Raw genomic sequence first — 60,948 nt, forward strand, 5'->3', positions numbered from 1 at the left:
ACCCATAGCTTACACTCGTAATGCATGCATAATCAAGATTACAGAACAGATTAGTCTTGTCACTGATTAGAATTATCTCACTGATTACTCTTCTCACTGAGAGAGCATCTGAGGTTATGTTTGTCCTGTATTTTCTTTCTGCTTTGGTTGAAAGCGCCCGACTTCAGACAATGTGTGCATTTCAATTACAGTCGAACAGTGGTTTTAAACTTGTGACACTCGCCAAGGGAATAAAGAAGAAGCAGTAGCTCACCACGTTATCCTGCTGTTCTTAGCTTGTTGAGAGGAGAGGGAAATCTTGAATAATTAACCTCAAAGCACTTGAAAAGTCAGACACCATGTTCTTTTCTTGGCTCTGTACTGGGCCTTAAACAATGCTGCTGTTCCTACTTGTAGTGTGGTTGATGTATAAGGTCAAACCAAACTAGGTCACTGTGCATGCAACAAAACTGCAGAAAAAAAAAGTATTTTCAATGTGTGATGGATTTTTTCGGCAAGATTAATTAATCAATAATAATCACATTTGTGAATGTAAGCTATAATTTGAGTTCACATTCTAAAAGTTTAAACAGTGGCTCAGATTTCTAAGTATATCAGCAGTGCATTGTTAGTGACAGCTTACTGGTTTAATCATTTATTACAAGAAATAAATCTCTTTCTATAAATAAAACAGTGCAAAAAAGAAGAATGTGTGAGATAAAAAGTGAAAAGGGGATACTTATTATTTATAGCAAGACATTTTCCTGAGCCAAGTCATGCAAAGGTGATTTATTTAGAAAGCAACTGCTGTTGTAAGGATGAGATTTGTGTGCCATATGTAGTTCGCTAATTACATGTACTGGAGATATCTTAAATATTTATATCACTAGCCATTAGGTGTCAGTAGAGAAACCTTGTAAAAGACAAACCCAGGCCTGATTCTAAGACCAGACAGCCTCAAACACCATGGTTTATACCTGCAGTTTGCACTCCCCCACAGTTCAGCAGCTGACATTGTCACCTCCCTCACTGAAGTTTTGATATAGCCAGCATTTGTCTACAGGCATCTCTGGAGAGAGCAGCACAGATCCCCTGCCTCTTTCACTCTCCTTCACATTCAAAGGAAATTGCAGAGGTGAATACAAGATGGATTCACTCCAAATGCATTATAAATATTTTATTCCACCATGGTAAATTCATTCTTTTGCAACACAGAGCGAGTCTGTGATATCATCATTTGTTCCCATTGTCTGTCACACATGAGGCATACCCTTAAAAAAATACTAAGGAATTCCTCTATGTGAAAGAATTTATACATGGCCCAGTTAGAACAGCCTCACTAATTCTCACCCTGTGTCAATATTTGCAAAACAAAGCCAGATGCAGTAAAAAAAGCTAGAGTTGTAAAGAATGACAGGAGATAGATCATTTGGCTAACTATGAGAAGAGGAAGTTGTTTTTCAAGCTGAGGGCCAATAATACCTCCTAAAAGTACTTAATGAGGAGATCAGCATATAGCAACCCATACAGGCTTAACAATACCAGTCTGTAAGTGAAACATGCCCTGAGCACAGTAACCTTGATAATATGTTCATGCTCCAAGGGCAAACTCCTTTCACCTGCCTTCCAAACTGAAAAAGGGTGAAACCAGGTTAGAGACAAGGACAGGGAGTAATGCTGCTCACCCCTACCAGGCACACAACCATCTGCTGCAAAATCCTATAGGAAACAGTCCATTTCTCCCCAGGCTCTTCCTGAGAGATGCCACACTACTCCCACTGGCAATGCACTCACCCCGACCAACACACACGCACACACAGTCTCTTGGCTACTCACAACTCAGTATGTCTGAGTGTAAAACTGGCTACTATTTCTTATTATTGCCACCGTGTTTATTATTGCCCAGAGCATTTTTCTCATAACGTATGTATTGTCATACATTTAAATTGAAACTTTTCCATTATTACGTACTTATTTGTCTCTTTTGTCCAATTCTGAGTGCAATATATCACTTCAGAAACACCTTCAAGGTGTACTCTCCATTTTGCACTTCAAGGGACTGTCTTTGTTATGCAAGTTAAGTTAACATGAATCAAAATATGTTTTTCAGGAAGGCAAAAATAATGAATGTTAAGACAATTCTTCTAAACATTTCAGTATTGTTTGTATTTAGAAGCCTATGTGGAAAACACAACTGTACTGCAGCGAATAAATATTTTTCCTTCAGTTCTGGAAAGATTAAATCAGTTTGTGCTTTCGCATTAGTGCCAATCATTGTCAAAAGCAAACAATGCAGTTGCAGTATATCAATGAAGGTGTTTTTCCATTAGTTGTCAGGTGCTGTACCCATTCAATTTTAGTTTATGTCTGTGTCTCAGAACCTTCATATGGTTATGACAATACATTACTTAACAATCCAAATAAAATGTTAACTTTCATTATGTGGTAAAAGCTCAAAAACAAGGACAAAATTACCATACAAGGTCATCGTGAAAAGCCTAATGTGAATTTGATGACTTCGTGTATCAAAACTGATGATGATCAGGAACCAGCTGTTAGCATATTGTTGTCATTCCACATTATTTTAATTCATTATTTATTTTCCATTAATAGTTATATTTCCAAGTCGAAAGCTATCAATATTCAAAATGGCGTCATTTTTAACATATACAAAAAAAGGGATGAGAATCCTTTGCCAAAAAGTCTACATCCTAAATTTATGCAAGTAACAGCACATATTGCACACATGAATACACCTAGAGACACACAAACACACAAACACACACACACACACACACACACACACGAGTCTGTTTCTGGGTCATGTGTCTTCCTTTGCTGAGCTTCCTGCAGAGTTCCTGGTTCAGATAGAGGTGCTCCCTTTGTGCTGAAATTCAAATGCTGATGCACATGAAACAGCTCTGACAGCAGTCAAATGACGCACAATAAACAAGGGGGGAAAAAAGATTTTTCAAAGGAGAAACAACAAATATGTTTTCAAAAGTGTTTCAGCATTGAGCTTCACTTGTTTTTATTCAAGGTGAATCACTCGCCTAAAATGCTTCTCTGCTTAAGTACCCATTTCATTGCATCCATTTAAGTGTAGGTGCAACAAAAATATGAGAAATCAGTTGTGCCAATCTGCATATGACCAAAAATAAACTATCCATTAAACCATTAAATTGTAGCCACACTTCTGTGTGCACCATTTCTTCAAAATGGCACATGGTTCACATCCCAGGCAGATGGTGGGGGTCCAGATTAGACAGCTGCTTAGACCACCATGTCTGTATTGCCACATAATGTCAAATATACCAAGAGAAGGCTTCACTGAGGCTGCCTTTTCCAAATCTCTGTGTTGCCAGGAGAGAAGGTTAAAAAAAAAAAAAAAAAAAAAAAAGTCAAGCAGAATGGAAAAAAGCATTAAGCCCTTTTCCCTCCGGTTGCATTTAGTACAAAATGAGAATCAGTCGATGTGGAAGACAATAAAATGTACATTACATTGCACCCAGAGGAACATTTATTGGCTACTTCCCACAGCCAGGGGTGATGGCAGATCAACTGGTAGAGGTTAGTTTGAAGAAGAGAGACAGAGAGGGAGGGTGCTAGAAGTATTCTGCTTGATTCCGCTCCCTTATTCAGTTCAGTCTGCTGGCTCAGCAGCGGTAAGCAAATTGAAACTAACAGGATCTGCTGTATTACTGCTCTTCAGAGTAATATGTGAGCCAAGCTGGGCCTGACTGTCATTAGATGATTACACTTTATGTCCTATGCCACTGCCAACAGAATCTTAAAGGAACAACCCTCACGGAAACAAAAATCACATTATCACAAGGATGTCTCCCCCTCGAAACTGGAAGCCAAGAATCCCAATTATTACAGTAGTTTCTACAAGGACAATGTTTTTGTTTTGAACTTTAGCAATAATTTATTATAGTGCTGTAGTTTAGAACCTGAAAGCACAATTATTGCCAGGCTGATCTCCTTGGATACCATTTACCCTTACACTGATTGACTTGCAGCGTCTCATGAGTTCACACTCCCTGATTACCCATCAAATTATATGTCACAAGTGGTTTTGTATGTAGTTCCTACCAATGTGAAAATTAACAGCATCCGAGACATGAACATCACTCATTCTCTGCTGACTATTTTGTCTCCTTGGCTGTATTTTGGAGACCAAAATAGATCCCCTAACAGACAGCACTGCATTACACTGAAGTGACAGGAAGTTAAACTCATTGCGAATTCCAAACGTATATCAAACTAGGTTTATTTACTTCAATAGTGGGATAAGCCTGTTGAAGATGAAGCAGCTCATTAAAAGCATAAAACATGGAAAAAATAGAATCAACATAGGCTTCAGCACAACATTCTCTGAGTCATCCTCAGTACTATAGAAGAAAGTCCCGGTGATTCACACAGGTAAGCCATATTAATCTCACAAGTTCTCATTTCAGGTTACAAATTGAAAAGCACCCAACACCACCTAGGAAGCTCATATAATATAGGGAGTATGAAACCTAGAAACTGATACTCACATATAATATTTGACATTTTACCTTTTGAAAATGGCAAAACCATTGAAAATATTATCCAACTTTTTATTTTGTGGATAGTAAATGTGACTCTGTATCCTACTGTATTTGTGTTTATCACTGTGAAATATGATTAAAATGCCATTTCCAACCTGTAAAGTTCATTTGTTTAATAAAAAAAAAATACAAAAGTAGCAATGACTGTCTTTAGAAACCGCCTGAATTACCTTAATAGTTCCCTTCAGTTTTGCAGGGCTTTATAGCAAGCATCAGCTCATTGTTAAGCTGCCTGCAACTTTAATACGAGTGACCTTTGATTCTGTACAAACTACATAAATAAATCTGGATTCAGTACCTCAAATACTAAGAATTTCTAATGCCCCAGTTTGTGACGTATTCATCCAATGCAACAAAGATTCCATTTAAACATTTTAGAAGAAGTGGTATGTTATTTTTTAGTTTTCACTTTTTTCTAGCAAGTGAGTTTATTTATGCAGCAGATGGAGGTTAAAAGTTCAATGTTAATCCTATTAGATTAATGCACCATTTGACAAAACACAACTTAAATCTACTGCCATAAGTATGTGGATCAACATCAAAGGCAAAACCTTAAACTGCCTCAGCTCACACCATTTCCACTTCTTCTGGAAACTCCCATTACATTATAGATTACCTTATGGAGTTCCTCATGGTTCAATCGTAGGCCCTGTTCTATTCTTTGATTTACTCCCACTTGGCCGTACAACATAAAAGGTATGTGTTTGTAATACTCCCTTTGTGAAGCTTGTGATTAGAGAATGCTTGTTGAATCAGAGATGAGGCTATTTTGAGACTAGGTAGAGGGGAATTTATCCAAAAACAAACAAATAAATAAATAAAAATTCACAATTTCCTGCAGTAGCATCCATCTAGCTGGCTTGGCCCAAGGCAACCCTGTCTCCTAAGAATTAGGTCCCTAAAGAACTAAACTTCAAATACAATTATGCTTTTAAAAGGGAAAGTGATTAGTAAACATTTATGTTCTGATGCAGCATGTTTTTTGGAATGAAGCACTAAATCTACTAACAGAAAATTAGTTGCAAGGAGGTGGTAAAGGTAGGTTGCAGATGTACAAACCACAGGACCTTTATGCCAAAGACCTGAGGTTACTTCTAGATTCCTGTGTCCAGTTACGTTCACGCAAAACAAACACCAATGTTACATTTAGAGAAAGATCACGTACTTGTTTAAAAGCAGTTAAATATGTTGTGGGTTAAGTAACTTACATTTCTCTCTATTAATCCAGTCCTCAATCTCTTTCTTTCCCTAATCAACATCATTTTTAGGCTACAGGGTTGCCAGAGGAAGCACTTTTAATGTCAAATGTCTTTCTGTCATGGTTGCCGATATATACACTCGATTGCTGTCCACTGTTCACGATCGAAAAAAACAACAACAACAAAAAACAAAAACAAAACAACACATTCTCATAAAAACTCATGGCCGTAGTTTGATCTCTGCTGCTACCTGCCTGATGACACTGAGATGAATTGCACATCCACTTTGTTTAGCGTGGTGGGATTTCATTTTACTGTAAAATGAAAAATCCATGTCCCAGTGAAAAATAATTAATTCACCTTTTAATAAAAAAAGGCAAATAATGAACCTTTTAGCATGATGCCTATATCAACACATATTGCATTGAGTTGTTTGTTATGTAATGTAGGCATTAGTTGAAGTGTTGTGCTACTACATATTTTTTGCTTTCAAAGCAAAACCAAGGGTTTTGATCATTATCTTTTGGCTAAAATGTAATTTCATAAAACCTAGGCACCTGTACTGGCATTAAATCACAACTCTATTTTTTCTAGCTTACTGGCAATACGTAGGATCCTTATTGCTAAAGTTGATATAATTGAACCATTGCAATTCAGACATCTCCTCGTGGATTAACCATTTAAATTTAAAATTTAACGAATTACATTTAAAACATGGGTGAATCACATTTGGAGGGACACAGTAATCATCTTAACTCTATTGTAGTAACTCCTAAGGGTTGTGTCTTTAAGACAACTTTGCAAATTTCAGCTACACTGGGAAATGTAATATTTGATATAGTATGTCCATTATTTCATAACTTTTTATATTGTGTGCCCTCTTATGTATTCTTTTATACTTTATTAAAATCATTGGTAGTGGCAGCTGTAGTAGTGTCCTATTCTTTAAATTATTTCTATCAGCTGTTAAAAATCTCTTTACATTCAGTGGCTAATTTTATTTTCATTCTTAATCTGAAAAGGTTGATTTTGTGAGTAGATGGTTGAGGACAATCTTTCCAGGTTCAATCATCTGCACACAAAAGAGCAGCGAGAGCGACGTATTGTGGAACATATAATGAGACATGCTCAATTCACCAGCACCTGCTGTCGAATTCAAGTAATGGGGAGGGAACATGAAGCAAAAGCCAGTGAACCATAAAGCACATGAATAAAGCAGTAGGGAGACAGATAGAGCGGTGGGCTAGAAGCCTCCCTCCCCTCTCATATCCTTTGGAGCAGGTCAGGAGGTATCCTCAACTTTAATCAGGCTCACCTAAACATACCTCAGTGCTGCCGTGCCAAAGTGATGGATAGCCTGGAGAAATAGCTGTAATGGCAGGCTCTCTGCTTTGTTGTATGGCAAAGCAGGTGCTCACTCTCCGACAGTATGATGGTGAACCAGGCAACTGATAACAACAACTGAGGCATGTACTTTTCAACTCCTTCACCCCGTTAATTATTGCATTCCCCTACTGTGTCTTATTTGTTTCTACGGGAGATAATCGACTCCAATGCTCAAATCAAATGCCTTGAAGTAGGGGCACAGCTGAGAAATGCAGCCTTTCAGGCCACTTCTGACATTTTGTGTGATATACCACACAGCAGTATAATGTGTGTGTCTTTCCTTCTTGCCTGTGGACTCACATCATGTAGGGCTGATAGAAAGATGTCTTTTCACTCTGTCCTGAACGATACATTTTGTTCTTTGAGAAAAGCCAAAGGCTCAGTTTAATCTATTCACACACGCTTTCTCATGCTGTTGCCTTCTAGGGCTGAAGCTACTGCAGCACACAGAGCAGCTCTTGTAATTGTAATAAATAATGTATGATTAATATGGCTGATTAAACAGTCTGGGAATCCTCTCCCTGTGGGCAACACTACTTCTAGCAGAATAACAAAGATTACCTCAGAGCTTTCTGTTCTTGTCACACTGTTGTCTGATAAGGAGTTAGACAGCCACTCCAGATCAAAGAATACCTTTATGCAACGCAGCTTTGCAAGTTGAGTTTCAGTCAGTTTAGAAGTCTTGTAGTTCATAGTCAGTCTGAAAACTTTCAGTCAAGAACATGGCTATGTGCCGCAAAATGGAAAGTCATGTACCGTGCACATTTTTATCCAAAGTGAAGTATTTTCTAATTTACTGTCACCCACTGATTACATTATGTGGTACAGTTTATGTCCTGGATGAGGATACTTGTTGTTTGCTATTTCTCTTTTTCGGTTCACTCAAATCCTCAAAGAACTCAGGGTGCAAAGTCTCAAAGTACTAGGATTTCTATTGTAGCTATCCAACTTATACTGACCCATTTCCTATGATTTGTGTGGATGCAGAAAAGGTACATGAAGCACTTCCCTTAAAACAACTTGCAACAGCTGTTACAGTACGTTTCCACCAAAAATTTGACGATTTGGCAATATATATACACAATGTTTGGACAACAGCATTCTGGGCCTGTTAAATTTTTTTTGCTCAGGAGCACCTTGGCACGTGGAGAGGAAAATCTGAGATCAAATCACCAAACCTAAAATTAATAGAAAAACCTACTCATCCACCTCTGAGCTGCAGCCACAGCGTTGTTGTCCACATTTTAGCATGGATGTTCAACAATAAATCCATTCCTCCACTTTCCTAATTTGGACAATGCATTTGATTTAAAAAAATTGGGATTGGATTTTGGCTAAATCTTTTTATAACATTATTTTGGAAGCAGAACTGTAGAGTGCTCAGTGTCAGATGCCTTTTATCCACTTTGCACATACTCACTACTATTTGTGGTTGAGCAAAGGTACTAGAAATCCTTTTTATTCTCTCAATGTTAAAATCACCTGTTAGAAAATTGCATTTAGACACTGCACCATAAAGCCCCTTCAGCCTACAATCCACCCGAGAGTCTCACCTTCTCCTCCTCTTTCCTCTACTTCAGTCTTCTCTTGGAGCCAGTAACACATCATCATTACTTGCCTAGATAGAAAATGCTTGCCTCCATTTCTCTTTTTTTCCCTCTTTATCAGACTTGTGGAGTACCCTGCTCTGAGGACCCTTCATTATCAGACAGCATGAAAAATTACATTTTCTGCCTGTTTGGCCTGATGGAGACAACAATAAAACTTTTTACCTATAAATTCTCTTTAGATGTCAAGTTTCATGGACCTGAGACAAGGTCAGAATTTTTATTCACAAACAGGCTCCTGATGTATGAAGAAAAAATGGTATTACAACCTCAACTGCATTTGAGGAACAAACTCTGTCCCTGCACTTTGGCTAATATACCTGATGGGACTACTACCACAAGCGGTCAGCCGAGAGTAAGATTGGCGTATTTCTCATTAAACTGCCAATGACTTTGACAGACACTGACCTTAGGTGGACAGAGGTCCTTAAACACTATTACATGGTTTTGGGGGAAATAGAAGTCATTTAGCTTAATGCCTGGCACAGACACTCACAGAATCCAATAAGCAGAAGGTTACATGCTGTCCATTCGGGCCTACAACAGAGCACTCGAAGAACATTTGCTAAGTGCTGTGTGTTATCTTGTTGGGATGCCAGAATACTCAAACTGATCTGACAGCTCAAAACTGGAAAACAGCTACTTGATTTACTGTGAGAGAGCCTTAAAGCTATAATACACTCAGAAAGAAGCTCATTTACAGTTTTATTAGTAACCCAATTGATAAGCTACTGTAAACTAAGTGCTGACTAAATACAGTACATTGCAGATTTACAATGACTCCATCTCCAACTTTACTAAACAGTTAAAACCAGTAGTTTTATAAAAATTCTACCCATAGATGAGACCTGCATGTCTGAAACAGCCAGTTTTCTTGAATTAAAAAAAAATTATATATATATATATATATATATATATATATATATATAAGCTTTTATTCTGATATAATAACAGATATTTTTATGGACTACCATAATACCTCTGCACTTTAAAATCCCATGTCAACATATATGCACCTGAACTATAAGGCTTTGACATCTAGCACATACAGTAGGAGTTGTAATTGCTTCAGTGCATGAGCACTAGTTGTTTTTATACAGCCACCTTCTGTCTTCTGTCTTCTTCTAGTTTATAAGTCTCCAGCATGGTAATGTTTATCAGAGATGCAAATTCATTAGTTCAAATTGCACAGCTGGGATCACTCTCAATTACAGACAAGTCTAGGTTTGCAGCAAGGTTTGTATAGAGATCAGGGACCACAGACACCAGTGCTGTTCACTGCCTTAAAGTGCAGTCCTCTGCTGCCTTTTCCCTCTGCCTTCATTCTTTGGCCTTCCATTTGATTTATCTCCTCATGTCTGTACTGTAGTCCACAAAAATAAGTTGGCCATGAATGTTGTAGGACTTACAATTGTCCCCATTGTAAGACCACTGGTTACCCAGCCATGGTACAGTATTTTCTGAATTTTCTTAGGAGGCAATAGCGTTAACAATTCATATCTTGTTTGCTACAACTGGCATGAACACATACTAAATCGAGAGCCACTCGATTAAGGACATGAGCATGAGAATATCAACAGATCCTCATGCACTAACACATTAAATAACTAAATTAGACTAATAACTAATAAAATGTTTTTTTTGGGGGGGGGGGCCTCCAAAACAAAAATCTAGGATGTTTTGCTCATGGCTTCCAACATTTTCCCCCACAGCCATAGTTAGAGTTAGAGAGTGTAGACATACAGTAACTTTACTTTAACCCTCCTACAGCAAATAGATGCAGTGATGCTGCTGCAAGTGTTTATACAACAGACAGTTTGACCAGGAGTTGACTGGTCTCCTCACACTGAACACACTGAGGTGGAATTGATTGTATGCATGCAGCCTACCAATAAAAGAGGGTGTAGGAGGCGTTATGGGATTCATAAGAATTTTAAGACAGAGGGAGTGTGTGAATATATGCAAATATCCTCCAGACATTTTGGCATTTCATAACAATACAAAATGACAAGTGAATCAGACACTGAGAATGAAGAATGGCTGTGATACTATTTAGCTAATACCAATGGCGTGACTGTGTTAAACCTTTCCTTGTGGTAAATTATTCATTGTCTTATTTGTTTGCTGGGGCCTGAAGTATATCCCAACATGCGCTGGGCAGGAATCCAGTTAATAACAGAGCTGACACAGATTGACACTCTTTCCAACTCTCATTTATAGACAAATTAATGTTTTCAATCCAAACTTCTGCGTATGTTTGGATAACATGCAAGAAATACATACAAAAAAAAAAAAAACATACTCCTCAACTAAACACTGTGTCACCATGCCATGCATTTCCATGTGCAGCCATTCAAAAATGTCAGATATGTATGTACAACAAATACACCAGTTAAAAATTTACGTTAAAATCCCAAAAATAGGCTGTAGCCGAAAAAGGACAGCAGCAAGGTTAATGCGCTGGCTTGCTCTGCGAGCTTGGAGGATGATTGCTTTCCGTGGTAATTTGCTGTTTATATGAATAGAAAAGCCTATAAATAGAGCAACCCTGCGGAGTGACAATGTGATTATGGCTTTGGCAACTCAAGATAAGCAAATTTTCTTGCTTTAAATAAAAGCTTTCCTGGGATTCACTTTCCTTGACCTAGAAAGTCCCATCACTCCTACTCATCTGTACACTTGCAGTACTTCTCCTCAAGATGCTTGACAAAATGCTTAGAGGGTACGGATCCTGATCTAGACTTTTTTTCTCTCTAAACTATGTGTGCCTACTATTTTCAACACAGAGTACAAGACATTTACGAGGTTAACAGTGTAAATGTGTTTATCATCACCTGCTCTATTCTTATCTTACAGACGTCCTCCCATCTCCATCTTCATCACTTGGTCCTTCATCACCTTCCCACTACTACAAGTGACTCTAGACTACTTACAACTATCAACTATGAACATTATGGAGTGTAATTGCCAAAAAGTTAGATGTATGGAAATGTATGTAATTATGCTATCATTATGAAAATCTCTTTGTTCTTTTCCATTCTGCTTTTAACTTGTCAAGACCAAACTTGTTTTGCATTTGAAGAAAAATCTGTGGTTCAATTGGTGTATTTTGGAGCAGCAATTTATAAGTCTAGTTCCTGGGAATAAGATGATTAGCTTTTACCACTCTTTATGACAGGCTGTGGAGCCATGATAGCTTGATTTCAACACCCCATGTATGGCTGTCCATGGTGAAGTTTACAATGCTTCCCTTTTCATAAACAGCAATATATGCTCGCCTCTAAAGTGAGAATGCTGTGCAACTCAGAATGAAATTGGTATTCTATGTATAAATCCCACTTGGAAACAGAGATTGTGAGTGGCTCCATCAGTGTGTTTTGGCACAAGAAAAGGCTTTGGCAGTATTGATCATGTTTCCTAATTGCGGAATTCTAATGCTGGTAACTGATTTTCCTTTTGAGATTTTCAATTTTTCAAGAGCTAAGAACTGATGACATAGGCTATATGAAAGAATGAATTTGAATGTTTCCTTTCCATTATATTGTCTGAATATATACTGTGTATGCTATATACGGGAACACACCACTAACCATTGATTATACTGTGGCATAACTTATTCATATAATAGCCATCATTTACAGTCTGTGATCTACTGTATGTTATAGATAATGTATCAATAATATTTGTGAAGGGACATACAATTATGTCAAATCTAATACACTATATCAATATACTGTTTACTTCATCTGTGTAAGTATTGTATTATGTAAACTTGGTTATTTTCTTTTTAGAGTACATCAACAAATCAAATAAGGCTTCAATTAACTTTCATTATTGATTAAGGTTTAGTTTTTTTAATTAATATGTCAGTTTTTGAGATGCATTACCATTCGTTACCTTGATAAATCTTTGACGAAATGTCAAACAAATTAATGAAAAAACAAGCACAAGCTCAAGAAGCCAAGATTATGTCCCAAAATGTCTTGTTGTTTTTCTTTCAACCAATGCACCAAAGACTGCAGATGGACAATCCAAAGTAAAAATGAATAAAATTAGAAATCCTCAACAGTACGAGTGTAAAAGATGTTTTTAAACCTGTTGGCACAAAATACTTTCCGCCAGAGTCACACTTCCCACTGATGGCATCTATACCGGATGGGAGTGGAGTGATCAGTCTGTCGCCCTGTTGGTTTTGCATCTGTGACTATCTCCCTATAACTGCACCTAAATGACACCCACAGATGGCAACTGCGTACCAGAGCTCTTTAATGTGCTGTTTTTATGACCTTGTCTAAAGCCTCCAGTTCTTATCAGTACAGTTCCCTTAGTGGACTGGAAATCTTGACTGTTACACCAGCTGTAGTTGTTGCAGAGCATGTTTGCCAGTGGCTGTACAGTGAAGACATTGGATATTTGAACTCCTGATAGTGTCAAAAACTTTCTTTACACAGCCAGCATTGACACTAATGTGAGTGCTGTTTGCCTTTAAGACAGGGTTTATTTCCTTCATCCTGGTGGTATTTAAATCAACTTTATTTTCACTTCACCACTCTGAGTCACACAAACATCTCTCAGTGAAAAGCACTCATTATTATTCAGAATTTCTTCTATGAGTTTTGCTGCTCGCAAATTTAATGATGCAGTCCCTATCATATTTTGCGATGCAGTCATGAGTGAAATGTGAATATAGAAGTGAACTAAGGATGCACCTCTGGGGTGCACCTGCGTTCATTACCACTGCAGATGAACTTAAATTATCAATTCTCACTACTTGTTCTCTCTGAATAAAAGAAGACTAAAATCCAAGAGACTGTAGCAAAATGTCTGCATGCTGTGATTTACTGTTTGATTTCTGATGCACACACTTAATTAATCAATTAGGATGTGTATGTTGTATTGCCTAACTGACAGAGAGGATGACATACTGAAAAACCCATGAAGCAAAATGGTTATATGGGTCTATCTGCAAAAAGGAGGTCCCTTTCAATCCCTGCCAAGGATAAGATTTCTCTGCTAATAGATTTACTTATGCTTCTATATCATACTTAGACATTAAAACGTACAATACTTTCTACCTAACGTGACTGTCACAGTGCAGGGTACTGCTTATATATAAGTGGTGCTATATATAATAATAATAATAACAATAATAATAATAATAATAATAATCTCAAATAAAAATAATGTCAAGCTAGGAAATGTCTATGCCATTATGTTCATGTGGTAATATATTTAATTATCGGTAACAATTTATCTTTTATAATCTGTTATATGATCTGGTATAGACATTAGAGTGTTTAGAATTCGCTCTTTGTGAGGGGCAACAACAGTGTTCTGGTTAGGAGTACATTATAAGCATAGGACTGACTTAAATCCTTTTGTGCCATCTGAGTTTTTAAACAGGTAACTTTCTGTTAAGTATTTCCTCTAATTTAACTGTGTAATGAGAGACTGCTGTTCAATTCATTTTCCTGTACAGACAGTCTTATTTATTTAAATTAGGGCTTGTCAATCAATTAAAGTTTTTAAGGGCGATTAATGGCATAACAGTCTGTAGTTAATGAATTGTGGTTTTTCTCACTGGAATTTACTGTGAAGGGATGTTTTTTTAGTTTTCATACTCTTACAGACATAGGAGTAGACACATTGTACTGATGGTACTGACATGGTGAACCTACTCACCACGAAATGAAAAATCACGAATAAGTCAATAAATTACTTAGTTTCTACAACGGCAAATTGACGTAGTCTTAACATCTCCCCTATCCTCTTATTTATATAAAATAAAATGTTTTCCTGATATGATGTCTGTGTTATTTTTTTCTAATCTGTGTTTAATCGGTAACCTGCGTTTATCACTCCTGCAGTAAGGGTTGTATATGAGTGTAGGACAAATGAATTGCACTATGCTCATTTTGGTTGGAAGGATGATGTAACTATAATCAAGATCAAACATGATCTTTCCTCCTTCTATAATCAATTCTGCTATTCAAACCAACACAAAATTATCCTTTAACTTAACATAACACAACACATTCATTTTACAACTGTTATTATTATGTGTTTTTGAAAATGAAAACTTTTGATCAACAAGCATTTGTATGTGGTGGTTAAAAAGACATATTTTGCCGGTTAATTTGGAGGACATACGTGAATGTTCGGAGTATTCAAATGGGCCACTGCAAGGAAAGTCACTCCTGAACTGCTTATAATTCAAAGGCATATGCACATCCCTGTGAAGAGGAGATCTCTTTTACACACTCTGTATTTTGAACCACTGGCTCACAGTAAGTGTTCTCTGAAGGAGAGGAGGCAAACTTTTCTAACAAAGAAAGCAGAATGTGCAAGCCAACAACCTATAAAAATCTTCACCCAGCTTTAGTCACCTGAGCGTGATCGACAGTTTGTCATGCGAGGGGTTGCGTCATCTTAGCGAGCTGTTAATTAACATGTTCTGTCTTCACTTTCCCCTTTGCCACCCACTTAACTTGCTTGTTTTTGTTTCTGGCTGTTTTCTGACACAATTTCCACCTCCACCCTAACCAGGCATCACACCCTCAGCAAATGTCTTTGCCACATAACATCCTGAATATCACTGAGAGACAATTCCAGGTGAACCAGGTCTGTGTGTGCTGATAATGTGGAACAGATCCAACTTTTAAAAAATTGCAAGTTTAATGCCAAAAAGCTCAGTCAAAGCAAAGCATTGGCATACTTCCCCTAAACAAAAACATGATTTTCTCAGGTTGAAACCATGTGATTATGTGCTCCTTAATTTTTAGGATAGTATTAGCACATTTTTTACAGTCATAAACAATAAAGAAATTTGCTTTATAAGTGTACATTTCAACACACTGAAGAACGCACACAAACAGCAACAAACTTTAGATCTGGCCAGTCTCAACCCAGTGATTGACCCAACTTCCTGGGCTCCCCATCCCTCACCTCCCAAAGCAATATTCTGAGCCCCTAATTGGGGAGACTGTGGACTTAAACCAAAGTATGAGCCAATCGGGGTGTCTTCCTCTCCACAGGAGTGGAACTGCATGCTGGCTGTGGAGCTTGTTAAGGCATAGCTACTTGTAGCATCATGGGAGCAGCACCGTACAAACATACAGACACACACACACCAGAATACAGTTAATCAAATCGCCAACTATTTTTTCACCAAGCACCAAGTGGAAATTTTATGTGGTGCATTTAAGGCAACATCATTGCCAAACTTTCTGCAGTTAATCACATTACTTTCTAAACCTTCCAAATCAATGAAATCAAACCTCTCCATCAGGCTGACAGAGGGATAATGAGACACAGTTAAAGAAAGTAAAATAGCCGGCAACTAATGACACAATTGGTTTATTTAGATGCCAATCGAATTGTAATGATATATTATCTATTGTTATTCCACTGCACCATTAGCTCATGTTGGTGATGGGTATGGCTTAAAGTGCACCCTAAACTACACATTCAACAGTGCTTTGAGCTAAATGCAAATGTCAGCTGCTAACATGCTCACATAAACATGTTGTTTAGCAGGTATACTGTTTAGGCATTTGCTAATCAGCAGCAAACACAGCGTGCAAATGAGGCCCTTGGAAATGTCTTTACTTCCGACAGGGAGATGTCAGCAGTCACAGAAGTGATTATAATTACTCCTACAACAAAGTTCATGACAATCTATCAAACACAACTCAAAGCTATAAATGGCAGGAAAAGTCAGGAAATATTAATTAGGATACATCTCTGAGACCCAAAAGTGTCTGTACAAAATAATTTTAGAAATTGCTGAAATAACAATGAAATAGGGAGTGTGAATGTGCAGGCTGTGATGCGAGTACAGCCTCATTGGCCACAGCTTGGAATATGAGCCTGACATGAGTGACAGACACCCTTTGAAAAGATCACAGCACAGGTCACATCAGACACACAATGTCCAAAAGAAGGCAGTGAATGATGAGCAGCAAAAAAAAAAAAAAAAAAAAAAGAATGTCGCTCATATCAACTTTAATCCTCAGGGAAGCCTGTTTTTAAGACGCCTGCAACAAGCACTGCACCCACCCACCAGGCAAAAATAATAAAAACAATTGCGAGTATACAACAATTTCACAAGATTTGAATATATTGTAATGTCAGCTAAGGAAGAAATGAAATGCAGATGGAAAAATGAAGTGCTTTACTGCCACAATGATGACACATGAAGGGGTTAATGATATCTGCAAACTTCACAGACTCTCAGACACACACTGATCAGTCAGGAACGACAACTTCAGGAGATTCAAAGTTTGTTAAAGTTTCTGAAAAGTACTTTCATTTTTTAATCAGACAATATAAAGTGATTTTCATAATTTCATAACACTCAGCAGCTGGCAAAAACTTGCATGTTTTCTGCTGATAGGTTTGACTATTTAGCATAATGCAAGCCCTGGAGGCAACAGGGAGGCCAGATGTGTCTCATGATATGATATAACTACTGCACACTAGAGGAAAACACGTTTGGGTCTCCAGCAATTATAAAGTGTGAAAACTTCTGGGAAAACTACAGTCTAACAGCAATGTGTTTTTAGATCAGAAAAGAAAACCAGTGGGGAAATTATGTAGTGCACCAGAATTTTGCAACACAAGTGAGAGCTCGTTTGTATTTTGCACCATTTGGTGTTTGCTGTATGATAAACCATAACAAGTTTGGAGATACAGTTGGGTTTAAAGGTTTTCGTTCCATTATTTTTAAATGGCATAAATATAAAACATAGACTTTTTTATTTAATTAGCATAATATTCAATGCACACTCAGCATCAAGTGTTTCTTCATCAAAAAAAAGAAAATTATTTTAAACTAATTCATGCACCAATCTAATTTTCATTATTTTATATTGTTTATATTGTGTACTAGCTGAATGTGCAATATTACTATGTTAGCTTTAGCATCCACTTACATTTAAATTGCAGATTTTAGGGTTTTCTAACATAAAATCTTAAACTGCATTGTTAATTAGGTATTTTAAGCATTTTTAGTTTCTTGACATTTGGGAAATGAGACTGTAGTTTTGAAAAAAAAAAAGTCACATTTATACCAAAACCCGTCTAAACTGTTTTGTGTGTCTCGTACAATTTAACCTTACACCATCATAAGAACAGTCCTACCTCCCCTGAACAAGTTGGGGACATAACGCTTGATATAACACTTAAGTTGTTTTGATGTACAAAGTAGCAAACGGTTGTTGCCACACATCCAACAGAAACAGCGCAACATTATCATTGTTGTGGGGTATACTGTTCAGCTGGTAAAGGGAACTCCCAACCAAATGACCTAAAGAGTTGTAGGTATTTGAATATTTTTAAAGCCAAATTGTTAAGAAAAAAACAATGCCACTGATCAGTGTTATTGCTATTCGTTTTGCTGCTTTCTTGGTTGTTAATTATGTGTTGTGTCTTGTTTTATTGTATTGGACTTATTTATTTAACCTGCCAGAAGGACTACAGATGAAAATTTGCTTTCAGCTAACTTTGGAATGGAAACATGAATGTTCATGATTACACATGGTCCAATTGAAATAAAATAAAATAAAATAATAATAATAGTAAAAAAATAACAAAACTAGCTTAAGCAGCTAGTTGCTACAGGTTTGTAAAAGATGTCGAGGCTTAAAAAAAAATGAAAAATGACTTTATGAAGGCGCCTACTGGACTTTTAGTAGTTAACTTTCATAAAATGATGGCAAACTTTAGAAAACATAGAATGATGTGACTGATGACTTAGAGACGTGATAATTAAACTCACTATTCTCCTGACCAGTAGCAGTCAAATCTGAGAATAAACTACAAGGAAAAGGCTCCTTAATCTTACAGCGTTATTGCATCTCAAACTATAGGCATCATTAGCACTCTGCTAACCCCTGGGGCTTTTCGCTATTTCAAAAGCCAGTCATCATTTGGTCCTGTATGACAGATGTCTATGTGGAGCTACCCACTGGAAATATCCACAACAGAATTTATTAAATCTCCAGCTCCAACATTCAGCTGAACCTTCTCTACACAGCATCTGAAATGTAGCATGACCTTTCTAGTCCCATCAGACTGCCAGGCTGTCTTCTTGATGTGTTTGGGTCCAGAATGTGCTGACAAGAATCCAGAGAAGGAGCAGAGCATGGGCAAAACAGATGTGACGGTACTTATTCAGATCTGCCCTGCTTTGACAGTTCTCTCCCTTTTATATACACCTCTCTATTTAAGACTTGCTTTAAAACCATTCATATTTCAAATATCTTATGCTGAAGGAGCAGTATGTAAAATATTCAGACTTGTCAGAACTGCACTGTTCTATTAGGAAGTCATGACACACATCATGTATGAATGCCGATGATTTGCTTGAAATAATTTTCGAATAACACTTTTATCTCAGGGTAACAGAACCAAACTGCTCATGGGACACAGAAGTTGGATAATCGGCATTCAAGCACACATGTCACAAATAGACATCATAATTAGACTCCCGCTTGCTTTTTATGTGTGAATGTAATGGAAGACCACACAGACTCTGGCCTGTGTTTCATTGATCTCATTTCAGTTTTTAGTAGTTCAGGCTGATAGATCAAATGGTATTTTCAAAGGCAGTGTACCAATCTAACAATCGCTGTGTAGAAAATAAAATTGTAGTAAATACAGGTCTCAAAAAGGACTACGTTCTCTTTAGTTTGGTGAAAACCTTCCACCTCTTATGGTGTGAATTTCTGTGTAATCTACAGAATAATGCCTCAAATAATTATAACCTAGTCCTAAACAGTATGTGACTCGCAGAAATAAACTCCAAATATAATCTGAATTATTAATATCAGTGCTAAATATGTATATTATGTAATGTTGTTTGAGGAACATTTCTGTCTGAAAATAAAATGGCACAACTGAGAAACACCGTTCTCTAAAAAACAAGCTCTTTCATATGTTTTGGTGGCTTTTTATGGAACATTAATTTGCAGATAATAATTAGCAAAAGCTAACACTAGGTCAACAGTAGCCATCAGCAATATAAAAAATAAAAAAAGTTAAAATCTGCAAACTTACGTGTTTCCCGAACAAGTGAGTGAGAGTTGGCGCCGGTAAATTTGTTTGTCAGAAACAATATCAACAGTTGTGTCCAAGTTGTGTTCGTCACTTTGTAGTGTCCGCCGGAAATGAAATGAAATACAACAGACTTCGCCACTTGCACCTAAAAACTGACGGACATTAAGATTTGAAGATCTATTTTTAATTGGTCCGTCAGACTTTGCCGTGGTCTCATTGGTTTTTGCAACGCGTTTCTTAATGCTGAGCCTGTGTTGTCGACCTGATGATGTTTAATTTGCTTGTGTTTTGTCTAGTTGCATGTGTTTTCTCAATATGCAGTACTTTGAGCTCTCAGGGCCACCGTAGCATACAAAGAAAACTACAAGTCTACAATAATGGTAGCAGCACCTTTTGATGTTAGTCTAGAGGTTGGCTTTCTAAGTATCCATATTAATCCCCTGATCTGCTGTACCTGTAAACATATTAATTTATTAGTGTCTGTATACAATTTCATCCAAATGTAGTTAAAACACTTCAGTCTGAACCAAAGTGGTAGACAGACCAATATCCTTGGGCCATGTTGCTAGTGTTGCAAAAAAATGCGTAAATAAAGAAAGGCAAGCAAGTAACTCACAAGTTAAAAACAAACAAACCTCTGGCAAGTAAATAAATAAAAACAAATCTAATACAGCAGCAACAGTGGATTCCCAAGAGACACTAGGAACAATAGGATTTGGCCTGGGGATTTCTATATGTGATATCGATTCGCTGTGCACTCGGAGGAACTGTATCATCACACCTGCAGGTAGTTGCTATACAGTGTGAAATATTTGCCATTAGCGGTAACTAAACAGGACAATAGCCAGTTTAACGATGTTTTGTTGGGATGTATGTGCATTTAATGTACATTGGTGTTGCAGTCAGTGGTAGTGTGCATCAGCCCACTGACAAAATTATATTCAACATTTGTAACTCTGAGATTTCTTCCTTTTCCTGTTAACCTGTGTTCACTGCTGGGCTTGTTCCCCCATTCAGTATTTAACCTGCAGGCCTGAGTTCAGTAGCTGGGAAAAAAACCCAAGAGTCTCCATTCTCCCTCCAGCCTCTGTGCTGTTAGCTGTTGCAGTAAAGAGGAGCTTCTCAGCCTCCTCTGCTGCAGCAGCAGCAGCAGCAGTAACAACTTCATCTTCAACTGGATTTACTCTTTCCTAACTTTTAATCTCCCTCATGGACATTCACTAATCTCTCATTTATATTTAAATCACAGCTTTATGCAGAATGTCTGGCTCATAAGGCAAATGGCGCTTGTTACTGTTTCAAGCTCAATTTCAGGGAGTGATGCCATGATGAAGAAGGAGAGAAAGCCAGTGTTTTGCACTCTGATGGTTGTGGGGGATCACAGCTGGGGAAGCCTTGGATTCAGTGTAAAAAAAAGAAAAGAGAAAATAGAATAAGACAGAAAATTGAGAAATAAACAGCAACATTAGGTCATTTCCTGTAATCAAACTGTCTGGTCCAAGATGTAATTGATTCTGTATTAACTTAGCTTAAACTAACCTAGCGTCATTATGGGACAGTGTATGCACCCTAGAGTGCATCTGGTCCCATAAAATGGCCTCATACTTCCTGGTTGCCTTGCAATCGTGCAGAACAAACACTGGACTCTCACCAGATGGGTGCCCAGAACATTACAGATCGACTAACGTGTTTAATGGCTGGCAACAGACATTGTAGGGTAAATGCATCCTTTGGCTTTCTTCAAATTTAAACCCTTCTGGATGAAAAGAGGCGGAAAATGAGTCATCATTAGTTCTCCAGCAATCGGTCCTTCAGTGTTTCTGCTACATTGTGTGCTGACCTTGGGTACAAATGGTGCTCAAACTCCATTTCTGCTGTAATTTCCAGATTTGGGAGTTTAAAAGTATTGTCTTGTTGAGACTGAGGTAGATCTCAAAAGTGTGTAAATTTAGAGGCTAAAGTGTAGTTTTGCTGCCAAGGCAGCTTGTTCATGTTTGCAATAAGTTGTCATAATTTTCAAGAGTGCTCCCTCTGCAGCAATCAATAGTTTTTTTTATAACAGATGCCCCTGCAATTTGAGGTTTCTCTATTGTTCCTTTGGTACGTTTCTTTGCTGTTTCGTGTCGATTTTTAAAGTTACATTCTTTGAACTCTGGCAATACTGACTTATAGCAGTACGCAGTATTCAGGGTCCCATTTTCACATGGCATTTGCTACAGTTCAAAACATACGTATTGTATGTGGCTCTTACTGTTTTTTTTTTAACCTATGAAACCTGTTTGTGTCAGTAAAAGCACAACAAATTACAGCATGGCCTATCACAGCTGTTTTCATGTGGAGTTAGTGTAAGGTTACTTTATGAAATAGGGTGTATGAAATTATTTCTAAAAAGCTGTCACACATTATCAGTAAAAGCAATGAATATGGTGCATACTGTACTGTAGCCATTTGACATCTACTGAACATGTTTAGTATTATAGCACTGAGTCACTAGATAAATACACAATGTAGACTGGATGTGGATCACTGAATCATTAATATCTAACTGGAATAAAATATACAGTAAATAAACTCATACAAACACTTTAGATGCAAGCAACTATTGGTCTTAGAAAATAAGAGATCTTGCCATGTAAAGACCTTAGAATAATACTCATTGCTCTATTTGGTAATTGAAACAACAGATTCGTGCTGTTGGACAAATCTGCACAAATTCTGTGTAGAGTTTGCATGTTCTCCCTGTGCTTCCTGTGGGTTTCCTCCGAGTACTCTGGTTTCTCCCACAGTCCAAAGACATGAATGTTGGGTTAATTGATAATTATCCGTAGATGTGAATGTGAGTGTGAATGGTTCTCTGTCTGAAGATGTCTCTCTGTGTTGGCCATGACATAGACTGGCGACTTGTCCAGGGTGTACCCCGCTCTCACCCTGTGACGGTTGGGATAGGCTCCAAGCCCCCACGACCTTAAACAGGATCGTCAGTCCACCACTTTTGTCCTGACTAGTGAATGAAAATACTGACATTTGTGTTTTAGATATGCTTACTTTTTAAAAAATGCTGACTTTAAGATGTTCCTCTAGCAGCAGTAGATTGATATTTGTGTTTTTTATTTAATTACCTGTCTAAAACCTAAATGGGTTATTGTTAAGTTTTTCTTAGTGATTCTGACTTTACCCCTCATGATCAGCTTAAATCAAACAAACTGATGACATTCATATTAGCCTCACCTGTAAATAATACAATTATTACTAATTAGCCAATATTAGCATGTTAACATGCAACAAAACATCATATCTACATCAGCATGTTACCATTGTTGTTTTGAACATAATATCATGGTGAAATTACCATTTGGTTCAAAACAACAAAAACAAAAATAAATAATAAAGAAAACTGGAAAAAAGACCATAAAGTTGCAAAAACTGTTACAAAGATCATCTTGGCACTGTGGTGCAGTTTGTAATTTTCCAGGCCAAGTATAGTTGCTCTGTGCTCAGGCTGCAGGATTAAGCCAAGAAAACACAGCCATGCAAATAAACTGGGCTGCAATGTCTTTAGTGCTGTTAGTTATGGTGTGTCAGAGTAATAATCCTTTTTAGATATCTTATCCAAGAATCCATGAATACAAACATGGTACTTGCTTTGATTTCATGTGTGGTAGAAGTACGAGGACATGCACTGATTTACTATATAAGACCTCGTCATTTTGGTCTAATTTGTCTCATTAAGTACGGTCACAGGCCTTTTATTCCCACCAAAGGTTGCTCTGTGGACTTGGAATATTGAGTGTTTGATTATATAAATTTAGATTACTTGACGTGTCATTGAAATGGTTGGGGTGAGACTGAGAAATGCTCTGAAATATATACAGCTTCACAAAATGTTTGATTTAACCAGGCTTTCATTCTACATTTCATTATTCCTTTTCACATAAATGGTGTTTCTATAATATCTTAATACATAGCTGTGGGTTCGACTATGTTCATTTTAATATACAATTCTTAATATCATAAAATGGATTATAACCACAGTTCAAAACAACTTGAACAGTGAACCAACACCACTTTTTTTCATATGTTTTTTCTTTTTGCACACATTGCATTAAATTAGAAATATTATTATAAAGACGTTAAATGCCCTCCAGTGACCTCATTCTTTAACATTTTTAAGGCAGAGAGTAAATAAATTGCTGCAGCAGTGGCAGCTCTAGTAGAAATGAGGAACTATTTTTTTCCTCTTCTATCTTACACTGTAAATGAATGCTTTCCTCGCAAAACTTGAATATAAAATGGTGATTAGGTCACTGGGGTGAGAGTGTGGGTGTTTATTTTCTATCAGAACAATTTCTCAGAAGAATTTTGTGCTGTAGATTCTCAGCATAATCATTCAGTTATTCAAAAATAAAACGAAGCTTTTGTTTCTATAAAATTTCTGAAATCGAGAATAACTGGAATTTCTTTTTTTCACACTGAGGAGAAGCGGAAAAAGTCGCTGAATGCCATATGGACATATCATTACCTAAAAGTTGATATGTTGGACATTTTAGCCAACGCTTTCTTATTTATGCATGTGGCTGTCAGGAAGTGATGATTATATTAGTTATTTAGATCTATGTCTCTTTCCACTGGGTAAATGAAAGCTCAGTGCTCACAATCCTTGAGCTCTGTTATATGAAGAAAAATATTTCTTCACTTCACTGCTAACTGTGTCTGTATTTTTGAAGTGAATAAGGAAACAAGCATATTTCCTATAAGCCTATTGCATCAATCTATTCTTTTGAAGGCCGTGTTGATTTTTGTCACTTTGTTGTACATCATGTGCACATGCCAAAACATACAAATTCTTTCATCTTTTCTGAAATGATCTGATACCTGGTGTGCACATAGAATCATAAATACTGAGGAGCTGCTGCTAGATCACACCTAATAAGGAACAAAGCTAAGAGTCATAAAACTCTCACAGCTCTGCTTTTCCTTACAGGAGAGGGGGAGGCTACACATCGACAGCATGCTCTGAAGCCGCCTTCATGCTGCTGTTCTGTGGGAGAATTATTTATCTCTTGCTCTATTCCTGGGAGGACGCTGTTGACAGCATCTCATCTCACTGTCTGAGTACCACTGGCTTCCATTAGAGCCAGGAACTACAATATGATGTCTGTGGGAGGTTCACCAGTTGCACTACATTTAAAAGCCTTGAAAGAGGAAGTACTACTGAGGCAAAGAAAGAAAACATTTATTGTTTATGAATGTGGTGTTGCAGAGGTCCTGTCAGAAAAGAACAGGGAGGTGATGTCTTGGTTTGAGGTCTCTGAAGTAATCCTGCCCCCTCACCCTCCTCTCTCTCAAAAGGCAGCTGGACTTTGGATTTGTTCCCCTTTAAGAACAATCAGCACATTCGTGTAAAAGCAATACATTGCAAATGCAAAAGACTGTCTAACATTCCACATGACAACTAGGTTTTACATTTGTGATGCCCATTGTGTATTGTTATAAAAATTTACAGAATAACATTTTTGTGTCTCAGTGCAAAGATATATTCAAAAAGAATTTCAGAAAAGCCGTGCCCTTGATAAATGTCCCCCCACATCTCCCCCTGATTTGTGCTCCAACAGTAAAATAATTGGCCTATTTATAAGACCACAAATAAATAACCAACAGAAGCAGTTTTACAGTCACCGTCAGATAGCAGCAGTGTTTCAGCTTTGACTTTAAATACATATTCACAAACAACAGTGTGTCACTGTACACCCACAATTCATCAGAACAACTTTAACTATAGATAATAACAGTTGTATTGAAAGTAGTCACCATCACAATAACAACAACAAAAAAAGATCCAGTGTGTCACATTTGCAATAAAGTATTTACATTGGTTTTTTTTCAAGTTCTGTGGCTTAATTTCCCGAGTGTGAATTTCCCAAGTAAAAGAAGGCAATGAAGTGTCTCTAAGGTAAAAGGCTGAGAGTGGGGAATTTATCAGCTGGTGCAGATGCTGTTAATGGAGATGATGGCCGGGTCCACAAGGCCCAGCTCCTCGTGCTCGTTCACACACAGCTGATAGCCGCAGCCTCGCCTACGCTTCAGTGGGGTCACCTTGGCGTCAGGCTTAGCACGTGGCGGCAGGAGGAAGCCTACGCTCCCTGCAATCAGCATGTGCCAGATGCTGTGGATGTAGAAGTAGTTCTCCTCCGTCTCCACGAAGGCATAGAGAGCCACGGCAGACGTGGCAATCATGGTTCCCGGGAAGAGGAAGAACACCCAGCGCTTCCAGGTGGGCGGGTAGCACCGCCGCCGCCGGATGGTGCGCACCGTCTGACAGGCCAACAGACACATAAAATGTTTCACCATTCAGACTCATTTTTAATTTGGTTAAAAGCACTAGGTGTGTATTTTATAGTTTATACAGTAATGCTTAGTTTTCCAGCATCTTTAGTTTTGTCACTACATCCCTTTTAAAGTAATGGAAAACTATTTTTACACCGTTTTTGGCAAGATTTCCGGGAAAAGCCAGTGTAAAGAATTGTTATGTCAATGGGAACACCTATGGGAACACCTCATGTTTACCACTGTTTAATAACAGCAAAAAAGGTGGATGCAGTTCATACTTTCATAGAACTTGACAAGAACTTGACAGTGCCAACAACGTTAAGATATATTTTCAAACACAGGAGGATAATTGTTGAATTCATTGTAATTTTCAACCACACAAAATGTCTTAGATACATTATATCTGTACAGGCATGTATACAGGTGTTGTTTGGACATGTGTACTTCTATCATATAACGGTGTTTGGGGATGTAATATACATGTCCACTGGGAAGGCTGTTGTCACATTGCAAAATATATATCCATGCGAGTCTTAAATCCCTGGTTGTTTTATTGTTTGAAATTTGGATTCATGCCTACTGCTGCAGTCCATCACAATGATCATAAGCAGCTGATAGATACTTTAAATTGATCACTGACAGGCCAGTGACCACTTCAACCGTTCTGTTGTTTAGGCTCATTTTCTGTTTGGTGAGAAATTGTCTGTTTTTGTTCAAGCTGGAAAATGTGCTCATTCTTTCTGTGTGTGGAACAAAATTACTGAAAGTGCAGGACATTTCATTTAATATCTTCCTAACCAGATTTTAGAAAGGGCTTCGTTATTGTTTTCAATCTCTATTTTCATCGGCTCATAAACACTAATTGCCTGTATAAAACTCTTCCCTAAAACATTTATATAAAGAATCCCTACACTAATGATTAAATTAATTACATGTATTCTAGCAAGAAAATGGCTCTGAGTGAGTTTTTATCTCGTGTATGTGTTAGGTTAAAGACTAATAATAAACTATATGTCAAGTCAAAACGTAGAAAAACATGAAGTGTTTTTGAAGCGGCGTGTTTTCTGGTTAAGACAAATAATTTCAGACCATTTTATTCATGCGCAAGTCAGGGACCTCATTTAGTTTGGAGAATTAGGAATACTTGGCATGGACAGATTTGAACTTCTCTTCTCCTCCTCACAGCTCATGACACCCCTGCAAAGCAGCAGACGCTCTGTGCCCTCCGCTTGACTGATCTAATTCGGTTGTGTCTGGGAACATTCAGAATGCCAGGCTTTGCAGAAACATGACAAGTTGAAATGAAAGGGCTCTTGTAGAAAATGTGCATCGCTCAAACGCAGAGATGCTGCACTGAGGAGAGAATGCTGAAATGCAGCCATACGCTATCAAACAGCGGATAAATAATGAAGTGTCAAGTAATCAAAGAATGAGCCGCGGTTTATATTAAAAGAAACCGCAACATTAGAATTAGATCCAAGTGAGCTGTTATGCAGAAGTTTACTTTCATTGCCATGGGACCAATATGTTTTGTCTTTTTCTTCTTTCTGTAGACATTGTCCCAGTTGGTATTTCCATTTTACATTGATGTCAACAAGCCATTAATAATTGAACTACTAATGTGTCAAAATCTAAAGAATAGCAGTAAAATAATATAAACTAGTGGTTTTATGTAAATCTCTCCTCTCACATTTAAATTACAGCTCACAGAAGTGTCATGCATGAATTCTGAAGTGCTGCTGTTAATCTCAGAACAAGCCAATCTTGTCTACGGTAAAGTATTCTGTCTCCTACCATCTGAGGTAAAGCCAGAGAGTTTACATGGTTGAATTAAACAGTACTTCATCTTCCACAGTTTCTCCAGCTCACAGAAAGATAAAACTCAGAGCTACAACTCCCACACTTTATTCAAGGCAAAGCTTTCTCCGAGGAAGCCACAAACCTTGTTTTCTAACCCATGTCAGGGGTTTGGTGTTAAAGGCTTTGTTTTTCAAGAACTTTGCCTGAAAGACTATTATTTTTTATCTTTTCAGTTCAGGGAGCACATTATGACTTGGAGAAGAGTCAGTGAAAGTACAAGCTGACTTATAATGGAACTACAACCCATGACTAATACCCGCAGGCTGCAAAACTTTTAAAGCCCCTTCCATGCTAATGTAAAATAGCTTCCTTGGTCAGAAACCCTCAGTTTTTAGCCATGCACATGTTCCAGTCCTATGTTAGTTTAAATGACGGATTAAGTACTTTTAACACTTAATGGTATGGGGAACAAAAGAGGGACAGCCCTGACATGTTTCATCTGCATGTCTGAACAAGCTTGTCTATGAATGCAAAACACACATTATGTATTAAAATAATTATATTTCATCCTGTCTAAAATATATCCCTTGCAAGGCAGATGCAGAATTTGTGCATATGAATGTTGGACTATTTTGAAACACAGCCAAACTGAGCTTTTCATGTACAGTAGCTTTTTGCACAAATAGTTGTACAGTACAGTACAGTTCATGTACAGTACAGTATTGTTATGCATTCATTGTATATGACTATGTACTGATTTTATCTCTTTAATTTCTCAAATTTCTTATTTGTATTTCTATTATTCAAAGAGTTCTTCATCTGTTTTTCTTACTTTTAGGTTGCCTCTTATGCTGCTGCAACATGTGAGATTCTCCTCTAAAATCAATAAACTGTTCTACAGTGCAGCAAATATATGAGTTCTTACCCATGCCACGGCCATGATGCCCAGAGCAAACAGACTGGGTCCCAGCAGATTCCACAGACCATGACGGTCCAGCTGCAAAGCCATGGACAGGGACATTGCCCCCAGCAGATACAGCACCTTGGCAAAAAAACCACATGGATCAATAATGGCACTGCACTAACACTGTCAACAATGCTACTTCCCCTGTAAATAACAGGGTGTGTGTGTGTGTGTGTGTGTCTGCGGTCAAAAAAACAGCACATCTCACTACCACCAATAAAGAAAATTGGAATCTTCTCTCCACATGTTAAACAAGTGGTAACAAAAGATTTGCAGTTACATCACAAAACCCTTAGCAATGATTGAAGGTTACTAAACCACCAGAAGATGATTTGTGGTTCCCGCAGATGGACAATCCTTTCATTATTATTATTTGTTCTGGTTTGCACCTGTGTCCTGTTTTTTCTTTTTTTTTTGTTTTGCTTTTTGGGATGTGAGAGTTCTACTTTTCCCTAACACAGCTGGTGCAATCGTGGAGGTCTAGTGGAGAACTGTGTTGCTGGGGAAAAAAAAGACTGAATGTACCACAAACAGCCAGGAAAAATAAAGATGTGCTTCAGTGAAGTGTTGTAGTGCAGTGGGTACAGTGAGGCAAAGCCGAAATATCTTAGCCTGTAGTTACATGGATCCAGCAATTGTGGTGCGGCACAATAAACTGTATCTTGAATAAGCTTATTTTTGGAGTTGTAGTGTGAACTTGCCAACAAACTAATTTACAAAACAATATTCAATTTATGGATTGCTTGAGATATTCTGTCTTTTTATTATTGTCAACAAAACCCATGAATCATAATCAAGTACTGTCTGGGTAGCCAGAACCTAACATAGTTTATTCTTCTGTACTGTGTCATAGACCTCTATCACTGTTAAAACACTGGCATGCTCCCCTTATAATCATATTAACACAGAAACTGGCTTATTTTGACTCAGTTCCACATACTGTATCTTCTGGCACAGCAACCATGCACTAATGTGTATTAATCTGCAGCTGATTGTTAACAAAAGCACTACTTACTACCATTTACCAAGTGATGTGTGCTAAAAACTATAATGCACATCTTTTTCGATTTGCCTGTTTTAAAAACGATGTGCTAAAGTAATAAATTGATTTGAGGTTGAGTACAAACAAGGCAGAGAAGTTTAAAAAATTAATAGAAGGTGGTTGAAAACATTGCTGAATGGCCTTTTTTGTGGAACTTGTCAACAATAAGATAAATAGAAAATAACACCCACTCCGGGAGCTGGCTTTCACAGATAATAACGGACAGCAAACAAGTATTAAAAGGTAATTTAAAAAGCCTTTATACAGAAACAGTATTAATGGGGATATGGTCAGTGCACAAACTAACTGAATAAAAATTAGTATTTCAAAAATGCTTTGCAGAGTGATATTCCAAACGAACCTCCTCTATGTGAGTGAGAGCCACAATAGAACAAAGACTGCTAACAATATAAACCCATTCTATAAATAATAGTAGTTTAACTTTTTTTCCAGCCTCACAATTTGACACAAAGCCACAGGATATAAAAGAGATAAAGTGAGAAGGAAAAAAAAAATCAATAAGCTGTGCTACTCATGCTCTGGGAGAACTTCAGCCTGTCCAGAATGCCTGGGGTCTGCATTCTTCTGTCTGGTAGGAAATGTGAGGAGAAAAATTGGGGATTTTCGAGCAGAGGAGGGATGACCCGCCTGCAGGAGAACAGGACTAATTGGCACAGACCAAGGAGGAGAGGAACAGCGTGGTGCAGCCCTAGGACTCTGTGCAGCAACAGTCATCAGTCATACTGCACCGCTGGATCATACAATAGCAGCCAAACATGCATGTATATGTGTACTGTATGCAGGCATGAACGCATGGCTGCTGACAAGCAGGGGCTTTTCTGTAATTTATTATTATGTGTCAACGTGATGGACGAGCTTCTGGTAAGAGGTCTATTTTTAGCTGCTACATGCTCACTAATATACAGTACAGTGATATAGACCTATGTATGCTGTATGTGTATGGATTACAACATACCCTTTGCTAGTGTCAAAAGGAACTGGTTTCAGAAGCTATCAGAAATGTTAAAATTGAAAAAACAAAAATGAGCAGATGTTCATTCCAAATCTTTGTACAAAGGTACAAAGATTATGTGATTATCATAATCTCCTCATCAAACATACGTAACATAACGTAATATACAATACATTTCATTGACTTAACTCTGGCTTTTTAGTTTTTAGTGGCTATAACTCATATATTATTTTTAATTGCTGAAATCTGTTGCAGCATCACTAATAGGAGGTTTAACAGGGCAAGAAACACAAGCAGTCACTTAATTAAGCAGGTTTCTAAATCCTACAGGGGAGACAAACTCATTTCTAATAAAAAAAAGTTTCTTTGCAGCAGACACTTCAGGTGGGTTCAATTTCACCTCAACCTCCAACTAAATTAAGATCATCTGGCTAAACTTTTCACATTGTCTGAACACTCAAGCTTAATGTCATGCTGAATCCAGATCTCAGAAATTTCTCGGTTGAAAACAATGTTATCACAGTTGGTCAACAAAGGAGGGAGACGAGATGCTGTAATTAAATCTGGATCCGAAATAGGTTTACTGCCAAATAGGTTTTAACCTAAATGGAACCAGTCTCAGAGCTTTGCTGCCCCATTTGTGTGCAAATAAAAAAAAGACAATGTTACATTGAGTCACATGACTTAATAAGGTTTAGCAAGTTGAGATTCAAAAAAAGCTTTTTCTTTAGTGAATATGAAGCCGCAAAAAGATCATTGCAAGACACAGTATTCGGCAAACATATTTGTGAGCACTTTTAGACGTTAGGAGGCACAAAAGTCACCCACAGTACACCCATCCACTATGAGGTGCTTCTAGGTCCTTCACCCTCTACTGCTCCTGCTGTGGTCATAAACAAGCAAACACGCACACTGCCTCTCTCAACTACACAAACACCAACGCGCGCACACACACAGTTCCACTTGCCAGTCCTGACATGTGCGATTTGATTAGTGACTGCGTACTGCAGTGCTCAGCAAAACTGAAAACTCCATAGAGTACAGCAGATGTTAGTCTACTCTCTCTTCCTCCCACAGCTACCCCCACCCCCCGGCTCTCTCCCCTCTTTCTGTTTCATTTATGGACATACACACACATTTACACATACAATACACACACCCTTTCCCTGAGACTGCTCCATCTTGGTGTGCAGCCAGGGAGTGACCCAGGGAGAAGGTGCACCTGTTAGTGTTTACTGTTATCCACCGCAATATGTCAACAGCCAGACAATTTAGCACCATGCGTCTCTTATTCTAACACATTGATCTCTTCATTTATTGATAAAATTTGAGGCATATGTAGCACTTATTTATAACTCTCCCACAGAGCTCTACAGCCCCTCCTTCTACCTCTAATCCCTCTTTGCTTCAGGGCTTATCTCAAGTTGTCCACCATTGACATGGAGCTCCTAGCTGATATTCTGCCAGACTGCGGCACACAGCAGCGGACGTGTTGTGACGGTCAAAAGATATCTGGTTGAAGCAATGGCAAAGCATCTAAAATCAAAGAGGGCTGGAGTTGATCTTCTCCATCTAGAAATATAAGTGAGCCAGTCACAGCTTTTGTGAGTGTAGCTAAAGGTGGTGATATTGAAGTATGGAAACCACAGAAATACTGTATGAAGGGGCCGATACAATGATGAATCACTATCTATTCAGAAAGCGCTGTGGATGATAGCAGCATTGTATTGAAGCCTTTGCTACAGATTAGATCTTTACTTTCTAGAATTGACACTTCTGTAAAGCAGAATCTATCTGACAGGTCAAAAGTCCCACATTTAAACCACATATTGATTTACACCATTTAAAGTCAGGTTTTATTAAACTAGACAAATATGAGGTCAAACTCACACTTACTGCATGCTCTCATTTTTATTGTGGTTCTCCTTTAAAGATAACTACATTAAATTAGAGATTTTACCTGTTTGATGATAGACTTTAGTCTGGCCATCGCAATGACAGTGACCCAAACTGACATGAGTGACCCGAGGAAGTCACAGAACTGCAGGACGTCATACTCCATGATGCAAAAGACCACAATACCCGGCTGGTCGCATGCATGGTAGAACTGTATATAAAGAAGTACAGCAGTTAGTTCAACGAACATGCGACACAGGAAAATACCACACTGCAAAGCTGCAGGATTTAAAAATAATTGTTCAGTTACGTTATAACTATTTTTTATAGTAACAATCTACTGCGTCTGTGGTGAAGGAGGTAGAGCAGTCGTCCATCAATCTCACAATTGTTGGTTCGATCCCCGGCTCATCATGTCGAAGTGTCCTTGAGCAAGTCACTAAACCCCAACTTAGTTGCTCCCGCTGAGTGTTGGCCCCATCCGTGTGTGTGTGCGTGTGAGTACGAATGGGTAAACGAGAAGCAGTGTAAAGCGTTTTAACTACCAATAGGTAGAAAAGTGTTGTATGAGTGCAGACCATTTACCATTTTGTTACAGATAAGTGAGTGCTCTCATCTAATGTCCACATTTTTGTTCAACTATCTAAATATAGAATATAACAGGCTCTAGGTGGTGTCGACTCAGATAAACCATTTCAGACAAATTTACTGTATAGGTCCTTTTTGGTTTTGTCTTATTGTTGCCCAAAAGCAAATCCTGGCAAAGCAATAACAATTTCCTTTTTTCAAAAAACAAATTGCATTTAACTGTATTGCGGTGGCCAGTGCAGTATCTTACTGGCTGATGTCATGTTGCAGTTATTTGCATGTTGCAACCTAGTTCAAAAATGTGAACTAAGTTAAACCTTGCAGTATGATCCTGTGCTATTTTGACAAACCCCCTGTGGTGTGACCCCAACTGACGGGCTGACCTTATTTAAAAAATTACATGCTGAGTCCATTTCCTCCTACATTAAACATTTGGCAAGGGAAATTTGAGATATTTGCGTTTGCTCACTGTTTGCTAACTTGCAGAATTCTTGCCTTGCCCGTGTGTTAAAACGTTGCTCCAACTAGTGGTCAAAACCTCCAGACGGCAGCTTTAACTTGTTCTTGTTTCATACCCACACATATTTTATGGCTCAACTTTAGTTTTTTGTTTTTTACAAAGTGCATAACATGGACCACTTTGCATTTTTGGCTTGGACTCACCGTAGAGAAGAACATGGTGAAGATGTAGACTGAGGCCTCCAGCAGGTAGTGACTTCGAATTGCAATGGCCACAGGTGGGACGAACATTAAGTTACTGAGACACAGCAAAAGGGTAGAGAGGAGCTGGAAACTGTAGGAGTAGGCCTCTGAGTTGTCTGTACATCCCCAGCCATCCCAGCCTAACACGCACAGAAAATAATGTGTGCTCATCTAAGAAAGTAATCATCTAAGAGTCTGAGATAGTAGAGAATGTTGTGTTTGCAGGTTAGAAAAAACTGGAGTCAAAGCTGTTTTCGTCTTCCTTAAACTCTGAATAAACTTTAGAAAAGTCCTCTTAAATATTCTAGCTGAGGAGATGAGAATAGACCACTATAGATGAATCAATTTGTTTCAAAAGCTCTGCTTCATAGTGTCTCTTCAAATGGATAAAATATTTATGTCTCGACAAGATGAATCCTTCATCAGCCCTTTCTCATAAACACACATTTTCCTCTCGGAAAAATAATCAAAAACAGATATGCGTGAAGTTGTTTATCTTGCACAATAGAGCCTCCTGCTGTGAACTCTCTCCAATGGTAAAACATCCCTGCTTTGCTACTTGAATTGGATCCTAATCAAGTGGTGGATTGGATAAGACAGTGCGAATTAAATATTCGTGAGCACTGTTGAACGGAGGCTTTGCAGTGTGAGACGGGCCAAGGGCAAGTGCTGAATGCAAAGTGCCTGCCAGGAAGGAGTCACACATATGAAGTATGACAATGAATTTAACTGCAGAGAAACCAGCTCCGATAAAAGAAGATCAAAGGCAGGATTTAAAAAAGCCTCAGAGGACACGCTTTGTTTAGTTTCATAAGATCATCTTTTATTGAAAAGCTGTTCATAATTAGGAGCGTGTTTTATTGTCTTATCAAAACAGCTAATATTAGAAGATTAATACCATGCCGCCTTATGACTCACTGGAGAGCGCACATACAATTTAATCATTGTATTGTCAGTTCAATTCTGAAGAATGACCTGTGCCATCCCACCTTGCTCTCTTCCATTTTCTTGTCACTTGGCATGATGTATTTTCCAACAGGCATTCTTTGCTGCAGCGATGACCCAATTTCCTCATAAAAGTTTTATCTTATCTTATATACAAAAAAGACAAATCGTGCTTTTTTTATTGTCTTCTCATAATCACTTCTAATTATGAATTCATGGTCATGCTTTTTTGCTAATAATTGAATTGCTGATTAATAATTAAAGACACTGTTGAGTGTACACCGTATTTACACAATTATTTCCTTACTTCTATCAAACAACTTGGTTTGTTGTATTATTAATTGGATTCCACGGTTTACTGAATGTGAATGCAATTTCAAAATGAAATGGACATTAAAACAAATTAAAAGAAAACATAAATAGACCACCTAAGCTGAAATTAATTCATATTCGCAAATCAACAAAAAGAGCAAAGCAGGAGGGAGCTCTCCATGTAAGCACTGCAATAGATTTTTAAAGTAAGTTGGTACCTGCTTTGCATTCACATGCAGCGTAAAGGTAGTTGTTGGTTCGCAAAAGCTTGCACTGTCCATATGTCCCACAGTCATTGATGCATGGAGTCAGGTACGAGCGCATATACACCTCAGCGGTGACATTGGTGCACGCCTCAAATCTGGAAAAGTCCCAGACAAGCAAGAACATTGGAAGGCAGTGAGCATGGGGGAAAAAACTGCAGCACTACTGGTGATTTAGGTATTTTTTTAACCAGTGTAAAGGCAGAAACTTGGTACTTTTTCACCTTTAAAATGGATTTCAACTGACAGGGTCTGCACTCAAGCGAGACCTCTAATTTGTGGGTAGTTGTTTTTAGCCACATCAGAGGCATCTAGAGATGTCATTCTGTCCTGCACTTAAATATTTCTACCACTGAATTGATCGTCATTAAATTTTGCATGGACGTACGTGCAGTACAGAAGTAGTATATGTACAGTACTTCTCCCTCATCCTAAAGACGAACTGTAAAAACTCTGGACATTTATATAACAACACCAAAAACAGATCAACATCTCCAATTTGCTGTTTATCACATCCTCATAAGCCTCCCCTTTTAATTTGTTCTCAGTCTTAATTAGCAAATGCTCTAATATAACTACACAATGAGCACGTTTGCATGCTGACAATCATATTTCACTCAGAGCTCTGGCAAACTTACAGCCTCACAGAGTTGTTAGTATCTCTGCAGACCATAGTGTTGCTGTTTTATGCACTCTCATCACCTCAGCACTTTGGAGATCAAAAGGTACTTTTAGGGTTGTTAGACTTCAAACAACTTTATTCTGCCAGGCCTGTGCAATCTCCAACTTCATAAAGCAATTACAAAAGTGATTTTCCGCAAATGATGTCTGTGTGTTAGAGACCAACAAGGAACCTTGAGTTCTACTTTGATAGTTTAACCTTCATTATGTAACTCAATTAAGTAGTCCACCTGGAATTTTCAACTGTCTGCTTCATTTTTGACTTCTGTCTTCTTTGTTGTATTTCTGGCAGTGCTTTGGATCACAAATTCTAAATCTTTTGACTTGGAATACACACAATTTAATGTAGTGTGTTGTTTTTCTATGCTGCGTACATGACTGGAAACTTACAACTGCTCAATGGACCGATAATTTGTTTATCTCTGAAACTTTATGGGATAAATGAAAAAGCTTGTATGTTTGTGCTTACATTGTAGCTTTCCTAATTGCTAGCTTCTACAATCAGTCACAGAGAATGAAACTCCAGATGGTAATACTGTAAATGTTTCTTTGTCTTTTCTCAGAACCCACTTTTTAATTGACACAGCTGTTCAGTTTTTTATTTTTAAGTTATCTCAATCAACTTAATTGTAGCCTTGAAGAGCACCTGTCATTCACACTACCTCTTTTCTTTTTTAAGAAGACCTGACTGATTTAGCAAGTGTGGAGACTGACTATGTAGCTATGTGAATGTTTTCCACATTTTCATACCTCAGCAGTGCTCTCCATGTGAGGACGAGTCCATGTCCCACACCATCTGTTATTATCTGTTATTCAAATTCAATTGGAACTCCTAAGTGGCCCAGGAAAAATCAGCTTAATTTAATTCTGTTCACATTTTCTTGCCATTAACGTTTCGGCAAAACATCTCAATCTGCTGAATAGCGAATACTTAAGAACTCATAAAAACATTGAGTTGGACAACTTAACAGAAACATTTTCCCCACCATCTCTTTTTCCGAAATTTCTCACACTGACTTTAAACAACCTTCAGGGAACGTGTGTGTACCCCTTGCATTCATCTGTGGATTCAACTGCAGGTGGAAAGAACAATAGAGATTACAAGATATTTTCTAGGAGAGATAAGGGCTGTGCCCTATACAAAAACCCTAACAGATCTTGTAGCTGCAATCCATTATTGTCATGATTCTGGACTTTTGTTTTGTTTTACTTCTTGTTTCCTGTCTTGTACATTTATTTTGTACCAACTTAGTTCCAATTCCTGCTTGTCTTTTTGGTTGCTTTTTTTTTTTTTTTGGATTGTTTTCAGTTGTTCCCCTGTTTATTTAAAACTAGTTCTCCACACAGTCCCTGCCAGTTCGTTCTGTTTTGTTTGTCTCATTTGCCTGCTTTGTTCCACTGTTGGTTGGTCTCTGATTTCTCTTGGTCTAAGGTTTGGTTTCTCCTTTGTTTGTCCCTGTTTGTTTATTCCTGTTTGTTTGATCCTGTTTTAGTATTGAGGATTTATTATTTGCTTGTCCCTGTTTGTTAACTTCTGTTTTAGTTTGGAAGTTTGGTCCTTTGTCTTTTGCTAAGTCATGTTTAGCATTTGATTCTTTGTTTTGTCTGGTCTCTGTATAGGCAGCAGTTTTTGTTAATGATTTATACTGTCTGGTTTTCTGTTTGCCCTTTTTTTCATAGTTGTTTTTCCCTGTTTTATCCCTGCATGTTCCCATTCTTAGTTTATTATTAATAATAATTGATTATTTGTTTTTCATGTTGGTGTTCGCAGTTAGTTCTATGTTATCATTTGCCTAGTTAGTTTGTTTTCCCCTCGGTTAGTGTGTGTTGTCTGTTCCTCCCTCAAGATTTAGTTTGTTTGCCCTCTGTTGTTTTTAGTTAATTAATAAAATCCTTTCTTTTGATTAACCCGTCTCGCTGTCAACCCTATTACAATTATGGTCTGCTTCGTATACTAAAGCAGAAAAAACTTGTGCCTCTGTCTCTTTTACAATAAATTTCCACATTTATAAATTGTGAATTTGGCACATAATTGTAAGGAAAAAGTACCAAAATCTCACGTCATTATTCATTTTTTGGAAAGAGGATTTTAGGAAGAACATTTATTTTGCAGTTCGACAGACTGTAGCTTCCCTGGAAATATCTCAAAATAATAGCTTTTGTTACAGAACTACACAAAAACAGCACATCAAACAAAAATTCTTGGTACCCTGCAAAACTATTTTAAGGGTGGATTTTCAGTATGCAGGTCTTCAGCCCTTTTCAGAAAAGACATATTTGAATCAATTTGTTTAAAAAAATCAAATATGTAAATGTACTAAAATGAAAAATCTGTTTTTTTTCCCCGTCATATGCTAGGTATTCACCAGAGGCCCATTTCAGCCAATCTGAAATGAATCTGCGGTGTGACAGATGGTAGAGGACGTGGCTGAATGAGGGTGGCTGCACTGTTTAAACAGCGAGCATGGCACCTTCATTATTAACTTTGGTAAACAAACTAGTGATTGTTATATGATGAGAATTTTTTAAGAAATCTTGAATGTCCTATTTTGCAACTGTCTTCCTGTAATTGACGACAAATATTGTCTCACAGAGGTTGCTGTGGGGCACTGGGACTAAGCCAAAGAACTGATTATGAGACTGTCAAATATTTATGAGCAACAGTCATTCAGCTAGTTTCAGTGAATTTCTGCTTGTATACTGGAAATCTTGAAGACGTTCTGGGTAATTACTACAGAGCATACGGGCAGCACTGCTGTTTGCATTTCATATGAAAATGTGGGTAAATCTTTTTGGAATTAGATGCTAGTCTTACACATACTCTAAATATCTATCAGCAGAAACTCTTAGTATAGCATAATGACCAGAAACAGGTTAAAAAGTACTGTTAAAAATTCACCTACTGGTACCATATAACAACAAAATCAACGATCTTTAACAACTCAAAACCTTTTTTTTTCATGAATAGTTCTAAAAGTAGTTGAATGAAAGTTCCCCAGTGAAGCACATGTCTGCAGAAACCATCTAATTGTCTTACCCATGTTCAGTAGCACACAGAGAGCGCAGACTGAGATACCAGGTGCCCGTTTGTGGGTAAGGAATCCTCAGTTTAGTGATGTTCGCAGAGGCATTCACAGAAAGGAAAAACCCAGCCACTGATTCTGCAACAAAAGAAAAACATGACGGAGTTTAAAACTGAAAAAGTTTTACTCAGAAAACAAATCAACTTGCTTTCTGTAGCTTTAGTTCAGGGTGTACATGTCCGTTATTTCTTCTTTCAAACTTTCCTCTGACTTCCCTTTATTAAGCTATTTCTTCCTTTCTAGCTGAAAAACTCCTCCAAATGACATCACCCAGAGGAGTTTTTCAACATTAGGATTTCAGATGATGTCATCTGGAGCAGCTCTAGAAAGGCAGGTTAACCGTAATTACAAATTTTGTAGTGTGATCAACAAGATGACATCATCTGAACTGAAGGTTCCTCCAAGGGATGTAGAAGTCGAGAGATATTTTTATGTAGGGACCTTTTATGGTATTCAGTTACACAGACATCTCAAACTAGAACCAAATGAAGCAAGTTCAGTATCAGTGAATGTGACCATTAGCAAGAAAAGGCTCCAAACAGAGAATTTGCATCAAGTCACGTCAGAATTTCTGCAGTTCAAAATATCTGAAACTGTGACCATTTGATCCAAGGTAAAGTGGACATACCTGATTCACATTTCAGTGATGAGTTTTCCTGCATGAAAAGAGGCATCCCATGGTTGAGGCAGCCAAACACTGTGACATTAGCTCCTTTTAGCGTAGACTGCAGGAGGAAACATAACCAAACGTCATTCATCAATCCAACCATCAACCATCTGCTGCCATCAAGCTGGCGAACAAACACTCTTCATGATTACCTCAGATCTAATTCCACCTCAGCTGTGAGACAGTAACGTTTAAAACCAACAAATCAATTGAAACTGCTCCCCCTGTGTCGGCCTGAGGCACCTAAATGAAGTTTATCTCCTTAAAGCATCAATTATACATTAACACGCTCAAGCTTAAAGAAAAAAAAAATACTGGAGAATTATTCAAGCGCTGGGAACTGCATATGGTTAAACAAGTTGCTTGATTCTGCAGAGGTGTGATCGGAGGCCACTACAGTTCAATTTGTTGTACCTGTAAATATACAACGGGAGAACAAACACCAAGGAATAGTTGATGTGTTCATAAAGCATCAGTGTGCACTCTAGCACCACATTTGACACTTCATCAGCTTCGAGATTCCTCGTTCTAATTCATTCGCCGTGTCTCTGTCTTCAGGAATGAAGATTACTGTAGGTGCAGCCACATTACTAAACCTGAAACTGGCAATCAAAGAAAGTTTAAGTCCTTCTATCGCACAGACAAACTTCATAAAACAAACTCCGGCTTATTACATGTATTTGCTTTGAGTCTGGAGGGAAATAGACTTGGTGGTGAGGATAACTTAAGGCAATTATTGCTTGAATAAATAAGATTTCTATCGCCCCCCCCCCCAGCACAAAATGAGCATAATGTATATGCAGAGAGTTGGCAGAGTATTTGACTAATGCAATGACTCAACAAACACTTTGCCAGGTGCTGAGGTTTCAAGCCTCCTAAACTCGCCATCTGGCCCACACTCTCCTGGTAGTAATACTCAATCATGACCACTGGCATTTCAAGAGAGTCCCCCACAGTATCAAGATGAAGGATTAAGAAACACTCATGCATGCTATATCTATCAGGCCCAGAAGATACACGGCAGGAAAAGGGGTCATGAAGCCCCTGAGCCGAGGTTTTACGTGTTGGTAGGTGTTATCGGTCAAAGCAGAGATGTTTTCATTTATTTGACCAGCCTTTAAGTGTTGTGCTGGTCAGCCTGCCACTTTGGTCCAGACTGAAATATACCGTATCCATAATCACTCTACTGATTTCCATTACCTGATATATTTTACAACTAATATTTATTTTCCCAAAGATTCTTTTGATTACATTGCTTTGATGATCAAAGGTTTCCTTTTGACATTTTAGACTTTTTCAGAATTATCTCAACGGGTTGCACAAGGACTGCTGTGAAAGTCGATACAAATACTTACAGTCCCCAGAAGACAAACTGCAGTAACATCTTTCTCATTCATTTTCAATCATGGGATCAAATTTTTATTTTGTTCGCTACTTTTGCTTTCTGCAGAATAAGTAAAGTTCCCATCAGCTTTGCTTTATGTTCAATGCTAATTTAGAAAACACTAGCATGCTGACATGCTAAACCAAAATACTGATGGACATGGTGAACGTTATACCTTATAAACATGTTCAGATAGTAATGAAAGCATTTTTGTATGCTGATGTGCATTTACCTGATAGGTATATCATCACACAGCCACTGGCATGAATGTACTCATATTCTTTTTTTCCCCTTGAGCTCAATAAGAGTCACCCAGGTGCAGGCACAGTTTTTAACTAATAACAGCACTTACAGTAAGAATTGAGTTACCCTGAAAAATGTTGCTGAAGGGACATAAACGTTGCTGCTATGCACGAGGAGAGGTTTTTACATGTTTGTGCCCAGGGGCCCATTTCCCCATAATGTGTCCATGCAAACAAAGTTCAGAAAGTCCCAAACAATGGATATTTTTAATTACTGCCTTATTAATGGGGTGGGACAGGAGGAAATACGTTCCCTCCTCCTGACCCAGTTAAAGCTCAACAGAGGTCTTCTATGACTCAACACTCCTTTTGCATTCATGCTCTTTGTAACTGTCTTACGCAAACCTAGCCCTGAGCGGAAAACTGAGCCAAAAACAAAAAACTAGAATTTGTAAGATGTATGTCTCTGCCAATGAGTCACGTTGCAGTTTATATGCATGTCTGTCCAGACTCATGTTCTAATCATTTCATCATCCCCGGCCAGGCATTTCTGAAACAATGCAATGACCATATTGGGAAAGACATCATGTCACAGTGACGATGAGACCAAATCATATTGCTTTATTTAACTAAAAAGTATGAAATTACTGACTTAAAAATTTATATTGTAACTTAACGTGTATGTGACACTGAACCAAATCCATGCACATACAAACATGGTCAAACACAAAGAGCTGGTGTAATTCTGATGAACTTGAAATGAAGCTCACTCTGCACCTGGCAGTCTGTTAATTCTCACAGTTAGAAATAGTTGAGCTAAAGCAGCCTGCAGAATTTTTCAGAGTCAGTATGTTACCACACCCCTAACATCCCGCTGGTTAACACCTTGACAAATGATCCTTTAACGTTATGGGCTCATAAACATCCTGGGTCACCAGGAAACACATGAAATTAAGGAAGTAAGATGCTCTCAAGATGCAGATGATTGTTTTGAGATATATTTGATCTTTCCTCAAATCTATCATGTAGACCATTCATGTTCTATAGATACCAGTTTGTTGTCTTCGGCTCTGCCTGCCTGTGTGGAGCTGAAATTAAGATTTTACTGATAACTATGAAAGGCTCAGCCTGACTTCCAAACTCCATCTCATATCATTTTCCTCCCAAGCTGACCTCAGTACAATGCATCTGTGCTGTCCATTAGGCAGTTATTCGAAAAGGATTTCAAACATTTCTTCAATCTTTCTGTCCTCACGGCGTTGCTAATTTATGTTCAATTCGTGTTGTGCTTTGCCTGTTTTTGCACCTATTTTAAATTCATGTCTGGAGTTGTTATGTTAATTTGTTTGGGGTTTTATTTATTGCTGGTACTTGTAAAACACTTGTAAAACACTGTAACGTTGTTGAGAACACTGCTATTACACTATACATCCATCACATTTATTAATGTGATTTATATGCCAGCTGCATTATGCAGCTGTTAGTTATGATGGTAGGATGTGATTGGCAGGGGCATAATTCACTCAGGAGCATTATCTTCTGCAATACAATGCTCAAGGGAATGACTGATCCAAGCTACAACCTTACTTACCTTTATAAACATCTGTTCGAAAAGTTTTCTAGAACAGCAACACAGACACGTCAACTCTAATCGCATAAATGCAGAAGATACACACAAAAAAAGATTAAATAAAATAAATGCGTGTATATCTCTGCTGTGTACTCGTGTGACTTTTGCTTTTCTGAATTTCCCAAGTGATTTGCTGATGACATGTGCCATTGAGGACAAAAAACCAACTGATTCAAGAACATGGATGAAAATGGCATGTGTACTAAACGGGGAACATCCCAGTGCCCAAACTAATTCAAGTAAACTCCATGATGAGTTTTACATTTTGATGAGTAAAATATAAAACAGGCTAATGTTTTGACTGTGGGGTAATTAATAATTAACAATGGTGGTATGTTTCGTATACTTTTTTAATATTTATTGTATTTTTGGCAAATTGCATTTATCCTTCAAATATCATACAAATGTTTTCATTAATCAGTCCCTCCAGGAATCTTCGATGTAATGCAACAATTAATTCAACTAATCCCCTGTGGCTTTTTGTGACCTCGCGATTTAAAACATCATAAAAACATTGCAGCATGCATGACATCGTTTTCGAAAAGCCTGAAATCAGGCCTTTTAGGCTGCAATAACCACAAAAATGTCAGTGAAATCCCACAGAGACTGATTATAGTAATTTATTGCTCAAGTCACTTTTGGGCCTCCGTACTTGGTAGATCATACTGTGAACAACTGTAAGCCATAAGGCATACACTGATAGTGTCTTAAAGACAAATGCTCAGGTCTTACTATTTCTGTCTGAAAAAGTCCTACTGTACTGTACCTAAAGAAAACTTTGAAAAATGGATATAAAGCGATAAAACCGATCCGCTACAAGTTGAGCTATCACCAGAAATAAAAGCCATATGCATTCCTTTCACACACTTTCAGAGAGAGTGATACAAGGCAGACAAGCAGCTCCAGTTATTGTCTCCTAAAGCCCTGCAAATCTGCCATAGTCCCCCACTGGCAGCGGCTGACTGGCTTCTGCGCCTGTGACAAGCAAGTGACAGATCATCGCCAAGGGGGGAGAAAACTGTCCATAGAATAATATATCATGACACCCTCTCTGAAGAATACATCTCGCAGCTCATACAACAATCACAACCAGGTTTCATCACAGCATACTGTCTCTGTGACATCTGCAGAATCCACGGAGTAAAAATCAACCGAGTTTAAAGACTTATGACTGTACTGGGACATGGAATGGAGGGTGGAAGGGGTCAGTGGTTGCCCAAGCATGCATGACGTTTGGAAAATCGACAATACAAAGGCATAAAAACAAGATGGCTGCACTGTAGGATGAAGCACAAATAAACAGGGGGCGTAATATGAAAACTCTAAAGAAAAGGTAAGGGCAAATTTTCTGTGAGGTGACAGTAGCCACTAATCTACCCGTCAACCAGGCAATCAAACCAACAAACGAATTATTCGGTCAATTATTGTAATTTCCTTGATAGTATTTTTCTCTGACAGTTTTGGAAATATGCCTATTTTCCTTCTTACCGGGAGTGAGATGACAAGATCGATTATCAATTTCCTCTCTGTGTGTTCAGTAGAGATGAAAGATGTGTTTAGTCTAGCTTATTACAAATTCTAGGAGCAAGAGGAAACAACATGGAAGCTGCATTTTAAATACTTCAAACCCATTATTTTAACAGGTAGAGGCGTGTTATTCTTTTATTATCAATTCATTCTGACATTATTTACAGAAACTTCGAAAATAGTAATAACAAATGTCTGTGGCAGGTTATCAGGGCCTTACTTGAAAGTTAAAAAGTTAAAAAGAGGCCGATTATAATTTTTCTTTTTTTTTTTAATGAAGAGAAGTAGCAAATGTCCATATTTTAGAACGTGGAACTACAAATCAGATCTATCAGTCAAGTTATCAATTAACTGGCAAAACTATTACAGCTCTTCTTATATACAAGTACTTTTACACTGGCTCTGCACATGTTCTTAACTCTGAACAACCCCACGCAATTCTTGAATTATTGGAGGCAAGTTTGTTGGAAAACATACAGTTTTTCCAAAATGGGAAAACAGTAGTGGTTAAAGCAACTCACCTCAAGGTTCATTCTGTAGCTGTTTTAGAGCTTTTGAAATTTCTAACAAGCAAAACCCGATGATTTAAAATATAGATTTTTTTTTTTATATTTCCAAAAACAACTAAATTTGCTGATCAAAAGCACTAAAACAATGACTGAGACCTAGTGGTGCAGTTGCTTACTTAATTTTAAACTGTAGTAAGGGTATTTTTATTTTTGGGGTCTTCCCCCTGCTTTGGGCCTTTCAAGCTACAGGTACTGTAGGCTAAAGATGCCCTTGACCAAAACCTTTTCTGAATGCAGAGAGAGGAAACTGATATCAATCTAACTCCCAGGGAGACAGTGAAAAAAAGCATATTTCCAAAATGTCAGGATATTCCTTTGAAGTGAACAATCAAAGATATCTGAGTTATCCTTCATCCTCTGCTGATTTCAACACTGGCTGGTTTGCCTTCTATTACAAATAAAATCTTTAAAAGTCCATCTGCCAGCCTATAGCGCTCCAGTTCCTGGCTCCCTGTAGACGTTCAGAGCAACTGCAGGTGCATCCTAATGGTATTACTATCTGAAGGACAGCTTAACAAAGACTTATCAGATCCTGCTTGGCTGAATTTTGTATTTTGTTTGCTCTTAATTAGAGACATATGTCACAAGCCCAAACACTGGCGCCTGTTTCATTGTGGTCTTTTTCAGTTGCCACTACAAAGTCTTCAGCCATACGAGCATCCATATTTAGCAGGCTAGCTCAGCCAGACATGTAAGCCCAATTATTCACCCTTGTCAGCTGGAGATTTCCCTCCACTCACTAATTCTATACTTCTCTATTACAATCCAACCATGTATTTCCTGTATAAAAATGTGAACGATTCTTCCAGAAATGCATCATAGCTTGAGCGACAGCAGGTGTCCAGTTTTGTGTAATGAGTTTGTGTTTTGAATAATGGCTACTGGGAACGCAGTAGTGTAATCTGAGGAACTCACCATGTTGAGCTTTAGCTCCATGTTGAGGACTCCTCCACTGTCTAAAACGGGCATTAAGTTGATGGCAAACACAGCTGCTCTGTCTGGAGGAATTGATATATTCGGACCAAAGAAGACATAGAAGTGAACAGAAAAGGTGTCCAGTTCATTGCGCAGAGTGGGACGGATTGGCCAGCACTTGTTAGTGTCGGCGGTGGGGGCGAGGTAAATGATGCTGTCCTCTGAGGTGTGCAAGTGACTGGCGTTCTGTGACAGGCTGGGCAGGGCTGCCATCGACAGTGTGTCAGACAGTGAGAAACCCATCGCTGTTCCAAAAGACTGAGGCATGTTCATGGAGGAGCTGGACTGTGCTTGGTCCTTAGACAAATTGGGCTTGGAGCAATCTGTTCAGAAGAGACAGATTCACAGATTAAATCAGCAAATCAGATTCCTGAGTGAGCTTAATTGGTGGTTTGTTTCAGAAAGCTTTAAATGTACCTTGCAAAGTCTTGTGTAATGTAATAATCTGTGAGTCAATTTCAATAAAACAGAGTCAAGTCAATAAAAAACAACCAATCCGTGTCAAATCTCAAACAAACATGACTATACTAACTAAACCAGTTATATTACATGCATTATTATACATGCTAAGCTACCAATTCTTCTGCAAATGTTTCAAGTGATCCCCTTTGGCTCACTTCCACAATATAACAGCAAGGTTCAGCACTGTACACGCTTTTTAATGAGACAAATATTCTCCATAATTGCACACAGTATGTTTTAACTCAGCACAAAGAAACTCACTGCAAAGTGGTCATTGATGGAAACTGGCAAAGGACCATAAAATACCACCAATCCCCAAGGGAAAGGGATTTCAAAGTCTTTTCTAGCTCAGTCTTGTTTGCATAGCATTGTTTCTAAAAGGGTTTGAAGTATTTTGATGTCCGTTCAGGCAGCTGAAGCCCTCCTAAAAATAATGAAATACCAATATTGCAGGCTTGAGGCAAATAACTGCAGTTGAAACAAATACAATCTGTGTAAAATCAGTAAATAATCAAATATATTGCACGTGCCTATGTGTGTATTGCAAGAAAAAGTAATGGCACGGTTTGCAATTTCCTGGTTTTCTGCATGAATTTGTCATGAAATGTCATCTGATCTTCACCAAAGTCACAAATATCAACAAACACAATATTGATGAGCACAATCTTTTATGTCTACTGAACACAGCAACTAAACAAAGTGTAAAAAGTGATGAAAACTGTTTTAATAACTGGTTAAACAACTGTTGGCATAATTAACCTCAAGCACGCACTTCCTGTAGTTGTGGATTAGACACATTCAAGAGGAGCTTGGGACCATTTTTTTCTTACAGAACTTCTTCAGCTCAGCAATATTCTTAGGATTTCTGGTTTGGACGGCTCACAGTTATTCCAAAGCATCTCTACTGGGTTGAGCTTTGGCCGTTGATGAGCGACTCCAACAATCCAGTCCATTCTGTAGTATATTTATTTCAATGTTTGGCGTCATCACGCAGTTTCCTCTGAGCTGCAGCCTGCCAGTGATGAGCTAAACGAACACGTTCACTTTATCTCATCGAGCATTCTAACGTTGTGTCTTTGGAGCGATCTTAGCTGGATGCCCACTTCTATACAGTACCAAATCATCTCCATTTAAATCATCCATTTGCCACCATCTCTTTCACTAAAGACACCAAGGATCACGACTGTTTGTGTTTTATGAGCTTAAAAATATTGCACTTGTTATTTTTGACTTTGAGGAAGATCAGATCCTCATTTCATGACCAATTTATGCAGAAAACCAGGAAATTGCAAACAGTGAATTTCCCGTCGGCATGAATAAAGCATCTCTCTATCTATCAATCAATCTATCTATCTATCTATTAGTGCCAAAACATTTTTTTTGGAACTGTATATTACCAACTGTGGGCTGGTAAGAAAGGAGGGGCTGTGTAAACATATTCTTTGATAACATTCACAATCTAAAGAAGTGGCTTCGTTTTGCTTTCATGACTGAATAAACTATCTTCAATGCCCAATAATCTATTGAGGGCAAGACACCTGCAGTGAAGATATTGTATAAACAACAATAATAAATAATAAAGTGCAGCCTAGTTTTACCACTCTCGGTCTAGGCAGTGGCTGTGATACCTGTAAATTGGAGTGATTTCAAATAAGGGCACATATTTCTGAGACGGCTCTTAACAACAATAACCGATAACAGCGAGAAAGCAGGAGAAGGTGAAGACTCCAGATGGTCTTTTCCCTGAACCTGAGGTGTTCTTCAATTTAAATCCACAAAAGGTCAAGTAAGATCTGCCTGGCAGGAAGGGGGATAGACAGAGTGTGAATAATTAGTGTCTGTGTTGCCATGGTGACAAAGTGCATTGTACAGTGTTGAACAGAGGGAGGTGTTCGCTACATGGGAGTGGACTTCCCACTGATTTGTGAGCCATCCCTGCAGAGTGGGCATAAAGAATATCTCAGCTTTCCACGACCCTAAAACCAGCATGTAGCACTTAAGCGTGGTATCACTGGCCTCTTAGCAAAACCCATATGAATCAGCTCAGTTTGAGCTCCGGTCTTTTCTTGAACAAGCCTCTTAATGGTCTGGCTGTCTCTGGTCTCCTTTTTCCCTTTTCAAAATACATGCCCAGAATCCAATTTCCACTCCACCTATCAGTGATAAAAGGACACAACTACACCTAAGAATCAGTCATGTTTTCAAGAATGCTTGTGCAAATTGAAAAGCATAATCCTTTTCAATTTTGCAGTGTCATTTAGAATATTTGATATTATATGCTGCAGAAATCTACTTGAGCTTTGTTTGGCATCATTAATGATTTCTCAGGTTTATAGAAAAACACAGTACTATCATCTTAAATTACAAATCAAGAGCAGCGGGAAGTAGAATAATGAACACTGGAAGTAAAGCAGCTAAAGGATTGAGGCGTTAAATGTTATCACAATTTATTAGAACAATTTGAGAGAAAAGAGAAAATCCAACACATTACCACTTATAAATACTTATCTGATTTACTTTAATTGGAAAAAACTGGTTAAAATGCTCTCACTTATACAGTAATTTACAATTTCTAAAGCCCTGAGTAGACTTGCCAGCACACATTTCACATTCAGACATGAAGCAACTGGTGCGCTAATATATTGTGCTTTAAAAAAAAAAAAAACAATTCATTAATACTGTAAAAGCCAAATGTGCCAGAGACTTGTCCCAAATTATTGTTTTTAAACACAGAATGGAAATGCACATTATGAAACACCAAAAAAGACACCAGAGTTTGAATGTCTGATGTTTTTGATGTATGTGCATTCTTGTGTGTAGCACTTAAATATTCATGCATGCAGACCACTGGAGTGGTAGTATCCTGGCAGGAGTAAAAGTATAGGTAATGATATTATATAGAAATTCTGTCTCTAAATTTGTGGAATAACATGTCTTCTTCTCAATAGATTAGTGTTTTTAGTTTAATCACAAATTAAAATGTACATATATGTTTGATTTACAAATTCCTTTTCCTGCTCTCCTCCATCTAAACCGGGGTCAATTACAATAACATTGATTAAATATCACTATAATGTCAAAAGAAATAACCCCTCTCCCCTTATACAATTAATAGTTTTGCTTTAAATCTTGTACAAGGTCTCGCTTGACAAACATAACTGAGTCAGTCTGACTCCTTTTTGCTGGTGCTACTATTACACTATATTTTAACGTTTGGCATTATTATTAGGCTACAAAAGCTGCTGTTCACCCCAAGTTCCATAAGCCCACTTTAAATTGAATAATTTGATAATATATCTCTTCAAAATGAATATAATAAACTTTAGATTGAAGAGCCCTTCCCCTGCATGGTCAGACTGATGATGGCCAAGCAATACTACTTTTTTGTTGTTGTGATATATATATATATATATATATATATATAATCATGCAGGTTTATTTAGGGGGAAAAAGTAGATTAACACACGCACCTGTGACCTGCACCCCGATGCGAAAGTATACATCAGAGTTACTTAGGTATCGCTCCACCAGAATGTAGTACCATTGTTCCCAGGCAGGTACGAGGGTGTCTAACTCACAAGGGTTCCACTCCCTGCAGTCGAGGGCACTTGAGTTATGCACCGGCGGCGCCCGTGCTCTTATCTTCAGCACCACGGGACAACTGTCACTACTCTTGTTCTTGGTGCTGCAGTTTACCAGCTGAACCTTCACCTTTGATATATAATTTGGGATGAAGACTCTTCACAAGCACACACAAACAGGAGACACACAGACACACGTTTTAGGCCAAAATAATACTCATGTAAAGTACAGAAATGCAATGAACATTCTTAGAAAAGAATACTATGCATCAGCTACTTTGGCGTATCAGGTGAGCCTTTGCAGAAACATTATGCAGTACTCATACATATTGCTAATCCTCCTCTCTTCTCTTTAGGCACCCTAAATAGATCATCAATAAATGAAAATAAACCTTCAAATCAAACCAAAAAAAATCATATTGCTCTGCCTTACAAGGAGAGGAAATTAATAAAGGTGCTCACACTTTGATATTGCATCTTTTCAAAATGAAAATGCAAGATGAGCTTCTGGAGAAAACTCCAGGAAAATCATAACTTCATAAGCAGAGGTGGCCCCGGGAGGCAGATTAAGCCAAGTCCAAATTTAGGCATGTCTTTTCCTAGCAAACCCATCCTAACCTTTGGCTTTATAGATGTGCAGATAGAACACTTACTTATAAAGCGCTGATCTGTTATGGACAGGGATCATCTGGTCAATGAAGTATCCAGGATAAAGCACCGAAATCCCAATTAGCCTCTGGACAATGAGCTGAGGCTGGAACAAATACTGGCATTCTTCAGACAAACCCTGAAAAGATAACACAGCAGCTGTTTAGTTGGTACTTTGGTGCTTAACTCGCCAATATATCTTAAAAGCTCGCAAAGAGGAGATTAGATATCATTCAGACTGGCTGAAAATTCCTAATGGACTGTGTGCATAAAGCCTGTCAGCCTCCTGGATTAATATTACTCTTTCCTCCCTCTGACTGCCACACAGCGTAACATGCACCCGTTATTTCACTCATGTTGTTCTGAACCATTAATGCTTGATGCACATTACTCTGAGATGAGCAGAACAGACAGAATGACTTAGAGCCACTGATTCTACACATGCTCTGTTGCAAAAAATTGATTTTAGAAGGAACGGGGGCCTTTTGCACATGATCCAAAAGGACAGGTGTGAATTCCAAATTAGGTTCGTCATTCTTGTCAACTCATCTATCCTGCTTAAGCCTCAATTACAGTGGCATGTCATTAGTCCAGGAGCTGCTGAGGTGACCCTTTGATTTATTACAGCCTGGGAGTTGGACCTGCATGTGTGTCTCGTAGCCCAAGTTGTGTTTTAATTAGGGTTTAGTGAATATGGGTTATTGGGGGCCAGTCCTTTCACACTGTAACTGCAGGCAGCTTTTGATGGTGTTCAATACATTTCAATTTGACCATTTTCATGCCAAAAAAGATATAAGGATTAATTTATTTTCCCAAGAAGGTTAGTCAGGGTAGGATGTTAAATCCTCTAAACACTACATTTAGGCTATAAAGCACTAAATCTCCCAATTGAAACCCTGACTAATGGCATTATTTTTGCTCCTTCAATCAGAAAGACACATTGAGACTATGTAATTTTAAGGAGAACTCTGGGGTATCACTTACTTTCCTATTTATTAGGTACAATTCAAAGATCTAATGCAATACATTGCAAGAAGATGCAATGGACGTAACCACCAACAATCACTGAGTAAAATTAGTATTAGTTGTTTTTAAAATGCTACATTTTCAAAGTTTTTTCATATTCCCATTCACACACATTCTGCAATGAGATAAATAAATGAAATGAAATAAATAACTCTCAATGTAATTTAAAATCACAGAAAGAAGGCTTTTATCACAGGCAGATGTCAGAATGTATTGGATTAGAAGATAAAGGTGTGCAAACAGTAATAAGCAAAGGTAACCCAGCGCGTTTGGTGTTTGGATGAAGAAAAATTATTAGAAATAGAAACAAAGATTGAATTAGTGAATTATGGTGTGTGAAATAATATATTTTGTGGCTTATTCTGCAGACTTGTCCATATCTGCACACTCAGACTGAGCTCTATTGTACTGACAGTAGACAGTGCTGACTGGCCAATATCCAGCATTCAATGGAAGGCTCATACAGTATATACTGGCAAACCAGCATGTCAATGCCTGAATTTAAAGATCATCATAAAACTGTAAGATATTTTTAAATAATGGATAACTGAGAGAAAAAAGTTTGAGTTGTAAATGATTTGAGTTCCGACTTCATTATTTTGACAGATTATATGTAAAGTTTTGTGTTTTTCACCGAGTTTCCACAACCCTCGCCTTTTATTTCTGTGTCACCACAGCCTAAAACTAGCCATGTCACTGTCACCCAGATACAGGACACATTTCAGCACTACACTCACACCAGAGAATTTCTAAAAGTACAAAGATGGTTGGACATATGAGTAAAACATGAAATATGAATTTCTCCTCTTATCACTTACCATCAATTTGCTCATTCACACTGAGCTTTTTATGATACGTAATGGCTTCACATCAGTCCTGGAAGCATACAATAAAGTGTCTTTTGTCTTCTTAAAGATAATGAAGTAAGAAAGTAGTAAATAATGGAAAAAACAGCTAGGTACTCCAAGGACAAAAACAGCTCTAATAATTCACATAAAGTTATGTCGGAATGAAATATATATGCTGTGTAAACACATAATATGTAGCGTCTCCTAAGTGTAATAAGAGACCACTTAACAAGTGAAACCGCACAAGGAAATAATGTTTTTGACAGCACCAGTGTTTCTTTGCTTATGGCCCCTAAATCTTTACATGTTGTGTGATAAATCCCGTATTTATGAGAGATTGTTATAAACGCTGTGTGGATTCCCCTTTGCTTTGCTTGCACTGCTTTCACCCCTGTTTCTAAGAAAATATCTTGGCTGCTAGAAAGGTGCTTCAGAAGGCAGAATTTGTGAAAGCTATGCTATTTCCATCTATATAGTGTGTCACTGGAATCTGGTCACATCTTAGCCACAGTGGCATCTATTCAGTGCCCCCAAAGCAAACCAGGTCTTTTGTACATGCAATGTTAAAGGCAACTTTTGATGATATTTTTGATTGTTGTAAAGGCGCACTTTGCCAACCAGTGGAAACCACAAAGGAAGCACAACCGAACACCATGCCAATGACAAATAAATTGCCTGAAATGAAAATCAGCGGGTGTTTATGTGGCCAAACAGTAGAACATGATGAGATGAAGAAAAAAGAAAACTCTCCAACACTGTTCTGCCTCTTTAAGCTCTGCAACACAAGCTGGAATACTAATCCTGGTGAATGCTTCTATCATCTTTATTTGACTTTTTCTATCATAAAGAGGAGTTAAGTAACCATGAAGAACATACAGTTTTTTAGATGTAAATTGCATTTATATGATATTACATAACACTACCAAATAAATTGGCCTTCATTTTACCACTTATCATTAGTGAGGGATGTATGACACAAGAGTGGTCAAGGCTTTTCATTTACGGCCACAAGCTGATGCTGAATGAGATCTTTTTCTATGAATGATAATGCCAGTGTATTGGTTAGCTGGTCCATAACGTTGGTCCTGACAAACTCTTAACACATTCATGGTTCCCATTGAATAAATTATACTATCTTTGGGCATCACCTGACTCTTTATGACCAGCAGGTCACATTTACATTGTTCCACTATACACTAACTGTACAGAAATCAGTAAACATAATATATCCTAATCACTTGGTGAGTAACTTACTTACAATATATTGTAGCGCCACCATCAGAGAAACAATCCTATTTTAATTGTGAGCATGTTGCAAGATGCTAACTTCTGCATGAAATAAACATTTTGCAAAGCACCACTGTGCCTACGTACAGCCCTGCAGAGGCTAGCATGGCTGTCGCCTCTTAGTCTCGTTAAAGTATTAATCCGGTAAATCTTGAGCCGTAAAAGTGACTAGGTGAAAAATATTTGTTTTTATAATATGACCGCTGAGAAAAGATCCTTTCAAAACAGGGAATTTGATTTGTCATAGCTGGAAAGGCACAGGTGTAATTGATAACATTAAAACCCACTGCGTTACTGGGACACTTAATGGAATTGAGCCATTAACAGAATTTGTCAGAATTAATCTGTTTTCTGGTAATATCTGCTATGAAAAAGGTGCAGCGCAAATACAAAGCAGTTAACTGCATCAAAGTGAAAATCTCAGGCTCAAATTGCAACGTGAAACCGAGCTGTGCATGTGTGATAAATGGCCAGACTCACCTTGACTGAGATTTTGCCTTCATCCTTGGGTAAATGTGCGGCCAGGAACCAGTCTCCAGGGAGCGGGCTGGTCACATTGAACGCTCCTGTTGTACGGTTTGGAAGAGTCCAGGTCAGAGTCACAGCAAAGGATCCTGGGACGACTGTATCCCGAGGGAAGCGGGTGTACAGGGGGTTGATTACTGGCGGCGCCCCAGACCTGAAGTACCTATTAATCACAAAGCCAAACATTCAATTCCTGTTAGCCCTAATGTTTTCATAAACAGCAGCGGCATCTGCCAAATGTGAAACCCACCCATAGAACGGCTGACAACATGAGCACAGATGGCATTGTCTATTTAAAATATGAATGATGCGTGATGTGTTAAAAATGAAGATATGTGATAACCACGTCAATCACAACATCACAGGGCCACAGAAGACACCTGAGGAACCAGCCCTCGGAACAAACAGTGCTGACTAAAATGATAAACGTAGACCGTCAAAATGAAAAGCTAAATGCAGCTATATAATACATGACACGGTTTAGGATTAACCTGCTGTTTTAGTCTTTGCCCAAAGCTAAAGGACATAGATTTGTCTTTTTAGACCCGTTTAGAAGGAACTGATTTTAGCCTCTGAATGCAACATAAATAAAAGAACAAAATCCAGACATTAAGCTGAAAACAAACAATAGAAGAAGAGAGGGATGTATAGAAATATTGTCTTACACAGTCACATTCCGGTTTGGGCAGCTGTCTCCAAACGTGCCCCCTTGCTCCTTGAAGGTGATGAGGTTCCATACGGCCATCATGGTGTCGTCAGGCACACTGAAGTGGAACAGTTCCACACTGGCGAAGGAGTTGAAAGCGTTCAGCTTACGAGGCGTGCGGGTGAAGTATTCAGTCACAAAAAGGCAATCTGTTGGAAGAGAGCCAGAGGAAAATGTCTGAATATTTCTCGGGATAAACAGCAGCAAATATACTCATTTAGAAATTTAAAGCGATCATCTACATTCGCTCAACAAGACTATGAGTCTTCAGTCATGGTAGCAGCTGCGGAGCTGTACATTGGCACAGAACGGCTTTGACCTAAATCCAAACATCACAGTGCTCAAAGTTAAATCTAATCAAGTTTAATTCACATAGACCAAAATTAAAAATCATCAATCTGGCTCAAGTGGCTTGACAATATGTAGAACTTATAGGAAATTATTCTGTCTATCAAATTGGATAAGAAAAAAGACCCCAAAACAGTCCTTTAATGGTAACAATGACAGTGCTATCATGCAGTAAGCATAACGGATACAACATTTACCTGATGAAAAAAGCTAGTGGAAAAAGGGGAACCAGAAGAAATGATTCTATGGGAACCGTGAATCTATGTGCCCAAATATCTTGTCAACGTTAAGAACTAATCTCTCATCTACCGGTAATACACGATAATGGTTATAAACGTGTCACTGACCTGTTCAACAATGAGCTACGATTTAGTACACGCAACCACAAACATTTTCTAATTCGCCAGCACTATCATTCTTGTAAACAGAACAAAGCCACAAGAGATCTCTGTCCATATTGACAAGTTTCTCCTGAACAAGAAAACACTTTGAAGGGAGCTACGTCAATTAAATAAGTGATCACAGACTTTAACTTCCTTCAAAGCAGCTAGGGGAGGTGCATGTACAGTATGCATGCTCACTCAAGTCCTGCATAATGTCAAATCCTTGGATTACATCCACTGAAGGCTCTGCACATAAAAGCAGCAGAAGAAGTGACAGGTGTAATCTGCCACATTACCTACATGTGGCAGGCTGGCACTGAGCACAGCCTGTGGGTGGGCACATTCTGAGGGAAACTGTGTGTGAGTCAGTTAATTGCTAGAACATATTGTATCTGGTTTGGTAAGTGTTATCATCAATATTAACATAAGTAGATAAGAAAGAAGGCAGCTGCATTTCATGGGGAACAATGTGGCTGCAGCTTGATGTGTCGCTGGAGGAGAATGCTTCCCATGTGTGGCACACACCCTTTGTGTTGGTGCATCTGTACCTGGAAATACCTGTGGTGATGTATTTCGCTGTTTTCTTTCGTGCAATTTGTACAAAAATAGCGCAAATCTCTACTGAGGATGCAATGAAAAGCTTGTGCCTCTAAAGCAGCGTGCGCCTAATTCATTTACAACTTGTAGTGAGACAGTAAGTGAACTCGCTGTACTAATGCCTTCATTTGCAGCTGCTATTGTTTCTGCTTTCTGCCTTGATGGCGATGATGACGGGCACAAGGCTCTGAGGTGTGGATGTGTGGAGCAAAAGAGGTTTTCTTGAATGTGCAGCGTGTTCTAATGTGTTAGTAAAAAGAGAAAAAATTGCTCTGCTCCGCTCCTCTCCCCCACACTATTATCAGTCCTCAAAGCTCACACTGGCTCTCACCTATGGAGGCAACCTTGAATACTAAAGTCACAAAATAAGGAGGCAGAAGCTCAAAGGAATGAAGCAATCATGCTGTCAAGAGCTGAAGCCTAATCCCATATAAGGCTCACAGCTTTCATTTTATTCTTATCCCAGCCGTCCTCAGGTCTGCTATCTGCATTATGTGTGAACCTCCTTTACATTAGGGTTCTTCTTTGTCCTTGCTTTACATGGAGAGTGGGGCTGAAGAGGAAGCCCACTGCTTGTTCTACCTGTGTGAGAAACAATGAGGGTTTTTCTCCCTGCTACAGATCACAGAAAAGATCACTAAAAGGTGTGACATGTTATACCTAGTTGATTAGTTGTTGATTGGACAGATGTTTGATGAGCAAAAGCCAAAACTTGTGCACATCTGGACATTGTAGGACTGGTTATGTATGATGAAATTAGGATTAATTACTCATCACTATCAAGCCTCAGAGGCTAGAATTCAACGTTTATTACATCAAAAATAAACTTCCACACACCCTCTAACCGAAAGTGGTTCTCGGCCTGGAGGTCAGGGTCCCCACAAAGGGTTGTAGCACGATTCCAAATCAGTTTAAACTACATTAAAATATATTGATTTGTCAGAGTTTTCTTCAAGCTGATTTTATTTATGACTTTACCTCTTTGGCATCCAAACATTATTCAAATGGTATTCAAATTATTTGACAGCTGTATCTAAATGCAGCAATTTAAAGTGTTGATATGCAGAGTGCAGTTAAGTATTTTTAGTCATCCTTTATTCTACTACACACCTGCCTGTGTACAGATGTGCAAACAATACTGGTCCCAAACATGCGTTTGCCCGACTTTGCTGCTATATTTCTTAGTGTTTTGTAATAAGGTAGAATACATTGAGGTGGATACTGTTATACTGACTGAAAGCGATTCTTCAGGATACTACATTTTCACATCGAGTCCAGTCTATGTGAAAACAAGTTTCTACAAAGGAAGTTCAGCCAAAAACAGCACAGCGGTCTCAGTGGGTCTCAATCCAGCAGCCACACACTGCAACGACACTTACATGCGAACGTGCAAACATGCCAAATATCTAAAGATGCTTGTTTATCAGCTAAATAAAGATATTCTATTTTAAGATTTAAAAATGGCAGCAGGGTGCTTACAGTCTTCTTACAGCATGGCTCTGATTTAACTAATCTCTTCAATGAGCGCCTCCCAACCACTGTTTTACTCTGTTAGAGGCTTAATATAGAGATAATCCCATTTTTTGTCATCTCAACTACAGATTTATTCTTGGAGGCTTTGCTGGATCATCCTAAAACTTTCCCTTTTCAAAACAGCATAAATAAAGGATGCTCATAAAATTCTTTATCTTTATAAAGATTCTTGCATTTTGAGAAGACAAATGCTACCAAAGAGGGATCGGATCATCTGTGACAATCAGAATTTAACATTATTCAACATCGCCGTCTCTGCAAACAAATCTTCCACTTTCAGCCTCATAGGCATCAACGCCAGTGCCGTCAAAGCAAAAACAGCCAAACGACATGAAACATTGTTCAATTCTCAAATCTTCTTCTCAGCAAGACCCAATCCTTGAGTGTGAAATGTACAAGAAACATGGGCAAAGTGGTGGTTTGGGCTTTCAGTCTTCAGACAGATTTGGCAAAAGTGAAGGAGCAAAACAGCAACAAGTCTGTCGGGGAGCTGCAACATCCTCACACAGAGCTTTAATGTCTTCACAGACCACAGCCGGTACAGTGTGTGCTGAAGATATGCATTCATTGTATTCCCACGATTGAGCACTGAGGCTTTTGTTTCGCGCTTCTGTCTTGAAGCAGCACTGAGGTGTTGGTTGATGGACATTAGAAAACTGCTCCTCAGATACATGTTTTTTAATAAAAAAACAACAACAACAACAACACAGAATGAATAACAGAAGCATTTTTGGTCATTTTTATAATAAAGGGACCAAATTAAAGGGATTTAATATGTTTAACTTCTTTCTTATCCCACATTATGCAGTTACATTTGTCCATTTTCAATTCTGTATTGAATCTAGATAATTTTTAAGAAACAACAAGGTTTGACTTAAACGTTGCCTTTACTGTCCAATGAATCTGGTCATATTTTGGACTATGCCAACATGCCTTAACTTTGTCTTCTTCAACAAGGCAAAACAACAACAAAAAAATGTGTATAACCCGAAGCAAACAATAACGAAGGCGTCCAGCCTGATGTGGTCTCTTGTGGCCACATTCAGCCCTCAGGATCGTAGCCTACAACCCACAGGGGCATCTGTCAATGTGTTGTGTGCCATAATTAGCGGCAACCATCCCCATGCGACACGTTACTGAAGCCCGTCCGTGAAAACCGATGCGTTAGTGACCGAGGCTGAAACCAGCATCTGCGGACGTTCGGCAAGCAGCCTGAACTGGAAACCAGAAAGGGGATGCGAGGCTGCTGCTTTCTGTGGAGGATTTCAGCACCACGACAAAAGGAACAGCTCCCCGTGAATCAAAGCAATGCACACACACACACACACACACACACACACACACACACACACTGAACGGAAAGCACTCACCTCCAAGAGCGCAGAGATAGGTGTAAACAAGCAAGAGGAGCCTCGGAGGGCTACATCCTGAGCCCAGACGCTCCAGTTGCCACATCGTTAAAAGCAAAATATTTAGTGAAGGGCTACAGCCCGGGTTCAGTTCTCAGTCGCTGTGCTGGTCTACATTTTTTCAGATTTTTTTTTTTCCTTTTTTTCTTTTTTTGCCAACGACCAGCTGTTTGTGCATGACGTAATTCAGACGACGACGGGACGGCGCCTCCTCTTTTGCTTTGATTTGACAACCTCAATATGTCGACTTATTTCATTGGACATCCGGTCCTGTCAGTCCGGGGGACGGTGCAGACGTCGATTGCACCACAAGGCTCGTCACTTCGGCGTCCACCGGGCCGCCACACAGCACACACACACTGGGCCGTGTAAAGAGGCTGCAGGGTCCGGGTGAAGCGGCAGCCTCTTCCCTCAGGTACCCGGGACAGAAAGTTGAGGGGACTTGGTCTGATCCTGGACATGTAGATGCATGTTTCCTATAGGGAAGGAGACCGCTTACCCTGTTGAATTTGCTTCTTCTGCACTGCAGTATATGTACAGTAGTACATAAAAACATAATCAGCATTATTTTATTGACCTCATACTGAGTGAGACCTACTTTGCGATTTGCTTAAACGTGACTTTGAACTGTTGGGCATGTTTTCAAAGTATCATAAAGAAAATAATGTAGTAGCTCTGGCTCGATTCTCAGCTGCAAAACACAGTACATTAGATTTTATCTATTATTTCTTTAATTGGAACTACTTCTACAAATCTCTCATGCAAGCCAATATAGTGGCTGTTCCATGAATTCTACTTTTACAAGGTTATAATTTCTCTGTTTTAAAGTTGAAACTGTCAGAATCGGGATAATTCTACCCCATCCATTTTGAATTGGGTGGCCAAAACATTAGAACCACCTCGAATTATATTACACTCCAGTACGACTCCACTTCCCACTTTGACCTCAATTCTAAACACACAGTAGAATTCTCACCTTTCTGACAACGTTAACCGAAAAAGTGAGAAATTATAAATCTGTAAAAGATGAACTCATGGCAGAGCCACTGTATTGGATGGCACTAAATTGCACAGGTGGTCATAATATTATGCCTGATGGATGTATTTTGAAAGAGCCCATTTATATATATATATATATATATATAAAACAATATATATAAAATAATTGATTATTGTGTTGCTTTCAGAAGATGTTCTAGTC

General features: G+C 38.3%; 1 protein-coding gene across 1 annotated transcript; it reads right to left on the reverse strand.

The window, feature by feature from the left end:
• Positions 1 to 25,040: 25,040 nt before the first annotated feature.
• On the reverse strand, positions 25,041 to 60,692 carry tmem8b (transmembrane protein 8B). Its single transcript, XM_067522036.1, has 13 exons — positions 59,709 to 60,692; positions 55,437 to 55,626; positions 54,727 to 54,934; positions 51,091 to 51,224; positions 50,327 to 50,595; positions 46,335 to 46,717; positions 40,029 to 40,125; positions 39,355 to 39,478; positions 35,592 to 35,734; positions 34,078 to 34,256; positions 32,891 to 33,037; positions 28,877 to 28,993; positions 25,041 to 26,136 (listed from the first exon to the last, which is right to left on the reverse strand). The coding sequence occupies exons 1-13, from the start codon at positions 59,791 to 59,793 to the stop codon at positions 25,801 to 25,803; spliced, it is 2,412 nt and encodes an 803-aa protein (XP_067378137.1). The 5' UTR covers positions 59,794 to 60,692; the 3' UTR covers positions 25,041 to 25,800.
• Between the last annotated feature and the right edge of the window lie 256 nt (positions 60,693 to 60,948).

The sequence above is a fragment of the Channa argus genome, chromosome 11 (genome assembly GCF_033026475.1).
Source record: "Channa argus isolate prfri chromosome 11, Channa argus male v1.0, whole genome shotgun sequence".
Taxonomy (NCBI): domain Eukaryota; kingdom Metazoa; phylum Chordata; class Actinopteri; order Anabantiformes; family Channidae; genus Channa; species Channa argus.

Excerpts from the sequence above, each read along its gene's own strand:
- tmem8b (XM_067522036.1), bottom strand. The coding sequence starts at position 59,793 with ATGTGGCAACTGGAGCGTCTGGGCTCAGGATGTAGCCCTCCGAGGCTC. Across the intron at positions 40,126-46,334 it reads TGGAGCTAAAGCTCAACATG|TCTACGCTAAAAGGAGCTAA; the intron begins GTGAGTTCCTCA and ends TTCCTCCTGCAG. Across the intron at positions 34,257-35,591 it reads TGCATGTGAATGCAAAGCAG|GCTGGGATGGCTGGGGATGT; the intron begins GTACCAACTTAC and ends TGTGCGTGTTAG.